The sequence below is a fragment of the Rhea pennata genome, chromosome 10 (assembly GCF_028389875.1).
Source record: "Rhea pennata isolate bPtePen1 chromosome 10, bPtePen1.pri, whole genome shotgun sequence".
In the NCBI taxonomy this organism is placed as follows: domain Eukaryota; kingdom Metazoa; phylum Chordata; class Aves; order Rheiformes; family Rheidae; genus Rhea; species Rhea pennata.
This window is the reverse complement of record NC_084672.1, coordinates 9,642,350-9,714,438: the sequence shown is the minus strand read 5'-3', so window position 1 is coordinate 9,714,438 and position 72,089 is coordinate 9,642,350. Positions and strand designations below refer to the sequence as shown.

Here is a 72,089-nt window from a genome sequence, read left to right as displayed (position 1 = left end):
TATTTTATTTTATTTTTTACCACCCTCCCTTTGTTTCAACCCTTTCTCTTGCTAACCTGGACAGGATTTGGCAACACGAATGGCATGAGAGCTTCCATAGTAACAACCCAAGGAGAGATTGTTGTGCCAAAGCTCTTGCTCAGGAACGGACCCAATGGAACATATTCCCATCTCTGAATGTCACGGGCTAGGAAGAGAAAATTCAAAGCAATACTGATAAACATATCCTAAGAGTTGCACAGCCTTAACACCAGTGAAAGAGTAACACAGTACTCTCCACAGCTACAGAGCCAGCTGCACGGACTTGGAAACATTATCCCTACCCTTTTCAAGCCATTATGCCCAAATCCTTACTTAAATACACCTCTCTCAAACCCTCAAATAAATTTTTTTCCAGAACCATTAGATTAGAAAGAAAATTCAGGGATAATTAAACCAAGTCAGGCCATCCTTATGTAACAAGTATTTTTCTTCCCAATTTAGTTAACACTTTTACATCCACTCAGTAGGGTAAATGTCATTTGTAAGGCCCATTTCAACTAGCTAACAATGCTTACATCTGCTTAAATCACGCAGAAACTGAGGGATTTGGGATTGCCAAATCCTTTTGCTAACTCTTACAGTGAAATCAATCCTCTACTGAAACTACCAGTCTTCTGGCTGATCCAGCGCTGCCCACAAGGAAGAAGAGCGTTAGCTCTTTCACACACAACTTGCTCTTCATTAGACAGCAGTTTCTGTTCTACTGATTGATCTGTGGTGTATCTGAATAGTGCCTGAGAAATGCTGAGTGTCTTCCATTTTGACCCCTTTCCACCACATTCAGTGGTTTCAATGGCCACGATTCTATTACGATACATAATTCACCCGTATCTAAGGTTTGCTACAAGTGTAATGCACTCTCCAGGCAGACTCCAAGCACACTGGTTACCACTCCAGTCATTCATAAGGACCATCCCAAAGATGTGCTCGTGGGCTCTGCTGATAGGAATTGGCTCCCCATACTTGTTGCCAGGGCCTACAAAGAATGCCTGGAATTGAAAAGCAAAATATTCAGTAAATCTTAGAGGTTAAAAACATCTACAGAATCGCAAAGGCTTCACTGGAGAGAGGTTTAGAAACATAAGCAAGAAAGGTGCAACAGCATGTGATTTCGCATTATTCCCCATACACAAATCAGGTGAGAAACATGGCCTGTCTCCTCTTTCCTCCCTCTCTCTGAAGCTGTCAGGTTTGAATTACTTAACAGCACAGTGTTGCTAAGGGATAGTCATTAAACGGGAATGTGACTATGTCAAAAAAAACAGGAGCAAAAGCGGCTCCCCTTAATCACAATCTAGATGCAAAACAGGTTTCTCCGCTGAAGTGACTGAGTTTGCCACGGACAGGGAACAGGAGGAGACGTAAAGGCATCCGAAGGGTTGCTTAACTTGGCCATGGCCTGTCACGACGAGGGGGGGGTGGAGGCTGGTAGGGAAATAGGTGGACTGAGTAAAACAGATCACAAACTGGGGGCAGGCACTCGCACCCTTAGAAGCTGCACAATCTGCTCACACTTGGCACAAAAACCACAGGGGATCTCAGCTGCCTCTTTCAGCCAGCAACACGGAGCTCTGCTCTGCTAAAGCCTTGAGCAGCTCAAACCTGCTCTAACAACAGTGGTAAAACCCAGACTGCGAAGTACAGGTAATGCCAGGCATTTGGCTTTACCAGGTTATGGGACCCACATTGATCTCCACAGGATACAGCGTTTAAGGTTTTCAGATCACTTTTTAGTACCATTTCCCTTGATACTATGCTTCTCCCACTGTTTTTCTTAGGAGAGAGATGGGGATTAAACCATATAGTTGCAACCAACAGTCATATAAAACTCTCTCCTTCTGGACCATACTAAGCCGCAAGATGATGTACCCTCTCAGGATGTTTTGTTACAACACAGGTTTTTATCTCGCTAGCCAGAAGGGTGAAGTGTTTCAGTAGCACTCCCAAGAATTTACAGCTTCCTCTGTTCCAGATTCAAGGCCCAGACAACTTGTACTTCCAAAATCCCCCATGTCCATTAACAGATCCTGGTTGCAGTGCAAAGGTAACTGCTAACTAGGTAACAGGCTGTGGTGTCTGGTGAAAAGAACACGCCTCTGCGGTTCCAGACTGCGGCACCGGTGCTTGGCTTTGGCCATTTCCAGCCTGAAAGCTGCACCAGCAAAGCACTGAACGAACACTCTGCCACTCAACAGACTGGAAAACTCCCACTGCAGAAATCCTTTGACTGCCTACTACAAAACCTATCAAAAGAAATAGTAGGAAAACCTCTGAACTTTATGACACCTTCATTTCAGAAGGAGCCAAATTCTTACTCTCTCGCTTGCTTTTATTTTTAATGTTTTTCAGTTGAAGGGATAAAAAGCCCATCTTACCATTTCTAGCTCGATATCCAGACGTTTACAAGCACTAAACACTGGAGGTTTATCTGTGGGTAAAAGAAAAGAGTATGACAGGAAGGCAGGTAGGGAAATAAATATAACAGCTAGAAGACATGAAGCAGCTGCTGCTGCCTTGGCACGGAAACACAGAACTGACTCAGCTCGGGGCTTGCCCTAACCCAAGAGGCTGAGCCTCAGACAAGGCATCCCAGCCCCTTCCCATCCACCATCTTCCACGGGGGAAAAAAGGGCATTAAAAGCATGCCATGGACTTACCGTTGTCAGGTCTTATCTGCCCCACAGGTCTTCTGATGGGCGTCCCAGACACCACAACAGACGATGCCCGGCCGTGATAACCGACAGGTAAGTGCAACCTTGTTAAAGAGAATCGCAGTTGGTAGGTTTGGTCTCCAGAGCTGCCCAGAGTGGAGCACCACGTATAGATGTGCATAGATGGGCACAGATATTTGCACTGTACCTGCGCTGAGACACCAGGACATGCACAAGGTGCACTCCAAAAGCCACATGGCTGTATCTGCGTGGTTCTGTGCCACCGTTCCAATTAATTCCTTGTAGCTTTGTTTTCTTGTAACTCAGCAAAAATCAAGATCTTAGGTAAATTTGTCTTTGAATCAGAGGTCTGCACTGTAATTGGGGCAGATGCTGCAACTAAATACAGTGCAAACTCAGCTAAGGCCGGGGAAGTGATTTTCAACTCTGTTATAGAACTGACAGTACAGGTTCTCCTCCATTGTGAATTGAAATCATTATTTTGCTGAAAGACTGCTCTGACCTTTACAAAGTTGTGTATACCTACAGTTATGTGTATAAAATAAAGCTGCAGAGAAATACCTGAACTACCCACCAATTAGGCATCAAAGCATTCTCCTTTCCTCTGAACATGATCCCGACGTTTGTGGCATGTTGTCGTGAAGAATAAAAGTCAGTGTAATCTCCTGGGTGGAAAAAAAAAACCCATAAAATATGGATCAATAGTATGAAAGCCCCTCATCTGCTGGGGCTAAAGAACAGAGTATGCTGCTGGCAATTAAAAGAACAGAAAGGGAGACAAAGAGCTTAGCAGAGGCATTTAGAAACATTTAATCGCAGCCCCATAATAACAACTTTCATAGCATAGAGGTGGTAATTAACAGTTCACTCATAAAATGATGCATATAACAAAACTGGCCTTTTAAAAAAGTTTCCAGTAGAGAAGAGGGGGGAAGCCCCCCCCCCACACACACACACACTATTTTGACCCACTCTCTGGAAATCCATAAGAAGCCTCCAGCTTTTGAGAGCCCAGCCGGGCTCCAGCGCTCCTTCTGCCCGGCTGACGCTGCCACGGGCGGAGGGAAACCAGCTCGTACTCAGCAGTTCTGCTGCCCTCTGGTGCCTTGCGCAGCGAACAGCTCGACCACCTTGTGGAGCAACTAGAGATCAGGGGCTTTGGAGAAAAACTTAAAATGGGGAGGACAGGGACATTTACAGTGTGCAATATTACACATTTAGCTCAACATCAGCGCCGAATAGAGAAAGGAGCCTGACTTTTGCCACCGGAATTACTGCAATACAGAACAGGGCAGCTTAACCTTTTCCTAACGTTCAATCTAATCGTGCAAAGATACCAGCAAGCATTTTCCCCCTTAGTATGTCCCTCAGGTTAAATCCACATTGCTCCAGACCCACAGTTCATCAGAGCCAGTTCTGTGGGGATCAGAATAGAAGGCAATGTAATAAAACTGCAAGAATTATCTTGCCTTTTGATACTGATGCTTGACTCCAAGGTTTGGTTGCTGGGTCACGTAATCTCAGGTTTTAAAGAGAAAGTTTCCAGCAAAGAAACAGAATTTTGACACCTCAAAGATCCAAACAGCGACCCCAGCAAGTTATACGGCAACCTCAGTACAGAATACAGACAGCGTGCGCTCTCAGGACAAGCACAAATCACGTGTAAGACAGGGCTGAACATAAGCAGAGAGGAACCCGAAATAACTCGCAGCTGCATGATGCAGCACATGTAATAATGTCAACACCTCGCTCTTGCTAAGAGGAGTCACAGGTGCTAGTAGCCAGCAACTTTTCAACACAATGTCCTTTGGGGAAGCATTCAAGCACTAAGTCTGCGTCAGGATAGACTTGCTGTTGCAAGCAAGAGCTGTACCCCACCAAGGCCAGGAGCCCAGAGGGAATAGCACTAGACCGGGAAATAGGCAAGCTCATATCCATGCTCCAGAAAAGGTCACATTCCTCTACTGATTTTGATAAAGGTTTTTTTTTTTTTTTTTTGGTCCAAATATATATATTTTTCCTCAAAACTAGGAAGATATTTTATATATATATACACACACACACATATACACACACACACACACACATATACACACACACACACACACACATATACACACACACACACACTCCAAAACAGTCCGCGCCCTCATGCTAGTGGTAGTAAGATTTGGGATGCAGAGCAGTATTCTGGGAATGGAAACTCATGTTTATTTATGAGGCTATTTCAGAGTATCTGGCTTGCAAAACTTCAGAAGGTCCCAGGGTTTTTTGAGGGAACAAATGTGAAAAGTGCTTGAAATTAAACAAGTGTTTCCTGCCTGGCTGTAACCACAAAGGCCTTTGGTGATGCAAATCTGAGCACAGGAGTTTTATAGCACTAGACAACCCTGATTTAGTAAAAATTGAATCCAGCATTTTTATGGCTGCTATTGAGCTTACCCAGGCTTTTATTCTTATGCCACAGGCAGCACCTACCATTCATTACATACAATAAATCTACTTCTGGCTCCTACAAAACCTATTCCTCGTCACAGCTACGATCTGTCTGAGCAATACGGGCATAAAGCAGCCTCTCTGGGCACGAGCAAAGGGCAGCGCTGAACAGCCATCGGCGTCGGCAGACTTACCGATTTCAGCTGGCAGGTGCATCGTGGCAGCAGCCTGAGGTACGAACGCTCTGAAACGAAAAACAGACTGCAGCTCTCGGGGAAGTTGCGGTTCTCACCCTCAGGAGTACGTGCGGGACCGGGACTCTCTTTCTCTAGTGCCTTCCTTAATTTATTTTGCAAAACCCGGCAGCAACCACCTTCTAGCTTGGGGTATGCGGAAAGGCTGAGCTGGCTGCACAGGCTGCTCTCAGGCCAGAGCGGCTACGACAGCAAGGAGCACCCAGGCGCCGCAAGCAGGAAGCGGGGCGGGTTTGTAGAGCTGCCTCTTCTCCGAGGCAGCACAGCAGGAACGCACGGGTTTCGTGCGCTCAGGAGAGCAGTTCGCCGCTGCCCTCTACCGCTTGGAGAGGGCGATCGTGTATTTTGGGGAACGTGGCTCTCGGGGTGCCCGATTCAAACTCCTGGGCCCTGTCGGGCAAGGTCCCACGTTCAGGCAGAGGTGCAAAACCTCTCCTGACTTTGTATGCCTGCATCACCCCGGTCAGGACAGGGAAGGACGGCTCCTCCTTCCTGCCGTGGGCAGAGGGCTGCAATGGTCAAAGTATCACTCGGGGAAAACGAGGAGGTGCCTGATTAACGTACACGTGCATTTTCACATCAGCAGGACCCCAGACACCTGACCAGGGCTGCAGTCCGTCAGCAATGCATGGACCAGCGCACAGCTCATCTCCCGCTCTTAATCTAATGCGCTGCCACCTAGCTCATGTTGGTTTAGGGACAAAAGATTTGGTTTTGGTGAAGGAAGACAGTTTCTGCGGGGCAGCTGCAGAGGTCTTGCCCCTTCAGGAGAGCCTCCACTAGGACAGGCAGTGCAGCACTGGGCAGAGCGAGGGATTCAGGTTCAAGACCCCTGAAGCCATGTTTTTAATGGATGCAGAGTGGTTGATCCATTGTGTGCAGAGCTCAAGCCCGTCTCCGCAGGCCACCGGGCAGCCAGGAAAGCCTGGCAAGGCCACAGTCTTGGCTGAAGATAGGCCATACGGGCCCAGCAGGGAGGAACACACCCCTCCGCAGAGAGGCAACAACTCTAGGCACACCCAAGGGCAGAGGCCAATGTAGCGAGATGAAGGCTGACACCCCAAATTTGTTGGTAGTTAAGGGATTAGACAAAGCTAGAACTTCCGTCTCTTAATTAAATAACCACATTCCAGGTAATTTCCATTTAGGTGGCAGGTGGCCACATTCTGCCCTTCCATTTTGGTGCTTAAGAGTAATGCAGGTGATACCAGAAATAGCTTAAGTCTGGCCCTCAGCCCTCATGGCAAGCCTTTAACAACCTGATAGTAAATACCACTGACAGCTTTGAAGACCTCCTTAGCACAGGTACGAGGATAACCTTGCTTTCTAACTCACACTGACTGTACCCCTTCAGGATTACATGGATGCCTATACACAACCCACATGAACTTCCTGGAGATTCACCTGGAGGCTGATGTTCTTCTATGGTTTCTGAAAGGTGTTGAGCGATGGAGAACAACCCACTCTACTAGAGTATTTGCACAGAGCCATATCTTAATGAAACTGTCCCAGGGGTGTCTCCCTCCCTGGCTACAGAGACGTGGAGCTGTCTCAACTACCCTTCTCAGAGTGCAGGTCTTTGCCAGAAAGGCTAGGATAGCTGTTTTGCAGTGCAGTGGATTGCTTGGTTTTCTTTACATGTGGGCAGCATAGTATGTAGCTTCCAAGCCTTCACAACAGCTAACATAACTCCTCTCATCTCCTCTCACAAATGGAGAAGTAACAGGTGACGCTATGTACAAGCAACACCACTTGCAGGAACGACTTTCCATCTCCTTACCTTTTCCGCAGGTCCGTGTTATCTCTCAAGGTCGACTCGCTGGCCGAGAGCAGCTTTTGGAGAAATGCTCTCGCTTCCTTCCATGCTCCACGGCCCAACCCCATGAAGTCGTTAAGAGTTGGCTGAAAGGTAACAAAGTAGAGAGCCAGATAAAAGGCTGCATTTTTCTTACCCATCATGTGCGTGGAATATGTCTTGTGCTTTCAGTTCTGGGTTTAAACGCCCACAGGAAGGGAGCTGCGTGGTACACGGGTTTGTAGATTGTCTGTTCTCCCCTGTTTATAGCTCCCTATTCCCTCTCCAGAAGGCCTCTAAAGCAGACCTGCTGCTTGTTTGTGTAGTGCCTGACCTGAAGCAAAAATTTAGGACTTAGAAGTTTTGATTTCCAGACCAGCAGCAACCTGAGATCATTTGTATTCACCTCTGCCCTTAACACAGCCTCCCAATCATTTAAATCTCATCAGATTCCCTGTCATAAAGCGATAAATATACAAGTGGGATTGAAGTCATGTTTATGCTTTGTTCCAGATCTTCGCATTACCAATGTCCGATAACACATTCAGCAAAAATTTCCTCTAGGCCTCAAGTGCCTCCCCTATCCATATAATCTCAGGTGTGATGAGTTTTCCCCATAAGCGCAGCACGTCCTAATGACGCTTACCTGGATTCGCCAGACACCCCCAGACCAGGAATCTTGAACTCCCAATGCTGATCTCCTCCTCATCTACGCTTCACCTGCAACCCCTTGATGGCCTGAGCGGCCAATTGCACCTGAGCGTTCATGCTCTGCTGCAGAGACTTCTAGCCCCAAGACCACATTGTAGGAAATTAAGACTTTCTGCTTTTGGCTTGAATCAAATACCAAAGCTTCAAAATGAAAGCAAGCTTCTAGCTCTGCTTTGTAGTGCACTTAATCAGGTGGACAAGACGTTCAGGTAACCTGACTCACTTTACTATCTTGGATATTTCTCTTTTTTCAGTATCATCCAATACGTATCACTGGAACACAATACTCTACCCTCCCGCCCAGCAGTAGACATATTCTGGAGTAGAAACCTGTGCTCCTCCCTCTCAGCATCTGCTCTTGTGGGATCTCTGTGCACAAGAGTGCACGCGCCTGTGTAAGGGTGCATGTTCCCCATTCGGTCCTACAACACCTCATCATACTTAGAGTTATACTGGTGTAAATGTGACCAATACAGCTTTACTGCTGAATAAAAGCCAGCATTTCCATTTCACGTCCTATACCTCAGCACAAGTTGCTGGCAGAGTATTTCTAAAACATGTGGAAATCAGAATAAGAGATTGTGTTATAAATACCTGGTCAAAGACATGCTGATGTTTGGAAAGGGCTGGACCACTGAACAGGTGTTTAATGACGCTAAGATCCAAAATTTGGTCTCCAATCGCTACTCCAATCCTGTGCCGAGGCTACAAAGCAGGGAGAGGGGAGGGGAGGAGGAGAAGAGTTTATACTTGTACTCAAAATCGCCAAGAGAGCATGGGGGAAGACAACGATTAAAGAGTTTATTCCACGAAGGACAAGTGTCTAGTATCTCAGCAGCCGACTATGAACAGCTAACAGATAGGACTGCCCGACAGAAAATGCAGAGACAGAACAGCCGGCACACGGCAGGTTCACAGAAGACTCTTCAGGGACTTCTAAGAGGGTGAGAGCACCTTCCCCTCACCCCAGGCTCTTGGGGCAAGGGTGGGACAGCAGAACAGAAGTTTCTTTCCCCGTTCCCTTTCCCTCAGAAATATATGCCCGTTTCTCATTAATGACAAGCATTTCAGAATAAATTCTTATACTCACATCTAAAATACGCTGAGAAGCAGGAAAATGCTGTTCTTCCTTTTACAGAAAGGAAACTGAAGCACAGAGAAACTATAGATAGAATTTATTCCATCCGTACAACATATTGGAAAGGAATAGGCATTTCTACATCACAGTTCCTCTGCCTGCTTCATTCAGTTACTTGAGAAGACCCACGCTGCTCTGGCCGCCACCAACTACGGTAACGGGAAGCCACCGCACCTTGCTCGGCTGCACGTCTCTGTGCCGAGTCAGACGAAGCTGAGCCTACGTAAACTGCCCTACTGTCACGCAAGAAGCTCGGGACTTGAATCCGAACCCGAGGCTGGAGTCCTAACCCTTGGCCGGGCTTTCCAAATGCACGGATGACTCGTCTGTAGGTGAATTTGCCTGACAGATGCAAATTAATGAACAAAGATCCCGCTCACTCGTTTGCTACAGTTCTTGAAGGCCCTAAGCCAACCGCATGCTGAACCTGCAGCAACAGCTTTGGAGCAGCGCAGGCTCTCGCACTGCAATTCTGCTACAGCTGTACTGAGATTATAAAGCTGCAGTAGCATTCAAAGACAAATATCAATTATTCATGCCTCTAGTTACATTCATTATAAAAAGTAGTCTACCAAAATGGAAAAATTATGAATAAACATTCACACTATTAAACCTGTATTTTAACCTTCAATTTTTAAATAAGATTCCAAATATGATAGTAAGTATTTATTCAGCAAACACCCTTGCAAAAAATTCTAAAGGTCAAGTCAGGTTAATCTGCAACTAGGATAGTCAGGAATGACATCAGCTATTTTAACCTGAAATCACTCATTGTGCCACCTCTGGAAAATTATTTTCCTAAAGACTCAGAAGTCCTTGTTGCCTTTTAATAAAGACCTGTGTGAAGATGGAGATGTACAATGGAGAACAGCTACTGGAGAAGGGGGAAAAAAATCCGAACTTGTTGGATAACAATGCATACATCTAGAAACAGATTAAATGAACCATCTAATTTTCATCTTTGGACAGTATCAGGTCAGAAAATACAATCTTATGATCTAATTTATTTTTTAAATTGCTATTAAGCCAAGACAGCAGAAAACAGGAAATGATCGTGAAGTACCGTTAGCAGTATTGAAAAAAAAAATCCTCCTGGTCTTTGTTTCTAGATATCTCTTTGCTCATTTCCTTTTCTCCAGTGGGGCACATTTCAGAGGCTCCAACAGGTCTGAACATCTGCAAGTATGGATTTAGCACTCCGTCTAACAAAAATCTGGGCTTAGTTCTCATTAAAATAGTAACTGAGTAGCTAGCTTCTTTGAAAAAGTTGAGCACTGTTTTCTTACATAATCCTAAGACCTGAAGCTGGCTCAAACCGTAGCCTTCAGGCAGAGCATTAAAGCCCTTTACGCATTCAGAGCATCTCTTTACTACGTATGCTCAGTAAGACACAGATGGGGTGCAGGAGGGTGGCAACGAAGCTCATGCTCTGCCCCCTGGTTTAACGCCTTTGCGGCTAGCCCTACCACCAGGCTAGACCAGCACACGACACTGCTGCTCACAGGACCTGACACTCGCTTGCAAATCCACTGTTTTCAATAAAGAATTATGTTTTCATCTATATCAGTTCATACTGCACAAAAGGAACAGGACACTATAGAATTAATCTTAGGTAAAATACATATTTAATGCAGTTTTTTTTCTTGAGGAGAGGGCAAAGGTGCGATTAAACTTGGCCACAAAGGAAATAAATAAATTTGAAAAAAAAAAGTCCATGAAACACTGCAACGTAAATCTAAAAGGAGAACAAAGAGATCAAACAGATTTAATGATTTCACAAAAACAGTCAAAAATCACACTGAAACTACAGTATTCACTAGCCAGAGTACTTCACAGAAGTATTAACATTTTTCTCATTTCTTCTGTGCAACGTTAAAGTAGTAGTCATCCAAATCACCACATCAAAAACAAACAGCATACTGACTACAGTTTCATGGCCAAATCAGGAAGCCTGTGCAAGTGTCACAGCCTGCGAAGTTCTTCTTTATCCCAAATTGCTGGGGATTTCTGTTTCTACTCCCAGCCTCCGAACACTCACAACACTACAAAGACAAAGTATGCTGTTACTCACCTCCTCCTTAGTGGAGAAAACCCCATAAGGGAGATTTTGAAGAGGAAAATCTGAGTTCTTGTCTACCTGGATGAAAGACATGATAAACACAAAGCAGTTTCTGCTTACCAGCAACAGCCCCTACCCTCCTAACTCCGCTAAAACGTTGCGGTTGAGAGCAGAGAACTACCAAATCCCACCCTCCGTCTCCAGCCCCAAACCAATCGCCGACCCGTCTCCATCCCACCCCTCCGCCGGGCTCCTGCTGGCAGCAGCCAGGGTTAATTAATGCCAGAGGTTTGCATGAGTCAGCAGCTGGTAGCTGTTGCTGTCCAGGTATGGGGGAGAGGAGTTCCTGCTTGTGAAACCCTTAAATGAAACTGTTTCTTTAAAAAAAAAAAAAAGAAAAGAAAAAGTAGTGAATAATTGTGGGCGGGAAGATCTGAGCAAACAACTCATGCTGGTGTGATAAGATGAGAGATACTCTGCTCATTTACCTTACACAGAGTCACTTCCACACCAAAGCAATAGTAAAATGCCTATTATGTACACATCTAACCCCAAAATGAGCAGCTCTTCCACCATGGGCACAATTTATACCTGAAAGTGTAGTTTATGTGCTTTTTAGTTTTATAATGCTCTGATTGATTCCACTTCCTTCAGTTTCAGTAGCTTAAAAACAGAGGTGCATGCAAACAACTACAAAGAATGGAGAGAATATTTCTGCTTTTGCGCCCAGCTTTTGCATGTCTTTGGAACACCCCCACTCAGAAAAAGTAGATTCCAAAGAGGGAGTATCTGTGAAATTAGAACTAAATAGTAAAGACCACCTCTTTTCAATAAAAATGGTTAGATGCCTGTGGCTGCCAAGCCAAACTGATTTCCTTTTCAACCTCTTTTCTTTTTTGGCAGAGAAGATTCATTAGAAGAAACATGGCAAGAAGGCGAGTCTGGTATTTCATGTGAGATGACACACCACCACTGACAACAGTCCATCTGTGACAGTTTTTCACTAGTTCAGAAGAAAGCCCACATAGTGCTAGGCAGAGTACCATTTAAGTAGGAACACCCTTCAAACAGCAGCAACTTTGGAAATTTTTTCTTTAGGTAAATTCAGTATCTACAACTGAATAAACAACTCCATTCCATTGGTTATTGAAAATATTTTCAATATAACAAAAAGATTTTGTGCCAAGGTTACAGAAATCACATATATAGCTTATTCTGAAAATAAGTCTTGAAAGCATGTTTCATATTCACCCCATGCATCTTAAGAACATTGATTTATCCAAGTGTTTTGCAGTGCTGTGAATGTGCTGGTATTAATTAAAATGTTCTTCTGCTAACCCCAAGCAGATGACAAAATATAAAGCATTAACGATTATCCAGACTGAGGAGATTAACCACCACGATAACATGCAGCCAACGCCAAAGCAAACAGAGACGATACACAGTTCTCAGTGCTAGAGAAATGTGAATTTCCGATCTAAATGCAAGCTTGTGTATCAAGGACCGTACGTTCTTTCAAAATCTTTACCTGTTTGAAAAATCTGCACGAGATAGGCCAAAGAAAGTTTATTAGATTGCTTCAAGTATGCAAAAGGAATTGCATAATGTTGACCCAACCTCACTGCCCGTACTGCTACTGTACTTACAAGTAATATCACTGCAAGTCAAGTTTCCGCTTGGTACACTCTTGTTTCCTACTGTATAACCAAGGGGCAGAATAGTTCTTGCTTCATAACAGGCAGTGGTAAGAGAATTTCATGAATTCCTAAAGCAGTCACTTTTCTCATACTGTTTCCTCTTTCAGCCTCAGATACCAGCACAAGCAAATACAAGAGTTTTTCCCCGCTTCATGAAATCTGCAGCATTCCTCTTGGCTTAGTCCAGCAGGGGCACTGTCAGATGAGGAAGAGAAAAAGGAGCTTTCAGGAAAGGGAGGAGAGAGTCCACAAATAGCAGAGAGAGGGAGGAGTCCAACTGAAAGAAAGAGTTAAGAGAATAAGGAAGGAGGAGGAAAGAGAAAAACAAACTCAAATACCCACAAAAGAGAAGATGCAGACCCAGCACAGAGAATGAAAGAGTAAGAGGAAGATTAGCACACTTAGAAAATACAGGATCTTTGACACATAAGAACAGGGCATTACTGAAGTAACTCATTTGCTCCTTCTTTTACTATAAAAAAGATGTACATTTTAGAATTTATGGTTAAACTATTTTTGAAAAAGCAAAATACTTCATGAACTACTGCATCTTACAGTAATGCTTTCCATAGCTATCTGACATAGAAAGAGCCTTCTCCTGCATAGTGTTTATCTCCTAATAGCCACTACAGCTTTTAAAGACCATTCAGAATTTTAAAGAATGCATTCAGCTTTGATTGAAAGTTTAACATTTTAAATGAAGCCATGCAATCGCATTTATTCCCCAAATGCTTGAAAGCAGCTTAAAATCACCAGTAAGTCACCAAGTGAGTTTTCAGCTGAGGGATCAGCACCATCTGGAGAGGAATTTCTTTATTTCAGTGTACCGTTAAGTTCTATGACAAGCAGCACCGGCTGAAGTTACCATGGTACTACATAAGCCACTCAACCTTTAAGCTACATGGATGACCAACACGGTTGAATGTTTGAGGCACAGACTCTGATCTGACGAGACAGGCAAACTTGATTAGAAGGAAATTACTGAACATTCTTACACAGAAACAATCCCTTCTGCCCTCAAATCAGGATTACTTACGAGCCTGTAGATTCACTAAAGAGCATGTGAAAGGCGGTAGTGGTCAACTTTGAAGCCGAGGGGTTTCAAGCCTCAAAAGCAAGGACATCTTGCCAGAGAAGTCATCTCAAGAACCATCCTCTCATCTACTTTCAAACAAGTTAGTGCAGTGCTGTGTCACACAGATACTGGATCACAAACTCCCCAGCTATATTCCCTGAAGCCAGAATCACATTTCTGGAATCACCCCCTAGTCAGTGCCTTAAACAGGCCATGTGTCTCACCTGTAGGCCTCCCCTTAACTTCAGTATATTGTCACAGAAACGACCTCACTCCTGCATACGTGAATGGCACTCCATGCAGGCGGCATGGCAAAACTCTGCAGTATGTATCAACATGCAAGGCAAGTTTCAGAAAACTGGTCTTCCCAGTAGTTATAAGGAAATAGGTAAAAAGCAGACAAAAGTTAGCTGGCATTGAAATAAGGTCTCTGTGGATGAACGCACTGTGCATACGGGAACTGCCAAAAGTCTCCATGAAAATAAAGCAGAAAAAATAGATTACAGATGTCAGTGACAACCCAAGGAGTCTTTTTTTTAATTTTATTTAATCAAAGTTAAGACGTGGATAAACATAAATACAGCACAGATACTTCAGCTCATTCTTCATATTTGTGTACAGACTGATGGATGTAATCCCAATGAAACCTGCAGTCAGTGAAGTGCATACAGCCTTCCCCCCACACACACGCAAAAAACAAAAACCAAATTTTTAAAAAAACCACACAGACAATCTCAGCACACACTCTCATTACAAATGATTCATACATAAATAGGTAGAGGGTGCAAACAAGCTAATATGCGAACATGTATAACCTCTCGTTAATGGGGAAAAAAAAATAAACAGAAGCAGCCATAATGATTAAAATACATTCAGTTACTGATAACTAGTTGTGCCATACAAGGCATTATCAAAAAAAGGAAATTGTGCTGCAGAGAAAAGCTATATACAACAAGAAAATAAACTGCAAAGTTAACGCATGCATGTTTTACCTGGAAAAGCACAGCCCTCCAATATTTTCTCCATGTTTGTTATAAAAGCCCTCTGCACTCAACTAAAATTAAAATGATCTTAAAGGATAATACTTGTAAAGTTTACTTAAGTCTTCAGCCACAGAAAACTGCAATGAAAATAAATGTTCAGAGTCATTTTCAAAACAAAAAAAAAAAACAAAAAAATCTATTCATCTGATGACATGCATGATTAAAAGGTCTAGGCAAGATACACTGCTCTACATTCCTGATGACTAAGGAAAAAAAAGCTCAAGTCAATTTAATCTGCAGATGGTCAGAGGATTTTGTATTCCAGCAGAAGCAGCAGTTCAGATCTTCTGGATCTTTTCACCAACAACTACAGGATTCTCTTTTCTGATTTTCTCAGCAGCATCAGCTTTGTAATTGTAAGAGCAACTGTGTACATCTGAATAACGGTGCATACCGCAGTAAACGTTTCCACACCGACACTCAAACCCTGTGAACAGAAATATTAATTTAGGCATTTCAGTATTCATGATTACACAGGTTTGTTTTAAATCCTGAATTTGTTCACTATTAATAAATCTCAGTCACCAGTGTCAATCATTCAAAGAACCTCTACTACAGAAAGCCTAAGAATCACAAATAATATATTTAATTTATCATAAAATATTTGACTTGACCATTCCTTCCTATCACGATACAATAATAGAAGACATTTGTGGAGATCTGCTGCTAGTTTTGTTTGTTTTTGAACCCACACCTCACAAAACTCAAGTTCAGTTGGACTCTTTCACTGAACCTCTACAAAGGCTGGTCAGCAAATGGCAGAACACTATCATCCAACTCCTCATCTAAGCAGACCTCTGAAGGGCAACATTTAGAATTAAGAATTTCACTTAGAGAAAGCAAGCTGAAAGCGAAAGGACATACAAAGAACTAAATCTAGTAAGAGCCATCTGAAAGCACCTCTAACCAAGTTTTATTTCAAATAAGCAATTTCGAGATGACTATGCCCCATTTTCCCTTAAAAGAAGAATATTTCAAAGGTCCAAAGACTCCCATTAAGAAAAAAGTCAGTATTTCTTACCAGTAAGTCCAACCTTCTTCCGACACATGAAGCAACGATTCTTTTTCTGTTTTGGCTTGTCAAGTGACTTGTCTTGTTCTTCAGGAGTAGGCTCTGCATTCTCTGACACTGAAGCTAATATTAAAAAAACTAATGAGAACAGTAGAAAGTGTCATCTTCTCCCCTTCTGCTGCCCCAAGTCATATAATAATCTAAAGTCCATACTATAAATGTAGGTTTTACAATTTCACTACAACTTCCATCTCTGAAGTGGTATGTACACCACTGCTGTTTAGAAACAGTACTACACAACAATGCTACTGGAGCTCCCTTTAAATTGTCGATACAATTCAAGGAAAAGAAATCACTGAACATTCATACAGACTTCCCAGTACAAAAATGCCAAAATGCGCCCCTTTATCTACCAAAAGTGTCAAAAGCTACTATTTAAAACTCAGATTTGGCATTGCCAGATTCAAAAGGAGTGGGGGTGGGGGAGAACAACATTCAACAATTAGTGTTTCCTGCCAGCATTGCTCACCAGTTTCCTAAAGTTTGCTTCTTAGAAGCACTGCATTTTACTGGGATCAGTTAAGTAAAACATTCCTCTCTCCAAATGCTGCATCAACATTATTTTTGCTGCAGACAGCAATACTAAGGACACGCAAAATGCAGTGTTTCAGGACAACCTCTACCACTGTGATTCTGCTGCTTGTGTACACCAGAAGAAGGGGTGAGTCGTTACCTAGGGATGAGATACTATTACCCAAAAGATGGGCAGAATTATCTAGAGGAAGTACAATATCCAGAAACCCAGAAGGAGCCAGGGTAAACATTTCTCTCTTGTTGAGGTATCTTTGTTATGACAACTTTCAACCTACTTTAATATTCTCCCACACCTGAAAGAGATTGGTGTTCTTTCACACAATCTGTAACCTATAAATAGCAGTGGTATTTGCCTGACCCACGTAAAAATAGGAAGTGGCAATTTTTCTCCAGTACTTGCACATTCCTTACAGTATCAAAAATGGAAAGCAAGGAAAACTTAACTTCCTTTCAAGAAGTGCTAAGAGCCGATCTCTGCCTATCAACTATCACTGGATCACAGGACAAGCTTCCAGTGATGAGGCGCACAGAAACTAACAGAAGATAGTATTCGTAGCAAAGATAGCAAAGAAGGAAAGCAAGCTACAGACGGCAGGAGCATCAGTGGAAGCAGAGCTAAACCCAGTGCTCTGAAGAAGGGAATACCACAGCAGCCCTAGATATTTGTCAGGAGGAGAAAAACAAAACAATCTGCAGGCATCTCTGTGCCTGTGTTTTTATTAGGCAGACACCATCAGATGCAGAAAAGGACCATGAAGTTCTGAGCCAACTGATGACTGCTCTCATTGACAACTTCTTTTTCCTTCTGTGCTGCTTTCTTGAAATAAATTTTTATTTTTAAAGGAAAAAAGCACTTTGGAACATGCACTGTGAATGCTTTCAGTGCAAGATTTACAGACTGATAAGCTACAAAACTCAAAAGTAGTACAAAAACAACTGGATGATTTTTGTGATTTTTAAGACTGGTAAAGCTGAACTTTTACCAAACACATTCAACTTTGTATCAAGCAAAATCTGGTGTTTAGATATTTTACTACACCCTGAAAAAATTTTGCACGAGTGGACAGTACATTTCAAAGGTTAATCTAGCAAGGATAGACTGTTAAACATGGTTTACCAAATTCTTAAAAATGACCATCTATGTCACGAGCAACAGCTTCTCCTTGTCCTGAAATTCATAAAAAAAATTAATAGGCTTGCAAGTGAAAGGTTCAGTGGCTTTAAATGGCTGTTAAAAGATACATTTCCGAGTAGAATGATAATATGCAAAGGTTTGCAAGATGAGTATAAAAAGCTGTAAGGATTAAAAGATGCAAGATAAGTATTAGAAGTAGTAAGACTTAATGAAGAGAATTCTTGCAGTGTTATACAGAACAGACATTCCAGTGCTTATTTCATTAAGAAAGCTTTATGCCATGAATTGGCATTTAGCAGCTAATGCTCTCAAGTTTGCATTTCCTCCTGTAGCAAAATCCAGTTACCTCTATATAAGATTTTACGGAAAGCCTTTGTAACTATTAGCCAAATTTAGGAAAAACTGGCACTGCTCCCTGTATAACAAGGCTAGTACATTCATACTTACATTTACTTTGTGTGTACACTTCACATTTAAAAAAGATTTTAAAATGATTTAAGGGCTGCTGCTGCTGACTGCAGAACTGGGTGGAAAGGTTCTCTCATTGCTCCTGCAAATCACTTTGTATCTACTGTAGTAACCATAAGTTTCAGATTCTCAATTTGCTTTGGCAGAAGCCAGAGCTGACTCAAAATCCTCTTTGGTAATCAAGTATCACAAATCACTAAATCATCTTTGGATGATTAAGAGGTGCTAATGTTCAGTGCCCCATCTGTAAGCTAGCTGTAATGAACACAATACAAAAGCCAGGTAAAACAAAACACCACGCAAGCTTGAAGCTCTCAGAACACATATTACGACCACTCCTAGTTGCCATATTTTGCCCAGATTCCAGGAAGCTCCTCCTTGTTATCCTTGAACTGATTCCTTCCTTTCCTCCTGCTCCAGTTCAACATTTAACTGGAGAACAGAAGCACTTGAAGTACCAGTACAAGCTGCTAACAAACCTAAAAGGAGAAAAGCATGAAGAAACATTCATTTTTCTGGAGGAGACAACCTGGTCTGCCCACTAAGTGTTCACTGTGTTAGAGTGCATTCTTAGTTGATCAAAATCAGACCCTGGATCTCCTCCTGGAAGCAAAAGCTTCTGCTACTGGTTTGCTTTTCCAACCCTGGTTTAACTTCAGTGTACTACAGTTTGCCATTAAAGAAAAAAAAAACAAACATCTGGAGGATGAAGGGTACCTCAGTCCTTGCATCCCTACAGGTACAACACAGAATAAAGACAGTTTGCTGCAAGATGCCTGACGCATCTGTTTTCTCCCCAATCCCTACCCTAAATGTTTTAGGTTTGTTTCCCTTCTTTTCAGGCAGAGTTTCTGAAGGGAAAAGGTCCTTCTCATAGACAGTTGACTAAAGAGTACATTTACCTTTTAAGCATATCTGATCAAGCTTAGGAAGAATCCCCATACCTCCAAAGGAATGAAACATTACAGTTAATGCTAAACAGGAGATCACTACTTCCTAACATTTCAGTACTTATCACTGAAGTAATCAATCAATACATCGTACCTACTAACGCTGAAACTAGGATATTGCTACATGCTACTTTTTTCAAGTGAGCTAAAATGGTACAGGGGGATTGTTTCAATCTCAAATTAAAGGAGGGACAAAGAAAAAGCAAGTTTCTCATCAGTAGCTCTTCACACTACGTCTCTATGCAGTTTAAAGGGGCTTCCCTCTTAAATTCTTTCCACTTAGACATTAGACTGGCCTTTCATTAGCACAACCATATGGTAAACCCTTTATTTAAAAAGTGAATGTAAAAGACTGAACACATTCCCCTACTTTTATTCAAAAAGTCTTCACCTGCATATTCTTGAACTACTTAATTCCCTTTCAGAAGTTCCATTATTGCAGCTGAACTAAAACTAGCGGCTGAAACAAAGCATCCAACATCTTCCAGCTACATAAACTGCTGCCAAACAAACTTTTACTAATTCCAGTGCAGGGAGAGATATCTCCCCTCCTCATCTCAAATTGATGACCCTCTTCATCTCATTTCTCAAATTGAGTCTACAGATGAAGACCAGAAAGATAAGGTCCCCACAGACCCTTTGAACCAAAAAAAGAAAACTGGATTCAGTTCCTTCAGTCAAGGACTGATAAGAGGATGCAAATACCACAGAGATGAAGGCCTCTTAGATGAAAAGTTTAAAAGCAAGATTAATTACTAAGGCATCTCCTTTAAAATTAAGCCTATTCTGTGGTCTGGATACTATGATAATGAAAGCCATACAGTCAAATAGCTTTACTTAGAATCACTTCATGTGTCATACAATTTTACTTAAGAAATCATAATCTGTTAACATAAAATTTATCCTCTAAGCCCCACTTACCTTAAAACTTTAACTATTTTTATTTGTTTTCCAAACCAATAAGGAATAAATTAACAACAGATATTCCTTGAAATTCTCAGGGGAGAAGGTGCAGAAGAGGCAGGAAGTCCCGTGAGCAGAAAGCCTTCAATCGCTAACCAGAAACCACCAGTGTTCCATATTAAGCCTAAAACATCACTCATGACTTTGGATCCTGCCACTATGTCAGCAACTCTTGAAACATCTCCCCCGCACACACTGCCACCACCAGTATTTATACCATGTAAGAGAGGAAAAGCAGGGCTTGGGGAAAAGAGAAGAATTAAGGAACAGATTCTAGTGCTTATTCCCAAGGTACCATTTACTGGACAGTTCAGAATAGCTGATGGCTCCATTTTCATAAGGAATTTTCAGTGTTTGAAAGAGGTCAGTCAAATACTACTAAGTTTTAAATTGGATTCTCTCTCCAGGTACACTGAGTAAAACATCCTTTGAAGCACCTGCAAAGAGGGTTTCCAGTCATTCCTAAGAAGGTGGTTTATTCACTCATGGCCTCATCTACATTATCTCCCTTATCAATCTATCAGCCCAAGCTTTCCTTGAAGTCAAGATCCGCAGAAGTCAAAGTAGTTATAAGCAACGATCAGAAGATGCAGAGGATCTTCCTCTAACCCCCAGCTGCTTCTGAACTGTTGCAAATCTTAGGAAAGCAGTCTACTTCCAAAACTAAAAGTTACATTTGTATTCCAGGATAACAGTGTCCATATTGGTCCTTTCCTTGAAAAATTTACTACAGAACATTCATTTTTATAAATTTAAATATTAAAAAAAACATCAGATGTGTCACAGGTTTGACTGATGTTCTGTAGGAGAAATTCAAACAGTAGTAGAAAAAGCATGCAGCTGGAAGTGATGAATGTTTGAAAACAGAGCTAACATGAAAGTTACTCCTAGTTACACCTAAAGAAACTCAGGGAGGAGGTAAAAGTGAAAGATGAGAAAGCTAATTGCTGAAAAGGAAAACATGCAAAGGAAAAACAACGGCTTAAATCCACAGTAATAAGTAATTCACATTAAAAAAAAACTAAGTCATTTACCAATAGGAATTAGATGTTAGTAGCAGATCACACACAAACTATTTCTTATGAGTATGAACTGGAAATTGAAGTTGAAAAGAATCACATAACTAAGCTGCATGAGCAGCCTTTGAAGTTGGACAGAAAGTTCTTAAGTTAGGAAGTTAAAAAAAAGAATCCAGTACATAAATTAACAATGTTAATATGCAATGTTAGTATGAATGCACAAAGTAAAATTTTACATGAGAGTAGGGCATACACTTACCTAAAGAATTTAGTTTTAAAACTGTATCATGCACGTTTCCTCTCTCCCTGGAGCCTTCATCCAGCAAGTCAGGACATTCTACATTATTTTCTATGCTTGTATCGTAATCACACTCTGCCTCCGAGTCCCTGGTACTGTCACGAAAATCTGAAGTATCCATCAATTCCTTTCCAGTACTGTCTATTGAAATAGTCTTGATAAGGTCCACTGAAGTTGGTGCTATTAGTTCAACAGCATACACTTTAGGTCCAGTTTTCTATGCAAAATTCTGTAGCAACTGATTCTTTCAATACTACATTTTTAAGTTTTTATCAGCAGTGACTAAATTTAACTGTTTCAAATCAAAGAAAACTAGGCAAGTGTAAAATCAGCAGACATTGTTGACAACAACAGCAATTTACCTTTTAGCTTCTTATGCAAATTAGATAAGTCTTTTTACCAAATGATAGAACGATGCCACATTACATCATTGATTCCATTCTGCAAATGTTAAAACACAGACCATTGCAATTTGCAATGTATTCAAGAAAATCTGAGAAGCTGTTTTGGATCTCAGTAGTTTTCAGGCTCAAAGAGGCAGCATAAAGCCACTTAGTGTCTCTTCCAGAGCACTTCAAAGCCACCTTATGGATGAAGTCTCATAAGAAAAAAAAAAGTACTTTGTCAATTATTCTGAGTAACAAGTAGAAACAAGCTTTATTTGGACAGCAATCTCTCTCAAAGTAGCTGAGCACCTACTCATCAATATGGTTTATGGTTTTAGCCTTATGTTCTTGAGTTGTAACAGCTCCATAAAGTTTGCTATGGAAGGCAACAGCCCTCCAAAACATTTTGTTTACCTTTAAACATCTCCCTGAAATACAAAGCATAAATCTTAACCTGAATGTTTTTAAGCTCATTAACCCTAGAGATGTAAAGTGCCTCTTCACTTGCTTCCAGGCTTGCCAAGAAGCAACCCAATTAATCCACTGGCTAACAGACAGGGCATTCTGAATGGCTGCTTGTACTTGGGCTGTAACATTGCATTAAAGGCACAGCTGCCCATGAAGCATTCAAAAATGAGTTGGAGAAAGGCTCCAATGCATAAGAAAAGCTAGTCCGTACCTTTATTTTTCTTTCATTTTATGTTATGTTTAATGATTATGTTCATGCTATTTAAGAATATTAAACTCCAAAAAGCTATTAGCCACTATCTAGTGCCTGGGCCTTCTGCAGTGCTTAACACTTACAAGCACTATGACATGACCACTGAAAATGAAAATCTGGATTTATTAAAATATTCTATAATTTTCTCTATTTCTCCTGAAATGCATAACTTGAGAGAAGAATTAAAATACCCCAAAGAACAATTCAGTGTTGCTTATCCCTTTGCAGTTGTAATTCGTCCAGAGGCACAAACAGCAAAAGAATGCGTGCACACAACTCAAGTCCCATTTATCTGTCTGCTTTTAAAGAATAACCTAAGAAAGTATAATTAGAAATACTACTCAGTCACTTTTTCTTTTATTGCTATTGTGGCCTGGTAACTTTTCTTCAATAGTAAGTTAAGCAGATTTCCACAAAATACATTTAAAACAGACTAACTTATTATACAACTACTACAGAACAGTTTGCTCCTGAATAGATATTTCAATGAAGTACAATTTAATCAGAAAACATAACTGATGAATAAATGAACAAAGCAGACACTTTTTTTCCTCCCCAACATTAACTGATGTAGTAAATATAGTACTACTATACTGTAGTAGTGTAACTCTTCAGTCTGAGACTAACTCCCACAGTGCTTCTACTTTATTTTTTTCTCTTCTCCCCTTAATGTACTTAGCCAGGACATACTAAATAGCTTTGATTCACATATTTCTACTACATTTTGGCTATAAGTTTACAATTCAAACTCTGAATGATTTAAAAGAAAAAAGGACATGACTTTCACAAGGCATAAGCACTAACTGAAAAGACAGTTCAATAAAATCCACCTAGCATCTGTTAAAAAGTTGGTTTCTTTACAAACTTACACTTTCAAAGCAGAAAGTTTAAGACTGGAAACACTAAGTTTCTGACAATTTTCAGTTAAGGGATAGAACCGAATTGCTCTTCAGGAAGAGGGGCTGCCCCTGCCATGTGACGTTCTGAATAGGAATTGTACTTTAGAACTCCAATTACTTAGTGCCTCTCAGTTTAGAGATCACTAAAGTGCAACAAAAAGATCACCACAAGCACGATGGAGCTGCAGTACTCTAAACTGGCATAGGTTGAGCCTTTGAATCTGTGTTGTGAAATAGGAATATGGGAACAAACCTTTGAAATCAAGGCTTAGACTTTAGTAACCTATTTCATCATTGGGAGGACTAACTTTCTAGAGGTAGAAAATTAGGACTATAACCATGTCCAAATGGGCATGAAGAGACATTCCTCTGAAAATTTGCTGGTGAATGTCTATTTGCAGGCCCAGGTCATCTCATAGTACAAGAAAAGATCACTGAAATAAGAGCACTCCCCCTCTCTGTCCCCTACCCCCACCATGTAGAAAGACACTAGATGCTGCAAATCTGGAGTTTCAGTTTACAGCTAAGCCAAGCAAATAGCACAGAAATGTAAACAAAGAGACTGATCTTTGCACTAGATAAAAGATGAAAAATCACAAGACCAGCAAGTACTACGAGTTTTCAAAGCAACAAGAAAGAAGGAAAAAAATGACAGGGCAGTAGGAAAATCAGTTCACAGAAACTGACTGTATATTCCCTGATACAGACCACTTCCGTGTCAGTTCACCTGCAGTGTGAACTCTGGGGTGCCAACTGGGGTTTTCTACTTCTGGGGTCCCCAGCAAGAGAAGCAACTGTGCAGGAGCTGGGTACGCAACACATCCCAGTTTCTCCATACTGCAGAATATGGATGAAAGCACACTCAGAGGTATTAAGTTTAAAAAGCAATAAACAAAACCCACCAGCAAACCCCCACAACACCCACACAACCCACCTAGCTTGCAAATCTACAGAACTTAAGCACAAGCATTTTAAGCACTTGTTCTCTCAGACTGGGTGAGGACAGACATAACTGATCTGTATTAACAGTATGCCTTGTGTGCTTTGCTGAAGGTGAGGCAGCAAGAGCTTTCAGCCCCAGAAAACAAGCTAGATAACCTGCATTAAAATGTATGCCTAGAGTCCAGACTTCATTTTTAAAAGAGGAAGCATGCTTCTAATAATTGACATCCCAAAGGCTGGTACAAAAGGGCATTAGAACTAAACCCCTTCCTGAGTTTTATCACTACTGTTTCTATGACCTGTGCCCTGTTTAGAACAGGCAGTAGCCACAAAGAATGTCTCTTCTATTCCACCCTGTACAAAAGGAAAGCTCAGGTTCAGAGAATATCTGAAAAGCAGAAGTTGCACACTAAAGGTGCAACGAAAGAACCTGTATTTTGCAATTCAAAGTGGAATTACACATTATCTGTGGAAAACTCAAGCTCCTAATTTAAGACAAGTCTACTGAAATAGAGAATTCCACCCAACGAAGTCCTAGATGTGTCAGCAGAAGTAGAGGTGGAATACTACTGACTTACCTCTAAGCACCTTTTATAATGTCTAGAGATCACAATCCTGAGCAAATTATGTGTATTATCTGGATACTTTTGCATTTTCCTAAGAAATTTCCTATTAAATACTCTTTCATTTTAAGCTCTGCAAGCCTGCACATACAAAGACAATCATACAGAGGAAAGAACCTTTATGTTGTGCCAGCAATAAGGAATTTGGAGCAATATAATTAAAATCACACACTCAAAGCCACAGTTTCCTGCAAACAGCCAGTTTGTGGTTCAATAATTTTATCTTTCAAAACATTCATTTCAGTATCTGGTACCAATAAAGTTGGTAAATAAAAGGTGTTTCACATGTAGACTAGAAAATAACATAGTTCTTGTTATAACAGCTATGTGATAACATTCTCTATCATAAATACATTCATGAGCAGCTGTGGTACTTGCCCAAGATGCTTCCAACTACTTTGAAACCTAATGGATGCTCAAAAGTATTTACATAGCTGTGGCATAAAGCCTGAACAATACATTTATTCATGCTGTACATTCCCAATCCCAATAACACATACATACTACAGCAGATACCGCATCTATAGCTACATGAAATTGAAAATTTCCAGTTTATCTGCATGTTAAGAGAAGACAGTATATCCTTATTTTCCTTTCTTGTTTCACAGAATATTTGAGAAGACTCCTCTGTTGGGCAGAAATATATTAAGAATTGTCAAGTTTCCAAAACATCACTCAAGTTTCAACTCTGAAAGCTAGGCACCAACCTTGCAAATCTTCTGTCTCAGGTACTGTTTTGTCCACAGCTGTACTATCCGGTTGGGATGATGCTACAGATTCTGTTAGAAGCGACTGATTTGACACAGGACTGGGGGAGGGGAAATAAAAGTTAAGATTTCTTATGAGGAATGTCTAAATCACATAGAGCATTTCTTACAAAAACATATTACAGTAAGTCTTGATAAAAGAGCATGCCAAAAAATTTCACTCAGAAGTTAAGATTTTCTGTAACCACTAAAAAAAAAAAAAAAAAAAAAAGAAATGCTGCAGTGTGTCAGAACATTAGAAGATCTGAACTGATAAAGAGCTAAACATTTTTAACACTGACTACCTTAAACTGGTTTAACTATGAAAATTAAGACTTTTTTTTGGTAGTTTGACATGCCATCCTTCTTCACAGAAGTAAAAATGCATTGTATTGTATGCAAGGATTTTTATCACAAATTAAGATAATTGGAGAGGAGTCAGTTTTGCTATTCTAGTGATACAAACAAGAAAGCCACAGCATATCAATGTTTCCAGAACACTGGACATAAAGCATCTTCATTTGTACACAGAAGCCCTTATCTTTTCACAGTGTAAAGGAGGGATGGTCAAACTTCCCAACCCTATTAGCCATGCTACTAAAAGTCACAGCACTGCTGAAAATGCACAGGATATGCACCCTGGACAGTCACGGGGGAGAGATTCTAGCAAGTCATTCACAGGCAAACGGTTCATCAGCAGCTCTGCTACAAGAGATGACAAAGCTAGTCCCAAGCTAGAGGTAATGCCACCTGTTTGCCTGATTTATCTCTTTCCTCTTAGGGATTCATTCTGAATCTGAGAAATTTGATCTTCTAGCAGGCCTTGGACCTGCAAAGCCCTGCCAGTAGTCCATGACACAGCCAGGGCACTGGAGTTGTACTCTTAATTCCTTTGAGTTGCATGCAGCTCTTGCACTGCTAGTTTGCCCCCCTCAAAAGCACATCATCAATTTAGCAGGTATTTCCTCAGAGTATCATAATTCTGAGGTGCTAGCAGAGTTTAACTCCTGCTTTCATTTGGGGGGGGGGGGTGGAAGGGGAAATGGAGGAAGAAGTGACCTTGACTTTTTAAAGTGCAGGTCTTAGAGCAACCATCTATTCCCCTCTTCTGTAACCAATGATCAAGCTAGTGATCTAGTGGTCAGAGCTACCTTTTCTTTATCACGTTACAAAGCTGGGGCAGGAGCAGGGGGAGAGAGGCAAGGCACTTTATTTGGTTCACCTCTGTGCACTGACCTGGATGAAAAATCCACCCTCCATCCCCCCACAGTCTAAGAGTTGATTAGGGTAAGACATCCGCTTCCTACCTCAACTAGGAATTCCAGAATGGAAAGTCCAAATACACTGCCACAGCACGTGGCATTCAGTTTGTATGCGGGACCTGAGCATGAGTTAACAACTCTTATAAAAAGCTAAGGAGCAAGAAACAGACTGCTCAGAATCAGTCAACAGTAACTGATAAAATCCAATCCTTCTTACCTATGGACTGCATAACACTGCATTCTTATTTTTAAAAATAAAGTCTGAATTCAAAACAAACCACAAGCTACTTTATGTAACTATCTATCATCTTTCACTCCAAAGAACACCAAAGCACTCAAAAAAAATTGCTGTTGGTTGTGTCATTTTACACTGAAATGCAGTGACTGTCCAATATAAACGAATACTTAACTTTTAAAAATGGAAAGCACTTAGTAAGCCTCCAAGTGATTTACAAGAGGCTACTACATCTCCTTGAATAATCCAGTTGGAAAAAAGTGACTTATTTGATAGAACAAGAGTTCAGTAGCACAGCTTTTAAGATTCAGACATCTTCTCCCTGTTCTAGTACTCTCCACTTTTTGCAAAGCAACTGGTTTGTTACCACATTATCATAAATTTATGAGAGTTCTAGTCAAGAGTTTTCTGCCATTTTACAAAAAACTCAAATTTCTAAGATGGAAAAAGCTCTCCCTTTGTAAATATACAATCAACTGCATGTTGAGGAGTGTGAAGATGAGCCAGAAAAATCTCTGTAGAACTGCACAAAACTGGCAATGCTGCTATTGGAGGCTAAATTCTAAAGACAAATTTGCATTTGAATGTAAAATGCAGCTAAGAGATCAGCTACTACTTACTGCAAGATCTCATGCTTTAAAATTAGTAGTTATATCTTACATATTATCCTAATCCAGGGCCCAGAATTTGATTATGCAGAATCAGAGCATACTTAATTAAACTACATTGTTATAAGTTTTTAAGTGAAAACACACAAAAAAACCCCAATAATGAAGACAGTTTACCTTTGCTGCATAGATGGAGTTGATGTAGAATCTAAAGTTGACTGAGTTTCCTGGGCACTGCCTTCTGTGCACTGAACCGGTAAGGACTCAGTTATACTACTGACAGAAGTTGCTGGAAGGAAGACACTAATGTAAAATGTGTTACACTACCTCCTGGTATTGCATAAGTTACACACAATGCAATTATTCTTCCACCCCCATCTCACCAGCCACGAAAAGAACTGAAAATGTGCTTGCAATTCCTTCTGAATCTCAGCCTCTATCATATTTAAGCATAATTTTACAAAAAGTAATTACTTTTGGCCACACTTTGATCATGCTGGCCCCAAGAAATTCCTTAGCACAAAATTTCAAAGCAGGAGCTTTAATGGAGTATTTTCTGCTACGGACATTATCTTGGTTCTGTAATAAATGAAAATGGATGTACAGTAAAATCCTACCACCTTAGAATCAATTTTAAAGTTGAAGAACCTAGACTCCTAGATTTAATGTAATGAAAGCTACTGTTTCAATGTTAAAAGTCTATAGTAGAGGAGAGAAGACTTCAAAGTAGTATGATATGCCATTTCTTGGTGTCACTATTCAACCAAGCCAGAAGAGACATTCGAGTCTGCAGGGAAGCACTCTCTAACCATCTTTCCCCTGTACAACACGCTGAAGTTCAAAACATCAGGGTGAAAGACAACAGAAAGGGTTTCTCTTTCTTGACACTACCATTAGTTTAAAGAGGGAAAAGTCCTCCTAGGTTTTCTAGAAAATAGTGAAAGTAGGAAGACAGTATTTATTTCAATGGGCTGGACAAATCTGCTTTGGAAGAACTACAGTACATTGCGCATTAGGTCAAATCAGGAAAGAGTCCTAGATGAAGTCAGGAGAAATTATTCTAAGAAAAATTTGGGGGGGATAATCCATTAGCATCAGGCTCCAGCATTTAAATACCTATATTAAGTGTTTTGACTAACATTCCCCAAGTTAAATGCTATCTCTACATTCCAGTAATTTCAGGAATCGTGTTGGTATAGTGTTTCACTGTATTTTTATCTTGGAATTGTAAACTCTTATTAATACAAAAAGTATCAGCAACAGTTTACTTACTAGTATATTAATTATAGCATGCTTATATTATGATTTTATCTAAGTTTATTCTATCAGGTAAGAAATCTAAAGAAGAATACAGTGCTTTCAACTAATGCTCCTAAGCTTTCCAGTGTATTTAGTATTTGGACATGGCCAGTGAACAAGTCTTGCCCTACTGTGTCATTTAGAGTTGTTCAAAACAGAAGCCAAAGTGAACGGCATTAATCCAGCAAGTTAGCATTACTTACCAGGAGGGCTAATTCTACCATTACTGTTCTGCCTTTGAAGATGTTCTTTGTAGCACACCGAACACATGCCATTTGTACGAGGATTCCCATAAAATCCGCAGCCAGTGGAACAAAGCATAGGCACTTGGCTACGGTTGGTTTCTTGAGCCATTTTTCCTTCTTTTATAAACCTGAAATTAATACATACAACCAGTTATGTAGTGGCCTAAGAAAACCTCTCTTTAATGATTACATTTAGAAACCTGGAGTTCCCTACAGCTTGGCAAGAATATCTTCTTTTAGAAGAGATACTGGTGGGTAACTCAATGCCCTTTGCTTAAAAAGGGGCCTGTAAATTCTGTCCTATAACATTAATACAGCAGTATGTATGCCTTGCATAACCCTTACTGTCCCTTCCAGCCCCACTGCTTTATGACCTGTACCTAGCCTATGTTTAAAAGTTATTTTTGAAAATGCTGGAAGTTAACTTACTAGAAACAGGGAAGAGGGAGGGGAACACCTATTCTGAACTCTTCTTGAACCTTGCACTCCTGATACTGCAAACAAGAACTATAAAATGAAAGACAAGCAGAGCAATATCCTTATTTACTGCATAGCAATTATAACTAACAGCAGCCACATGAATTCCCAGCTTACTATTTGGCCACTGCATCAGTAGCAAAGGACAATTCAAATATTCACCACAAAACCTGTATTATGATTTTTTCACATCCAAAACCCATCACTTTTCAGTCAAAAACGTTGTGCTAGGTACATGCACCTCTAATTTTGTGTGAAAGCATACTAGGAAAAAGATATAACATCCCTGTATTTAGAAAACACTGTACAATTTATTTGTATTTTTATCTTTGGCTTGGACAGATCAATAAACCTTCTTAATAAAATTACCACAAATGACTATCTCCTCCAATAACGCTCTGAGCTTTTTAACTATTCTCAAGTGGCCCAACTCTTGGATCAAGTTATTGAAATCTGTCACTCAAATTCAGCTGATTCATATGTCAATGAGACTAAATGAATTTTCCATGTATTCTGAGTATCGTCTTGTACTTTTTTGTATGAGTTTTGAAAGACAATTCTTTTCATTAAAGAATCTCAATTATTTTGCTCAAAACAGGTGAACAATATTACTGTAAATCAACATTTCAAGTAACATCGATATATGTTTCAAATGCAGAGAAATGAAAATCCACAGCAGAAGGGGTTTCAAGACATTTGAATATTTCACCACTTGCCAAGCTATAAAATTTGATTAAACCATAGTGAGAAGTATACCAGGGTAAAAAGATCCCCTTTTACATAAGTTGTGTTTAAAGCTAAATAAAAACAAGTTTCTCATTATTTTGTTTTTAGACAAACAGTCTCATCTCCCCTCACACCCACACCTATTGCATTTTGTTGTTTTCATTTTCCAGAGCTGTATGAAATTGATACCTCAACAGCAAATCTCCAGGTTGCAGAGCTAACAGCAACACAGAAACAACAGTCTGGTCTTCTGTTCACAGTAATAAGCTACTCTACTTGAAGGATCAAAAATTATTCAAGATGCAAGACCAGGAAGATGTACAGGTAGGAAGATTAAAAATGTCTGACAGTACCTTACTCAGCTTAACTTGCAGTTAAGCTTATTTCAGCTGTTTGACTGCGCTCCCCCATCCCATACAGGGCCTTTGCTTTTGACGTACAAGGCTCGCATTCACCTTAGATGGCAACTGAATTTCACTTTGCAGAAGTCCTGCACACGTGGCTGAAAGAACACTTCCATTCTTCTCTTTCTCCAGACAGCCCTTTAAGGGGCAACTGCAAACACCACACGTACCAATTCGGTTCCTGTGCTGAGCCTGACGTTTGGCTAAGCCATCCAAACAGAATATAAGCTAACATGAGTTTTCTGCATCTGGGTAACTCAGAACACCTTGAAGATGAAACCTGACGCAAGACAGCCTTGGCATAGAGTAAGTTCAAAAGACTAACAAATGCAAAAAATGTTTCGACATGATCTTTCAATAGCATAGAGAGATTTGGTACCACAATGCAAGTATTACCTTCTCTTTTAAAATTAAGGCAGTGGAAGACAGAAAATCTACCAGACTACTTTTAAAAAAGTTACCTGTACTTCTTTTCAACAGATAGCTCTAATCAGTGTGCAGGAATTCAACAAGAGCATCAGTTGTTATAAATTGTATTACCCGAAACAACTGTTGCTGAAGGGACCAAAAGTTAATGCAATCGAAAATAACAACTTCTAATGTGGACTTTGGAGGGGGGGGGTGTAGCCTGGCCCAACTTAGTAAACAAGTTATGAAAGGTCCAGAAGAAAAACAAGAAAAGCTGGACCAGCTCAGCCAGTTCCTGAGTTCATAGCCACCAGCCCAAGCCGCTGGCATGAGGCTCTAGAGCACTTACAACTCCAAAGGAAGTGCCAGGGATTCTTCAGAAGAGTTTTAATAAAGGTCACAGGAAGTGGAACATCTTTCATTGGTTGTTAATATTTGGCAAATAAAGTGGAAAAGAGATGGTATCAAACTGAAACAGCGTTATTAAGCCAAATGAGAAAAGCTGAATAAATACAACAGCTTCTTGCACTCGGAAGGGGGCACTCACGTACATGCCCCGCATCCAGACCCTCACCGACCCAGCTGGCTCCCTCGGCCCCACAGAAAACTGGCCATCAGCATCGCAGAAAATTTTCTGATAGTTCTGTGAGCTCAACCAGTTCCCACAAAAAGCAAGGAGATGAACTGCAGAACTGATGCTCCGAGCAGCATGGAAACATGAGGCCCAACAGACATGGACTGCCTGTAAAGTCTGTAAGATCTTTGATGAGATGGTTGAACTGATCTGTCCGGACCATAAAAATCACAGATCGGCAAACTAGTATAACAAGCTTTTGCTTTCAAGCTTCCGATTTCCATGCTATTCCCTCTCTTTTGCTACCATGTACTCAAAGAGATCAGGGAAGCAATTAAAGTTAGAAAATCAATCACTTAATCTTTTGCCAAATTAGTTTTAACACAGACCACTTGCGTTGTGTTAAAGTGTTTTGTTGTGTCACACATGCTTTTTTTTTTGGCACCAGAGAAGGGTTCGCGTGGGAGGAAAAGCAGCAAGAGACATGCGTGGAACCATTTCTTCCAGCAAGAGGCTTTCAGGCTTAAAACGTTAGAAAAACCATTATACAAACCCAAGCATTGGGAATATAAGGGAAAAGACATCCAAGCGCTGGCAGTTACAACCATGCCTCTCTACAGTAAACGTCCATCAGCGCACGAGGGCAAAGCTGGGCTGACACCGCACGGTGCCTCAGCGGCGTCTCCCCGCAGCACGCGGGCACGGCGGGAGTCACAACAGCAGCAGCCCAACAGCTCTCCTGTGCCCGTCTCGGCAAACGGCGGCCGCAAAAGATCACTGAGCAGATGTTTCCGGGGGGAAGGGAGGACCCCCTTCCCCTCGGTTCTTGGCTCAACTTCAGAAGATTTGTTTTAAAACTGTCCATAATTCCTCAAGCAAAGAGATCCGTAATATCTCAGCCCAACCGTCACATAAGCTAATAATGACGGGCTGTCAGTGGAACTGCACCCTTAGAAGGGCTGTAAAAGGGGCGATCCTGCTCTCACAGCCCCATCTCCCGCTGTGCGTTCCCACCCCTTCCTTTGCTTTGGATCTAGCAAACATGCAGTGAGTCAGATCAACTTATTCATCTGAAGGGAAAATAGGAATATTTACTTTGGTGGATTGGATAGCTTGCTGATCTAACAGCAGACTAAAAACTGGTATGCGCTGCAAGGAAAGTAATATGGCTGAGAATACAATGCTTTTTCCTGACAGCTAGCCATTACAACGGAGGTACTACTATAAAATATATCTTTGAGTGCATACTCCAGCTGTAGTTTCAATTCGACTGGTCTCCTGGCTTGACTTGAGTACAAAAGTCAAAGCAACCTCATAGCTGGACCAAGCTGTTGGGACCAATGTGGGCAGACACATGTTCAACTCAGTCTGAAGTGCCACAAAGCAAATAGGAAGCTTGTGAAGTTGCTGGAAATATTTCTAGGCCTGCAGTCTCCCGTGTGGCCCGGCCTGGCCCCCCTAAGGTATACTCACACAACATTTACAGGATCATCCTGTAATTTGAGATTACAGACTTGATTCAGCTTAGAAGACAAGAACAGCCCCCCCCCCCCAAAAAAAAGGAAAAAAAAACACCTTACAGTATTTTAGGCATGTTCCCTTGTTTGCTTTATAGTATACTTGTATAACCAGTTGCAGGAGCACTAATGAGAGGGAAGTGTACTAGAAGAAAGAACAAGAACCTTAAACTCCCTCTGCCCCAACACAACCCACAACATCTGCTTTTTGAAGACTACGGAAAAAATGGTCTCTTTTTGTATTACCTGAAACAAATTGCTGATTTTAAGCAGAAATCATCTCCATGTTTTATTACTACTCAATCAGTTCAAAAATAATTATTGCTACCAGAAGCCTGCAGAATTGTGTGCTACCATGCTAAATTCTTCCTCTACCAACTCAATAAATGTTTGTAGTCTATTTCTCTTGTTGCACACACAGATGCCTTTGTGCATCTGTAAGGCCTACTGCACCAAGAAATCTCACATGTAACATATAGTCACACCTGCATCAGCAGCATATTTCCCCTGCACTGGTGCACATTCTCAGAGGATGAATTTTAATGTGTACCAAAGGACACTCATGATTATATAAAGAGTTGACATTGTGAAAACATTAAAACAGGGTAAGTTGCTAGACACCAGGTTCTCTAGTAAAAGAGCCATCTCTTCCAACACTCTGCAAAGTAAGTAACAAAATCCTTGTGTAAATCCTTTCCCCATAGAGCACACACAACGATACTGGATTTTTAATTAAAATTTTTATATGCTACTAGTTTCAAATAACCAGTATTTTAAGCTTTATAGGCTTCAAATGTTGATCAGTAAGATTGAGGGAGCAGCATTTAGTGGGATTAAACACACATGGTTTAGAAATAATCTCTCTCTCTCAAAAAAAAAAATAAATCTACAAAGTCAACTTTCTCTTCATTTGTCTTCCATAAAGAAAAAGGTGGTCTCTTACATTCTAGTTCTCCTCATACTTCCTTTTCACTCTAGGATATCCATTCATAGGACATCTATTCTATTCCCATGCTAAAGTGCGTTCCATCACAATTTATTGTGTCTTATTAGAGATTGTCAACACTAAGTAAGCAAAGAGGTTACATAGCACACGGACAATTGCTATCACGTTACCAGCATTTTAAGCTGTGGTAGGGAAAGCAAGCACATCCTCACAGCAGCTATCAGCGTTCAGCCTCACATGTAATTTTGTGTTCTGCAAACACTCCCAAAATTCATTACTGGTATGAGACAGATCCCTCCCAAATGCTAGTTCTGAAGCAGAAGAGACCACCCAAATAGCACTCTGCTGCTTGAGCTACAGTACCAAACTAAATACAGCTTGCACCATACTGATGACAGCTTTAAATGTTTCTCAAAGAGAAAGACTATTTAGTTTAAGATGCTCTCTTCACTGTCAAGGAAGATGGACCAAAGCACATACAGATTTGAACTGACATTCAGCTCAAATCGCTTAAAAGATTAATTCAGTTTTAAAACAAGTAACAGAACTACTCCCTCCTCTATTCTAATCACCTTCATTATAAAGTTCAGCACTGATTTAAATAGCATCAGTGCTAATAGTCATCTTCTCCTCTTGCTAACAAAGCAAGGAAAAACTGCAAAATGGCAGTTTGTGCTTCTCAGACATACCAACCTCCGCTCCAGGCCCAAATAGGAGCAAGATATGAAGTTATGTAGACAAAAACATGTTTCATTCTACAGCATCTATTGGTACAGATGTTTGATACCACTTATATCACTGCTTTTTGTACTAACATGCCTTTTCATACAATCAATAGGAAATGCATTCTTCTACAGGCTTATCAAAACAAATGGCAAATAAAGGCCAAGAAAAGGGCTTTGTTGAATCTTGCTGCAGAAGTTTCAGAAGTGCTGTGTCAGAGGATATCACTCCACAGCAGAATCTACAGAAAAAGGGAACATAAACGCTGAGGCACTCTACCAAAAGCAGGGCACTATTGAGGGTATAAAAGCACTGGAAGCACAAATTAATAGCAAATTACAGAATAGCCCTGCTTTCTTTTTGCTCCACCATTCTCTCCCAAAAGACTCCAATTTACATTCACTGAGCAATCATTTGTAGCTGTCTGCAGGCATTAGCAAGTCTCAGCAACTTGCTATAGAGCCAAAAAGAACTGGCAGATTTGAATAGGGGCCTCAGTCATTACAGTTCAGCCTAGCTTTCTGGTTGCAGTCAGAAATGTCATTTCATCTACAGCTCACTCTGGCTAAAACATTACAGCTGGTTCAGATTTGCCAGCACAAACTACATGCGTACTTACACTCTGACCCAGTTTCATCAGAATGTTTTGGGTTAAAAAAAAAAAACACAAAATACACACACTGATTATGGTTAAGAACCAACTATGCAAGCAGATCTGTAAGGGCAGCAACCTCTTTGTTCATGTAGCAGCAGAGCACACAGCTGCTGCGTTTTTCAAAACACAGGAGTTATCCAACTTCCTCAGCACCGGAAGAATCTATGCATTTTAAAGCCTTCAATTTATTCCAACAAGCTCCAAGTTTTTCTTCTTGCTGACAACTAAATAAAGTTTTAAGTTGCCATTTGAACCACCTTGAAACAGACTTTATATAAGGCCTTAATATTGAAAATATAATATTCAAGCCAGTGACCAAGGACTTACATAACATGTTTTCTCAACTCACTTGACAAGTCATCTAATATCCACTTATGTTCTAGTCTATTCCTGTTGAACAGCTTTTTATTTTTGCATTTCATACATAGACTTATTTTAGGCTAAAAACAAGAACAAGCACTTATATTAGATACTCCTAACCAAAACTTTACAAAAAATGGAAAGAGTTACAGGAAGTCTTTTCTCCACTTCTAATCTTAAGTAATCAGCAAGTTTAGATCTCTTAGTACAATATATGTATTTTTTAATTTATAGAAAAAAATCTGGACCCTCAAGAAAGCTACCCTCCCCATACAGTTTTGAATCATGCAACACTGATTGGAGACTCGAGAGTGTTTACATGGCTCAGAATAAAACCGGGGGGAAAGAAGAGCTGCAACAGGTACGAGAGAAAGTAGAATCTCAGAAAAGGAAAGTGGACAGAAAAGAAAGAATATATGTCTTAAGAAGGGAAGGAACATCAGCAACTTTCATAACTGATACGAGCCAGAATATCATAGTAACAGTATTACATCATTGCACAGCCCAGGAACACTTGGTATAGACAAAGCCTCTACTGTTAGAGCATTCATATTGTTAACTACAGCTGTCTGCTGTTGTACTCAAGGTTACATGAGGAACAAGAAAACATTTCACTACAACCTCCACTCTTGCTTAGTAGGAATGGAAAGATGCACCGATTCTACATTGATATCAAAAGGATCACTGATAATAAGGATTCCGCTTTCTATGCATGTCTCCATACACTACACTATTAATAGATGTTACTTTGAAACACTAATTACTACTTGTGGCCATGCTCAACCTTTGCAAAGTACAGATTACTTACTAGAACAGTTTCAAGAAATCAAGGATTACTGTCTGTAGAATAAGGCACTTTGGAAACTCTCATTCATACACATCTAATTGCTGTTCATAGACTTTAAGTGCTCGCTGCAAGCAAAACAGAAGGAAAAAAATAAAGTTTTTGTTATTTGATTTCCAGAGTTTTTAGTACCTTCATACTAAATCAAGAGGTGATTCCAGGAAGTTCACTACTTTACTGAAATGTCAGTCCTAAAAATAATGAGCATTTTTAACAGGTACATTTTAGTGACTAGTAAGACAAACTGCATTTTGTATACATCAGATTTCAGAGAGCAAGTACAAGAGAAAAAAGAGTTTCATTAAAGTGTCAGAACTCCAGAAAGCGCCACAGTGAGGAATTTGCTTTCAATAGATGGTGCGGGATGGGAGGTGGAGAGGAATGCTCACCGCTTTGTGCTGAAGCATCTGCTGACTTCTACAGCACCTAAACCACCAAATGCAGCTACATATAACCTTCAAGATTTTTTCCCTTATTATGACACATTCCACATTCAGTTTAAAGCAGCAAAACACAAGTCAGCATGCCAAGATTTTATCATTTTTAGTACATCTGGACTTGCTGGTTCATCAAGACTAACACTGCAGCACCACTAGAAGCAGGTTCTTCAATACGACAGTATCCCAGCTTTGAAATTCAAAGAGACTGCAGTTTCTCTCTGATTGAAAAAAAATGAACAGCATATTTGCTGGAGAGTAAGCATATCCTTACTCTCCAGCAGCCCAACACACCTGTAGGCAACTCCAGTTACTTCAGGAAATTCCAGCCCTAGGAACATCTACTACTAGATGCTTTCTGAAAAAGGGCACCATTAGAATACTCTAAGTCTCTGGTCTCTTCAGTGATGATTATCAGAAAATCTAAGCTGACAAAGCTGTATTCAGGTTGACCTCTCCAAAAGGTAATTATAAAAAATAAAACAAAGGAAAATCCACACACCAAAAATCACTTCTTGGGTTCAAAAGAAAAACAGCAAATAATCCTTGGAGCTGGACACACTTGTTTACAGTAATACACAACAAGGACCTTCAATAATGGTAACTAGTTAAACATTAAAAGTGCTGAGAACATAATAACCACAGTTGTTCTGTAAATGGCAAAGACCATTTCTGAGTCAGTTATAGACAAAGAAAAATGAACATCAAAAAGGAGCATGTTATACATTTCCAGGAACAGTTTTTGTATTAGAATCTTTGGGAGTGTCCTGGTGAAAGAAGTCCAAGAGCATCTCTGAGGCCTGCAGATGGGACCCCAGCCAGCCACACCTGGGATCATGCTGTCCTACCCAAGGCACTGTAAGTCAGTGCACAAGCCAGAGAGACCTAGGTTTTTACCCCAAACATGAGTTTTATTTATGTAGTTAAGCCTACACAGAGTATCTATCTAGATTTAAGACAAGAGGTAGACTGTCTCTCTGGGTCTATTTTTGGAAGACATCTGTCTCTGATAAGACTGCAACAGAAATCTTACATGAAGTTACGCTTTTTTGTAAAAGATGCTATTATTAATAACAGAGCATACTCTGAGATAGTCATGTTCAGGCTTCTCTGCTCAAAAAAGTATAAAAATTCAGACATTATATCCATTAAAAAAAAAATCATCTCAGCAATTACTTGTCGGCAGTCTGCTACCTCAGTTGGCACAAGCTACAGTTTCCATCATGTACAGCTGAACTGGTGCCAAGTTACATCAGTTATAGATACTGCCTGATGAACCTTTTTCTTCAAACTCTAGAAATTGCTATCTCACAGGTATACCTTGGTGCTGAGGCATCTAAAGCCAAAGACAACAGGAGCCTTCAAGAAGTCCTGTATGTCTGTCATAGCTCTACATTTAAAATGTATTTGAAATCTGACAGAGTACAGAAACGATGTCTTTTAAAGAGCTTTATAAAAGACATGGATGCTGATCTTAGACAATCCAAAGTTACATTCTGCTTTCTTTGGCATCATGTTTTGAGTCAGTCTTTTCAGAAACCAGAGGATGCTTAAAATTAGAATCTGAAGATTCTAAGATTCCCTGCATTCCTTTAAGAGCCCAGACTAAAGTTTAAAGCATATAAAAGCAGTGCAATTCCATAAACTATCTTTGATGCCATATTTAAAAAACAGGTTTGGCTTTGCAAACTGCTAAAAAATAATCTGCAGAAAAGACTCAAGCATTTACAAGATGGATATACACACACATAATTACCAAAAGAACAGACATTTAGTAATCATTTATTTTGAATGTAAGTAATTCTCTCAATATAGCATGTTTCACCTATTTTAAACATATCAAACCTAAGAGGGATAAAAGCCATTTTAACACAAGTGCCCAAAATAGACGGTTTCTTGCTATCGAAACACCTGTTGCTGAAAAGTGACAGTAAGCACAAAACACATTATAATTTTTTTTTGTTTGGTTTTTTTTTTTGGAAACAGCATAGCACTATGGAGAATTTTAATTAGCTTATGATGCTGCAGTTCTACATAAGACTGATGCTAATGGAGGTTCTGCTGTAATATTAGGGCTCCTAGATGTTAATAAATAAGTATCATCATCATCATCTTTTCTGGTTAGGGCATCTCAAATTCAACTCAACTTCTATGAATAGTATGATTATCATGCATGATGTGTTGTTCTATTTAGAATTATGCACTATGTCTAATTTAAGCATTCAAAATTATACAATACCCTTACTGTGGTTTGAAGGAGAACTCAACCTAAAGCTAAAGCCTGACCAAACACAGAGGGTATTTAGGGACAAGTTTTCAGCAGAAGAGGTATAAGTATGATGTTCCCAGAGGCAAAGCTGCATTCCTTTTCCTTTTTTTTTTTGGGGGGGGGGGGGGGGGAAGGGCCAGGGGCAATGTACTTAATTTAGAGGACCCAAAAGTACTACTTTGCTTTAACCCCAATGCCATTCTGATTTTTAATACTGCAATTCCTGGAGAAGCCAGCCTAAATGGTTATGTTAAATGTCCAAACAAGTTACTGGATGACTAAATATAAAAGCCAGTCACTTTGCACACAGTATAGGAAGATACTACACAGTTGAACAACAATTATCCTGCTGGGCAAACGAAGTTCATCTTTCACTTATTAAACTGTCAAGCTGCACAGAAGATACGGATGTACCAACTAACTGGTTACTATCCATGAAGTCTTGCATCTTTCTTTAGTTTCCTTTTAATCATCTTTTATGCTGCTTTAAACACTGCAACATGTTAACAGAGGAGTGTATATGAAACCAATGTGATGGTTTCATGATACAAGTGATTTGGAAATAAAATTAGCTTAAGATAATTCTGCCACAGTGGTGTAGTGCCAGGAACTGATCTACCCTGAAGACTTTGCTCTTCAAAAGCCTGGACTGGTTCCTGTATCTGGTTCATAGTGCAGCTCCAAAGTTTTGTGCCAGCACAAACAAGGTGGCAGCAAAAACACGGGACTATCAAATTAGTATCAGAAGTGAACTTTAAGACACAGTCTCAATCAACAGTGTAAGCAATGGAAAAATGCAAGCCGCATGCATCAGCAAGAGGTCAGAGCTGAAAGTGAAATATGAGTTGCCCTGTATCAGCCTTAACTATCCAAGATCGTGTCAGATTAATAGATAAGGGACTAAGGAATTGCCATGAATTTGCAGCCATGTAAGGCATCCTCCTTTTTGAAGACGTCCCAAAATACACTATTTGTTCAGGTGGAGAAGTCATTTCACTGTCCAGGTAAAGCTTAAAAACTAGTGGAGGAAAAGAAATTTGAGAACAAAAGGCATTTTCATCACTGCTAGTATGGAACAGATGTGATCGTATTTTCAGTGTTTCTTTCTAAATTCATATAGAACAGACTGCACAGATTTCAGTTTCTCAATCAGAGCAGGACAAAAGCCAGAGTTAACTGCCAGCATTCGAGTAAAAGTCTGCATTGCAAAGACTGTACTTTAATCACCATGGCATCCTTTTTACCTACTAATACCCACTTCAGGTACAGTCTGTAAACTGCCTTTCCAACAACCAAATTTGCTATTCGTTCTGTTTTCAAACAGAACTCAGCTCTGTGAGCACACATTTCTAGTACAATGTCTCCCCCGCTAAATGTCCATAACACTTAGATCAGCAAGTTAAGAGTACAATAGCCTAAAAATAGCATGGCTGGATGCCACTGTCTCCCCCCTTTATGATTGTGCCTTTGTACAGAGTTCTTACCACAACTCTACACAGAAAAAAAATACAGTCATAAACAGCTTTTAGGGAAGGACTGCATCCAAAAGGACTGAGCTGTTAGTGCTATGTGATTCTCCTTAAGCCACATCCTCAGAAGTTTGCATTTTCAGAAGCATTCTGAACAAAAATTCTTAAAATATATCTGACTTGCCCTTCTCTTTGTATTCTCTTGCCACAGCAATTGTATTCAGCTAGAGAACAGATCAATAAAACACAGGGAAACAGCATTTTCTAAAGAAAGTAAAGTTCTTGATATAATGGAGAAGTAGGAAAACACAAAAAAGGCTAAATCTCACTTCAGTTATTTTACTTGCATATTAAAGCCTGTTCCCTCTTTATCCTTTCTAATGTGATACCAAAATTTGCTCACAAGATATCAAACTCTTTTGGTTAACTGTTAGCAAGATGTGGATTTCTCATGATGCTCATTCCCTTCCACGCACAACCACTGGCCAACAGGGCCACAAAAGAATGGAAAAAAATAGGACACAATATATTCCCATTTTTAATTGCATAAGGTCAGAAATAAGAGGGAGATCAGCAAGACCAGCACTCCTAAACCTGGCCTACACATTCACAAGCGCTGCCAAGCTACTGCATTCTGTTAGAAGGATTCCACAACTACAACGTCCTCATCATAGCTGCAAAAAATAAAAGTCCAATGTGCAATACATTGTCTCCTACAAATCTCTATCTCAAACTCTGTTAGAGAAGGCTTAAAACAAAAAACAAACAAAAAAAACCTGTTGAATACTCATACCCCTTACATAAGAAAGTCACTAATTCTAATTCATAAGTATAAAGAGATACTTTCCCCCCCATTTTAACAACTAACATTGATACTGCTTAAGACAACACAACAACACTGCAACATGCATTTTACATTGTGTGCGCCATTCTGATTAAGTTCACCAGATAGCTCTATCAGGCCACACAGAGAAGCTTCAATAAATTCTTCATCTCAGGCCTTGACAGTTTGAGAAATTAAGGTGTCAGAGCTGTGGCAAGGACAGAAATATTCCTCAGCAGAACAGAACGGACTGATACTTCAAGCATTTTGATTGTGCAATGGGGGAGCTGAGGTAGTATACAGAAGGATAAGCAGATACAACTAATCAGGGATTTATTTATGTACAGAATGACTGAGTATAAACTTAGACCATGGGTCACATTATGACTTTGCAGAATGACAAGCTAATTGTTGTAGTAAGACGGAATGTGGATAACAGCCATGTTAGTTAAAAAAAAAAAAAAAAAAAAAAATCAGAAGTTTCATAGACACCAAGTTAGTGAAAAGCAAATGCAGGAAGATAACATTGATTTAAGTGACCAGAGAGTGAAATTATACTTTTTTTTTTCTTTAAAAGCACCAAGGCACTTTAAAGACAGTCAATTTTTCCACTGTCATATATAGGGGTTCTAAATTGCAAACAAAGCACTAAGTCAAGTTTGACTAGACTTATTAGGAAGATAACCATGCACAACTACTATGCCAGTCATTTTTTATTTATGAGATCAAATTTTCATTGCTCTCTAATATTAGTCTTAGTCCCAGCATGATTTGTTACACTCAACTCAAAGTTACGTAACTAGCTAATAACACACTTACCTTGAATATTGTTTTCAAGGTTAGAGTGTCTTCCTTCTCCTCTCCCAGTATACTTTAAACAAAAGCCATGAAAATACATCAATATTTAAAACAATTCTATTGAGCAATTCTAAAGGCTCTTCTCTAAAACCTTCTGCTAAGTCCCTCAATATTGCTGCAATTATTTTAGTTTTATGATACCAACTTACAAAAATAATTACTTTTCTACTTACTTTTGATCGAGACAATAATATTTGTTTGATAATCAATTCAAATAAATATCTACAAAATCACTTTATCAAGGACTTAACATCAGCATCCAAGAGCATATCATACTCGTATGATATCTGAATGGCACAACATCAACATAAAAAGCTTAATACTGATCAAGTCTACTAAGAACAACATAAAACCCTCATGCATCACCAGCAAAAGCTACCTTGTAAGCTTCTTACCCGATTTTAAATGGGCCAGGTAGGCAGAATAATCAAATTTTCAGTTTTTAAAATACCCTTAAAACAAAGACTTTTCCTGCCCTACCTTGACAAAGGTGCAGACTCCAACACAAGGTCATTTTGTCCCACAAATATATTCTACTAGATAATAAAGTTACAAAAACCTTAAAGGTCCTTATTCCATATAAGCATTTTAGAAAAACATCTTCGATTTGTTTAGGAGGCAGTATAGACAATTTCATCCTTCTTCGCCCATCTCACCTCCTTCCTCACCTGCCTCCCCAAGCAACAGCATGGCGAACTAGTTAAATATCTTCTTCTGACAATCTAACTGAAAGATAGCCTTTTGTATAAAAAGGCTTAAATGTGGTTTACATACAGAAATTCTACAGCTTTTTCTGTAGAACGAGTAGTTTTCCCTTTTGCCTCTCACCTCCAGGAAGAGCTTAGAACATTCTGTGGATAATAAGCGGCTTCCTCATGTAACATTTGGCTCTCATCAGCCCAATTCTGTGCTTATATTCAACGGCATAGACAATAAAACTGTCTAGCTTTCTGCCTTAGACTTTTGCTATTAGCTTAGACTTTTTTTTTTTTTTTTTTTTAAGGGGGGGGAAGAAAAGCACCCTATACAAAACATCTAAGCAAGCTGAAAGCATCTCACTTCTGCCCTCAAAAATACTGCTATTGACTCCTGCTCTAATTTGGTTATGAAGTTTATACTTGTTTTCCTAATCCATCACATGGATAAAAATGCATTAGCACTGTGAATCATAGGACACACCAGCACAGTGCTGTCTTAAACCATGGGCTAGTTAAACTGTTCAGGTGGTTGTCAGGGCCTGCCAAATCAGCTGCACTGTTTATAGTTTAATTCTACAGATACAGGATTATTACACTTCAGACTCTGACAAATACCGTATCCTGAAGGTTAGAGCGCTGTGATACAACTATAACCTGACAGAGCAGAATGGCTGGACAGGGGTGGTCTTGAGCATGGAGAACAGTGCAGAGGCAGAATTTCAGCTTCTGCAAGCTGGCTGAACCATTTAGTTAAAGGAAAAGTAGTATGTTCTGTAAGACTGCTGCTTATAAAGGAGCTATTTTTAGGAAATACTCAAATGCAAGACTTCATTTGTTTAACTAATACTCCAAAGATTGTCCTAAATTGATCTAAATGGAGCAGAAAATGGATAAAGTTAAATTCTTAGTTTATCTCATAATGCATAATTTAGTAGCCTAAAAGTTACTTTTCGGATAAACAAAATCTGAGTTCCTCTCAACAACTGGAGAATGAGCAAACAAAACTTGACTGAGAAGAAATGATTTTTACACTGCCAAACCTTTGTTTTTGCTAATCTGTATTTAGCTTAAAAGCCCTATAAACACAGTTGGAAGAAGGGATCTGTTAAAAATATACCACCCCACCCCTTCAATTAAGGGCTGAGAAGCTTGTGACACATCTGAGACATCCAACAAGAACAGGGAAGGAGGACTTAATGTTCCTGATATTTCTAAAGGTAAAAAATAAGCAGGTTTTTTAAAAAAACCCAAGCCTTCCATGCCTCTGCTACATAGATTTTAAAACAAGCACAGTCCCAAGTTATTTTCATTCCTCTGTAGGTAATATTTAATTATTTTCACAAAACCTTAATACTGTGTAAACATCACTGGCCAGATCATCTGCCCCACCCAGGCTGAGCTCCACACTGCAGGAGGCCAACTATCTCGGTAAGGAGTCCCTGTATCTGAGCAAGAGCCTCCGCCTCCGCCACCAATCTTCGACGAGCACAGCTGTGAAAGTCAACAGCTACCGAGCTCACCACTGCGCCAGATCTTTGCTAGTTAACAGGGGCAAACCCACATCTAAAGCTATGGACAGGATGTCCCCTTTTGGACACAGCTGAAGCTCTCCAAGATGACATTACTCCCCTCCCCCATTCCCTTCTGCCTTGGGCACACAGCAATTAGCATAAATGATCACTAAACCATTGGGGGGGGGGGGGATCCAAAGCCACCGTCATGGGACAGCTGCCCTCCCCAAGGCTATGGGCACGTTTTACAAAGCTCAGCCCATGGGAGGTGCATAGCCTTCCCTACCTAATATTGAACTAATGTGCAGAGTTACCATTGAGGCAAATGGAGGGCCACCCACTTCCCAACGCGGTGAAGTGGTGTAAGCAGACAGGGTGGGGGGCGAAGAGTTGGTAGAAGAGAACAGTTGGTGGAATGCAGGGCACAGATCCCCTTTTCCTCACTAAGAGGGGAAATAAAATTCGGTCCTGTATTTTGCATGCGGGTTTATAATCACTTTAAGAATCTCTTATTCACATCAGAAATGTATATTCCATCCTGGCACGAGAAGCAGACACATAAATCCCACAGCACACAACACATTCACAATGTTTAAGATTTGCAGATGGAGCATGTGCAAGAGAAGGTTTTATGAACTAGAAGTGCTGGAACAACCAATCAGCATGTGGGGACAACACAGGTCCTGCCAGCGACAGCTCTGAATGCAAGCAAGAAACATTTGCTGTATCCTGAATACAGAAGTTGTACAGCTGTGCCAGCAAAGTGGTATGTTTATCCTTTAGGGCAGATTTGCTTTCTACAAACAGCCTGCATCAGAACTGTATACATGTGGTGAGAGCTGAGCACTTCACTTCTATGCTGAAGAAAACAGGAAATTTGGCCCCAGATAACGCATCTTTCCTAAGTTTGGGGGAGGCAAGGGGAGGGGCTGTAGAAGAAAGGCTACTTAAATAATCAAGTAATTTGAATCGAATTACCTGATGTATTGATTTTTTTCCCATTCTAAGCAAAAGCAGCTTTTGGTTAAGCATAGCATTTAATACTACACACATGCTTAAGTTCATTTAATTTTTCCTGGGTGAGTTTAAAACACATACCCATGACATACATTAGTTTATGCTTTCATTTCCATAAACATATCATCATCTTCTTGTCCTCACCTGAGACATGAGATCTGGCCACTCAGTTTAGGCCTAGCATCAGCCATCAGTTAAGAAATGAATCAAAAACTGATATTTAACACTAACATATCCCTTTCTCTAGTATCTCCCCTTACACAAGTGATCTGGCCCACCTCTTGGATTAAAAATCTTGTCTACTTACTGCTCACTTTAAAGCAGTATTTGCAGGGTTTAAATACACTGTACAGCATTAAGAAATGCTGTAAACAGATGAAAACACGCAGAAGTGAATTGATACAGACCTGTAAACCACTGGAGCACAGCAAGATGCCAGTGTGCGAAGATGCTTTGACATACATAAAAGCCGCATATTTTGGAAACAAACACAACAGTTCAATGTAAACTGCAAGCAGGAGGTATATTTTAATGACCATGTTTTTGTTTACCTTCAGCACAGGTTTAAGCAAATGCTTTCCACTGTCATTTGTAACATTCTCGCTCAATTTTCACAGCCATTCTTCTATCACCTTGACTAATAATACAAATCCCATCAAACTCATTACTTAGATTCAACAAGTATTAATGCCATGAGTATTTCCTTCCAATTCCCAGGAGCAGGTGTGTATACACACAACTGTTTTTATAAAAACAGAAAATATTTTGGGAAGCAAGAAAACACATTCATTATTCTGAAAGCATTGTTCTGTACGTGGCCTCATTTAACATCCCCGTCAGAGATACAGAAGAGACGACAACTAGAAAGTCTTCATTCTCACTAGAAACCCCCTGTTTCCTGACTCCACTTCCTGCTCTCCTCCCTCTCATCCCCATGCCATACCACCCACGGTAAACTATGCATTTCCTATTTCTGATGACCTTTAAGATGGGGGGGGGGGGGAGGTCGAAGAAAAGTATCTCTAAAAATAGTGTTATGAAGGCCACAAAGGACAAATCTGGTACAGAAACTGAAAATAATCCTCACTCAAAGACGACACTCACTATCATCAGGCAATACAGGATTCAGAGAGATTCTGGCCAATTCCAAAGAAAACCTCCCCTCCTTCCCTTTAGCTGGAAGGATAGTAGCTGCAACAACAGGACAATAACACTTAATTTTCCTGCCTGTGTTTGTAATAAACTCTCACAGATATTCTGAAAAACTAGATTAAAGAGAAAAATTACAACATCTTAGTTTTTAATCCACTTTCATTCAAAATGCTGAAGATCTAAATGAGATATCTTATCAAGAACACATACAGAAAACATCATAGCAGTCTTCAGTGATATAGCCATCGACAATTTAAGACAAATGTCTTGGAGCAAATGCTATCATTGAATAATCCAATAGCAGCTGTCATAATTAGTTAGCTCAAATCTCATCAGAATCAGAGAAGTTAGAGTTAAAATCAAGCTCTCTTCCTGTAAGCACTGTGCAACTCTAGAACAGCAGCATTATCTTCCTTATTTTAGGATTAACATTGTTACCTAAGGTAAGGTGGTAAAACTCGACCTTTCCCGATTAAAAAAAATCGGTGCAGGCCAACAAATGACAAAAGAAACTCCGTCAAGTTTGAATCTCTCAACACCTTATTTCCTGTCTAAAGAGCCCTTTTGTTCTGCTTCCCTGCATAAATGTTAATATTCTGCCATCATTAGGAAACAAAACAATGCAGAAAAAGCCACACGCGCATGAACTTAAGTGCCTCAGAAGGCAAAATAAAGAAACGCGACACGATTAGAACCAGAAAATTCCTACCCACAGAATCTGCACAATTTTCTGTTTGCTTCACCCCAGATTAACTTCACTTGAAGCTGTACTTCGGGGCAACCTAGCCTGGACGCCGAGCCCCGCCTCCCCCGCTGCCATTGGCCGAGGCGGGCAAGCTCCACCCCGCGAGCCGGGCTCGGCCCTCTGATTGGCAGCGCCGCGTATCCATTATTTAAAGAACTTTTCCTTGCTAGCAGGTTAGGCTGGGCCGGCTCGAACACCCGGGGCGAGCTGGTTTCTTAAAGGGACAGGACGCGGCCGGCAGCGCTGACAGCCCCCGCGCGGGCGGGCTCGCGCGGCCCCTCGCCCCACGCGCGGCGCGGCAGGCGTCGGCGGGGCGCGCCCGCGGCTCGTGACGGTGCGGAGCAGAGCGCGCCGCGGGGGCTCCTGCCACATGGCGTTACGTAAGCGCGGCCCGCTCCGGCGGCGGCGGGACGGGACGGGGCGGCCGGCCCGAGCGCAGCGGCGGCCGGCGAGCGCGCTGAGCCGCGCCGGGAGGCCGGGCGCGCTGCACCCGCTCGCGAGCCAGCATCGAGCCCGGGGCAGCTGCCAGTTCCCAGCTCTCCTGCACTAAGTTAAAGGATGAGTCAGCAAAAAAAAGTCAGCGCGGCAGGAAGCGGCCGTGTCCCGTCCGAGAAGGCGCTGGGGCTTCTGCTTCCTCAGGCTTCGTTCGGCCAACGAGTTTGCAAGACGTTGTTAAAAGTTCTGAATCAACAGCATTTCACACAACTTCCCCCAACACCATATAAAAGCCTGCCTGTCATTTACGTTAAAAGCCTTTGTGTTTTTTCCTAAATGTAAACACCAAAGCAGTTCCCTACCCATCTATCCAGTGAAAGCCTGGAACATACAAGAAGAGTAAAGACAAAACGGGACGTAATAAATATTTCACAAGTGCAGGTACGACAAAAGCCTTGCCCCATTCCAAATACAAAACGCTACAAAGACCTAGAACGCAGTAAGGCTGTTCTGCCTCGCGCCCGCAAAGGAGCACAAGACCTATCCAATCAAAGCTATCTTATACAAAACATTTTCACATATATAGCTTAAAATAACTACATATACTAAGCTAGATAAAGCTATAGCACTTGTCAGTACAAGCATATATATAATTTTTTAAACTGCAAGCAAACAAGTAGAAAAACTACTCCTTGTTTCTAGTTCTTGGCACTTTTCCTCTAGGCAGTGTTACAACAGCCTGTCTTCTACTACTTTTATACTGCAAAATGGATATTTGTTTTAACCTTTCTATTGCAGCTGTCTATTGTCCAAGACAGTTCAGCTTGCTTTTACTGCAAATACCACCCAATATCAGGAGTGTATTTATAGCTAGGTACTTCCTTAATCTGTGATACACACACTAAAAAGAACATAAAACAATCCTTCAGAGAGTGTAACCTTTAATTCCTCTTTCTAAAACAGTCACATAACACATTTTGTGCTACCTTCTATTTTAGAGCAATCTATCACATCATAAATCCAAACAGAACTGAAAAGCAGCAGTTGGTACAGTCGTAAGTTAATAAGCATGGAGCACTACAAGAACCAAGTGAAAGTGTACCTAACTTTCCCCACAGACCCTAAAATATGAGCTGAAAGAATCGAATGGGAACCCTTCCACCCAAATTCAGTGCCAAGCAAGAGTCAGTACTTCAAAAGTACTACAAGGAGTTAATCAGGTCCCCTGAGGACAACTGTGGAGCCATGCCTGCATGACACTTTCTGACCAAATGCTATCTAAGCAATCAAAATGAAGAACACTGTTCAAGCAAATAAAACACACCAATAAAGCATCCTCTAAATACTCCAGTGACCAATCTGGAAAGCTTCAATTTAGAACACATTACCTCCAGGCCCGTTAAAAGCAACGGCAGAGGTCACAAATCTTACCAACGGGACTGCCTACTGCTAGAAGGGGGCATGACAACCCTGAAGTCGATTTTGTTGTTTGGTATGTACAAAAGGAAAAAACACAGTCCTAAAACTCTCCAGCTCTATATGCTACCACAGAAGACTAGCCACATCCCCCAAACTTAACTCAGGCTGCTGTTCCACAGGCTCCTTATCAGTACAAGGGAGAAGGTTCATTTCTCCGTCTCCCCACCTTTCCCCTCCCAGCCATACAGCTGGACCCACTCCCTTGCCCCAGTTCTAGTGCTCATCAGACCCTTCCATGTGCCTCTGACTCACTGATCTGGCAGAAGTTTGGCAGCTTCTGATAAGCAGTAGGATAGCTTACCCACAGCATGAAGGGAATGGCAAAGCAGATCCTCTTGTTTCCAGCAGTGTGACCACCTAGATTTGCTCACTTAATCTCATTTAAAGGAGGAAAAAAAAAAAAAAAAACCAACCAAACCCCCCAAAAAAGCCATCTTACTAAAAATGTCCCAGGCTTAATTTGCAATCCTCACAAAGGTACACAGATTCCCCAAATTTGTGAAGCAGGGATCAAAACTAGATTCACAGATGGCCCTTCTTCACGAGACCAAGTCACAGTTGAACACAGCTATATTTATATGTTAAAAATCCAGATCAATTAATTTGTTACTCAAATCACTATCCCATGCTGAAGGAGATGTGGTGAAACTAAGCATTAAGAAGCCTGATTTATAAGCTCAGTTTCCATATGCAGGTCACCTTTTTCTGAAGGCACACACATTTTGTAGACAAAGAGTCACCATTTTAAGGTCCAGGCTCAAGTTATACTTTCATTCTCTTACAATACCCACCATAATGCAGGAAAAACTAACATAGCAGTTTACAGCTGTAAGAATATTAAAAAGGGAAGCTCTGACAGCAATGTTAAAAAGATTCAGTTTGCTGCCACTGTTATGTCCTCAGTGCAAAGTTCAAGTAGAGAAAGCACCTGACTCATTTGACTATTGTAATCATACAACAGCTAAAAGCCCATTTGTCCTGTAATCTTACATACACAGAGGACAGTAAGTTTGGAGGACTTGAATGCTCAAAAGATCAGGAACAGAGCCTTTCATCTTTAAGTCACCAGTACAGAGACCAGAATAGTAGCAATCAAAAGCTACTTGTGTTGGTTGTTGGGGGATTAGATGGAGAGATGGTTACTCACTGCCCAATTCCCAACAGATCAGTGTGACTCACAAGAGCTTTCTTAAAATTTGCACCTGTTTTTCAGTCTTAAATACGTTACATCGTCTAGGTTTTATACAGGTTAATAAGTGGCAAAGCAAGAGAACTGCTGCTTACACATGCTGAACTTGTAGAAAAATGACTTTACCCTCTATTTGTCAATTATGTCAGCACTACAGCATGTGCTGAATTTATTTAAACAACTATAGTTTTAGCTTTCTTTTTAATTAAGATAGCTTTAAAAATAATATTTAGCTTCTCATTCCTTTCATGCCCTCAGATGTTACAATACCTATTTGTAAGAACAACTGTTTTTAAAAACTTGGTGTATAAGTGTTACATTTGCGTACATTATCTATATAAATTTTAAAAGTACACACTGAAGTAGAAATTTCAGAAACTGATCATTTGAGAAAGGATTTTCAGAAGTCAGTAGCCATTTTTAATTAAACCTAGACAACATGAATCTTCGTGAGGACCATGTCTACACAAGGATAGGGGAAAGTCTCAGTGTGAAGAAACAAACATTTATTTTCATATTTTTATATGTTCTCCAATATACAGTCACCACAGAGTCAGCTAAAATCAGGTTGGAAAGGGGCAATTACTATTTACAAAAGTCTGCAGGAAGCACAGGCTACATGAAAAAAGGTCAGAGTGAATGCTGACTGAAGATTCTTCAGTGCAGGTTCATTGCCCTGATAGGAACACCATTACCAAAAACTGTCTCCTAGACAACCCCTGTAATATATAGTTTGTAGTTCTTGGTAGTATATTGCTTCCCAAGAATTAGGTGCTGATGGGCAAGCCAAGGTCCTAGGAACTTCAGTATCCTTAATTAAGGAGACCCTTATATACAAAGGACAAGACTTTGGACTCAGCTCGCTATTCTAGACAGCTAGAGCGCGCAACATACCAGACTGATGAGATTTCAGTAATCTTGAAGAACTTTGAGAATTCTCTTGATGCTTTCAATCCAAGATGTATTACTGCACCACAGTAATCAAATCTGGAAATAACAAAAAGGTGCATGTGACAAACATCAGGTCTTCATCAGAGAGGACTGTTTAGCTTCCTGGATAGCAGTACAGATGCACCAGACAGAAGCATACTCCCCTGAGAAGTTCAAGTACCTATCTCAAATGACCCAGAAGTTAGCTACCATGACAACTAATTAAACTTCATCCACATGTCAAATTCCAACTGCTTTCTTCTGCCTAGAGAATAAACTATTAAGAGAATAGCTTCAATTTTTCTTTGCTCTACAGTATCTCCTGCCTTATAAAGCTGCACATCCGTAACAGGCCTCAATCACTCACAGCAGTTGCCTTGTTGTTATTTTTCAGACCAAGACAGGGAATTGAATCTTATACAGCACACTACACAGCTGAGGACTCTGATGATAGATGCCACGCATCACCTTCTTTGGTCAAAGTCTTCAAGAAAGGATCCAGACATTTCAAAATACTTGACATCAGGTATCTCTTGGGCAAAAAAACCTCTATGCTACAGTTTCCATTGAACTCGGCACGCTCCAGGTACATATTTTTTTGTGTGTGTATATACACATATGCTATTATATATACATGTATGTATACATATGTATATATAATAAATCTATATCATTTGTAGCTTAAATTAAGTATTTTCAATACAAGTCAAAGCACATTCAGTACTTAACTCAAAAGATATTAAAATGTAGGTGCAGAAGTTTGTGTATTTACAGCGCTCTCAGAAAACAGATCAATTAATATGTTACGAAAGGACATACTTTCACAGAAACAGGGATTACCTTTATCTGTAACCATAGCAACTTCTCAGTAGTTTGTGTTAATGTTACTCCTTCCGATAACTTGCCACTATCTGCTTCAAGCTATTTGCGTAGGTTTTCGTATGTGCCATCCACAACCGTAGAGTAACAACAAGTTGAAATGTAAACTTTCTTTCTTAGAGCACACTTTCAAAAATTTATTACTTAAGTTTTTCATCTTTGCCAGCAACTTTTTATCAGTAGAAGGGAAAATTATTTTAATCTTAGTCTTGTAAAACAAGAATTTTTTTAGGGGTAACTAAGAAATACTTACAGAATATATAGGAGAGGCAATCCTTTACTACTAAAAGAACTACTTGGACAGTAATAAAATCAAGGAGTTATATCACCGGTGTGTCATCAGCTTTGATATGCAGTATTACAAGGAACAAAAATCCCCCAAACCACAGTTATTTTGGCCTAAACAAGTATTTTACAGACCAGACAAGAACCAAGCCCATCATCCTAGGTTATGCGATATATTTTCTATAAAAAAAACAGGCCGAGGCACCTCAACATTAGACAAACAAACCAGGCAGAATTCAAACAGGGAAACTACAAAAGTTAAGGAGGTACAGGGAAGCGAACACGGAAAGAACAGGCCTATTTGCTTCCTCAAAAGCTGGGTTACTATCGTCTGTACTTCAGATAAGCATTAGCGCTCTGCGAAAGGAATTATTTAAGATGACATCAGGCAAATAAAACTATTTGCTTTGTAGCAGCAGGAGGAAGAGAGTCGTTCCCCCCCTCCCCAATAAAGTTCATAGATCAGCTCGCAGAGCTGCGCCCTTCTCCCTGCAGCTTGGCCCAGTCGGGACGGGCGCACAGATCCCTGGAAGCACGAAGTAAACTCCGCACGCTCGCTGCTCCGCGCAGCTCTCACGCGAAGACATCTGCTGCGGGACAAGCCCGAACAAACACCCAGGGAACGGGCTGCCAAACGCAGCAGCGCGCCTCGAGCGGTCCGCACGGGACAAAAAGCAACTACCGCCGCTTTCGCTGAGCGGTTACACACCGCACCAACGGATCTGGCGGGAGCTTCTGCGCTTCGCTGTTAACAGCGTTGAGATAATTACTGCTTTTTTATCCCCCCCCCCCTTTATTTTTAAGGTCATCCGCCAGGGCCTGACATCCTGAGGAAACCCGAGGGGATGTTCACACCCCTCACCGCCACCGCGGCCTCGCTGCAGGTTGCGGGAAGAGTTAAGTCCGGTGAGGCCCGGCCGGGCGCCCCGGAGGGCGGCGCAACCCGAGGAACTTCGTCTGGGGGAAACCACCGAGGGACGAGCGACCGCGCGGCAGCCGCGGGCAGCGCTGCCGCGGCACCACGCCGCCGCGCTCCCGCCTCCTGAACGTCCCCACGCCCGCAGCCGCCGCGGACCGCGCACGGGCACGCGGGGGGCCGCGGCCGCGCTGCCCGGCGCGGGGGGGGGGGGGGACGCGGGCACCAGGCTCCCGCCGCGCCCGCCCAAGGACGCGAGGCCGCGCGAGGAGCCGCCTCCGCCGCGGGTGGGGGGGGAACGACCCAAAAAAGGGAGCAAACAGGCCCCGGCCCGCGCGGGGAGCGGCCCCCCCCCCCCCCCGGCCTGGCCCCGCGGGGAGGGGCGCGGCGCGACGCGGCGCGGCTCCCCCCCCGCCCGCCCCGGCGCGGCCGCTCGCGCCTCACCTGCCTCACGGCCCCGCCGCCGCCGCCGCCGCCGCCGCCCGGCCGCGCCTGGCCCCGCGCGCTCGCTCCTCACCAAACTTTTTTCCTCTCCCCCCTCCCCCCCCCCCCTTTTCTCCGTGTTTCGTTGCCCTCAGAGTGACGCGGGCGGGCGCTGATTGGTGGAGCCGGGGAAGGGAGACCGGGAGGGAAGGGGGAGGTGGCGCCGGATCCCACGACTAATTATTACAAGGAAGGCGGCGGCGACGTGAACCGCAGAATCGCGTTTAAAGGCGCAGCGGCGCGGCCCGCTCTGTCCCCCCGCCCCGCGATGACCCTCTCCACACGCGGGGCGGGAGCCGCGGCCCGGTCATCGCCGCCGCCGCCGCCGCGGCGGGCCGCTCCCTCCCTCCCTCCCCGCGGGCTGGGGCAGCCTCCCGCCGGCCGCGGCGTGCTTGTGGTGCGCGGCGGCGGCAGCGCAGCCCCGCGCCGGGCTGGTCGCTGAGCTGCGCTTCGCCTCGCTGCTTTATTTCCTCTATAAAAAGCCAGCTGCAGATTTTGAATCTCCTGTCGTTATCTACAGCAGGTCACACGATTTTTATTTATTTTTTATTTTTTTTATGAGGGAGCACGGAGACGATACGCTGCAGCTTGTTTTTATACGGCACGTTTTTATATTGCACCTGCAATACACGGGCTCACATAATCTCACAGGGAGCTGTAAGCTGTGCTGTAAAGGAAGGGTTTGAGGAGAGATTTAAGGACAGTAGCAGACAGGAAGGGGAGATAGGATTCCGGAGGGATGAAACAACCCACGTAAAACGGGGGTTTGTGTGTGGCTGGTGGAGAGGAGCAGGCCGAGGCTAGAGCAGCTGGGTGCGAGGTCGGGGACGCTGGGTGGGCCGAGTTCACAGAGCGTTTCGAGGGGAAAAGTGACCAGTTGTGAAGGCTCAAGGGAAGCTGGAGCTGTTGAGGATGGGTAAAACATTGAGAGATACCTAACTATTTTAGCATTTGTGCTTTTTGTAGAGCAGAGGAATTTGAGAATATCCCAAGGAAGGCATTGCCAGAGGACACGCACAAGGATTTCAGCAAAGATAATGTCCAAGCAGAGATGCTCCACTGGCAAGAGCTTGCTGTGCCAAACATCATGGGCTGAGTAGGTAGGTCTATAATCCTGGCAGAAACACTTCATGGGTGGAAGGCCCCTAATCTTTTTGTTTTGAGTATTTGAGCCTGGATCAACACCAGAAAATGCTGGTGCAACTAGCGTGGAAGCACTAACATAGTTTTACAACTATTTTGGTAGAGATTATTCACACTTGACTGTCTTTGCTGATGCAATAAATCCTCCAAATGCCAGGTTGCAGGAACAGAAGATGACCTGCACTGCATGTGGGTATCACAGCATTCCCCACAACGTTATTTGGAGTGCTTTCATAGTCTTGGCAGTAATCATAAGGAGCTATGGGGAGTGTTGATCACGTTCCTCCAAGCCTCCCCATGATCATCTTTTTTTATATGCTTTTTTTAAAACCCCAGTTCCATTTGGTTCATCTCAGAATACTTTGTGCAGGTTTCCTCCTTTCATTAGAAATACAGATGCAGAATAGGAGGGTGGAACATTCACAGTGTCTTTTTAGAAGAAGGGCAATTGGTTCATTTGCAGTTGTGAGCAACCAGCACAACAGCCAGCAGTACAGCAGCAAGAATGAAAAGGGAAAGGCAGATAGTGAACAAGATGAACGTCTCCTGCCAGGGGTTTTGACCAGCAACACATGGCGGAACAAATGTTAAGTTAGAGTATCAAGGGAGAGGGACAGTAGAACATGCAGATGTAGTGTTCCCGGAGTTGTGTATGAAGCTCATCAGCGTTCTAATGTGCCAAAATGAGAAAACTCAGCTACAGTAATGCTGGAGTAAGTGGATTTCTTGTAGTACATAATCGGTATGTTTGGTGTAGTCTGAAGCTGCCACAACTCAGAACTGCAAACAAGTGGGAAATAGAGGGCACAAACTTGTATGTCATCCAGAGAAAAAGAGCCTATAGTCAGACTGTCTCTCAGAGAGAAAATCAGTAAAAAGAGAGCCAGGCTTGTTCTTAAAGTAGAATAAAGAGTGCAGCTAAGAAGTAACTGTAAATCTTGATCCACTGTGAATGGAAGATAGAATATTAAAGAAATAGCATTCAATTTTCTATTCTGAACATGTTAAAAATGATAGGCTAAAAAACCCTGCTGAACTCAAGTAGAATAATGAAGGAGGGATGCATACGATCAGTGAAATTACTAAGCTTTTAACTACCCAGAAAAGGACATCCTTTTCTCTAAAGAAAGCAACAGAGATCAGCTAAAGGAGATGGGAAAAGTCAAAAGTGACTCTGAGCCAGCAAATGAAAACAGAAGATTTTTTTCTGTAGAATACTGCAGAGAAGAAATCAGAGGCTATTCATATAAGTTAATATGAGTAGTTTTGATTTTTGAGAGTACACAAACATTCAGCAGGACATAGAACCTCTAAAATCTTGTGGAACTTCATATACAATGGGATGTTCATCTTCATGGAACATATTTATTCTATCAGACATATTTTTGCTGTGACAGAGCAGTAGTCAAAAACAGCTCAAGACTGTTAAGCAAGAGATCCTGGTATAAGGTGAAACACCAAGAGAGGGGTGAAAGGTTTTACAGATACTCTGGTGATTTGATGATCCATGGCAAAATGGAACAACTGGTAAACATTACTCCCTCATTAATAATGTCATAATTGAAACAATATTTAATCTCCTTAGCCTGCATTATTTAGATCTGTTTATCATGTTTTAAGGCTGCAGTCACCTTGATATCTCAGCACAACTTATTCTCATATTCTGAAGGGCCATATGCTCCCATATCTCTTTAGAAAGCATTGGCACAAATTTTATGAAATAAGTTTATTCTATTTTTTTACTCCCTTCTCCTAAATCCACTTAATATATCTGCTAACACAGAGGATGTTTTGTGTTTGCTTCTGCTGTAGTAGGTTATTTCTTCTTGTTTTGCTAGAGGTTTAGAAATCACTTGAGAAATCTTAATAATATATTTATTTTGAGGTAGATTTATCATCAAAGCAGGTAATGGAAGATCTCTTCTTCACCTCAGTGGGCTTTGGATCAGGTGTTTAGCAATAACACCATTTCAGTTTTTCTAATCTAATTGCTTGGGACTCAGCATGCAGCCCATGAAACTGCTGAAAATTTCACCATTGGCTTTAATGAGAGCAAAAACAGCCCCTACTTATCAAGAGATAGGCTATTTCTATCCAGAACAAGTAAGCACAAGACTTCCTTGAACAATTGAGTTCAAATTTGTTTTGATTTAAATCTGAATCTCACTGTATTTTTTTCCATGGTCACTTTGACCTCTGTTCTGTACCTTGTACTAACAGGAGGAGTTGGAGTTTTAGTTACCCAGGCCTACTGGAAATTTGGCCCAACAATCATTTGGCAGTGGCCTTTCATGAGCAGCAATGCCAACTCTCTATTTCAATGCTCACATTCAGAGATTTAAAGAACTAGAGTCCAAATTCTGCTTTCATTTGTAAGCCCAGAATGCTCCTGACTTAAAGGGGGTTGTAGAATTTCTGCCAAGAGTAGAAATTGGCCCAGAATTTTTTTAGATTCCCTCATGTTTGTGTTTATGCAATGTTATCAATAAAAATTAACAGCATGCTTCGTGCTATGTTTTACTTTTAAATTACATAAAGGATATTTACTGTGCTGATGTCGCATAGTTTGAGAGAAAGATGCACATATGGAAATGAAAGAACACTAATTACCATTAGGATTTCCAGCTTTCAGCGTTTATTTTCCAAAACAACTCAGGGAATATTTCTCATCATAAAAAATAGAAATGAAATCCCATTTCTTGGCATTTATACATGCCATTCTGGAGTCTTACTCATCAAGTTATGAAAATGGTCAGAATAAAAAGGTCTAATAATGTACAAACAGTCCAGTAGTCTGCTTTGAGTTTCTGTACTTACTGTTCTTTTTCCATCAGAGAGAGACACAAGTCCATCCCTAAAAGAACTTAATGTTTTTCTGCCTCTCTAGAGATGGGAAAAGAGAAGGAGAGCTGGGGAGAGCTGAGTGATCATGAAGGACAACAGGTGAAAACAAAGGCAGGATCAAAACTGTAAAAACAGGATACTAGGCAGAACGTCTCTCACAGCCCACTACTACTTGAAGGCATCCAAGCAGCCAGTAGAACCAGGCCAGTAGTGCCCTGCCTGGAGTCATGGTACCAGGTATGGACTCAGCACCAAACTGATTCCTTTAAAGCTATGAAGAGGCCCTTGGAGCAACCTAGCTGCTCAGTATCTTTCTTGAGCAGGACACACTGTAGGACAGAGGTCCTTCACAGAGAAGAGCTCCAGCCTCTTCTGGTCAGAGCTGCTGGGCTGCTCAGCCTTTTAGAAAGTGAGGCAAATTGTTTTGCCACACAGTTAAAAATCTGGGAGCCTCAGTTCTAGATAGCCTTGTTTAGAAATCTGGGCTGGGACCTTTTAAACCCTTAACAATTGCCTACTTAGGCTTTTAATAGGCATGTTAAATAGTTCATTGAGTATGGCCTGGTATTTAGAACAGTATGCCATTCTTGGCTGATGAGTAAGTGAAAGCAAAGATATTATTTTGTACCTCTGTGCTTTTTCTCCTCCTGCATTCGCTTTGTCTATCTAGATAGTAAAGTCTTTCAGGGAAGGAGTGGCTAATACTGTGCATGTCTAGTGATTAACACAGCTAACTCCAGCCACACTGAGAGCCTCTCTGTGCTCCCAAATGCTACCCTTAACAGTAATCCTACACCTGTGGGCCTCTATGTATGCTTGAGTTCCACCTTACTGTTGAAATATGTTTTTATATTAGTTAGTAGATAAAACTAAACTCTAGACTTCTCTACTGTAATGTTAGATTTTGTTTGCAGATTAGCAATTTTGTGCTGCTTCCTGCATGGAGCAGAGCTCTTAGCTACAACTCTGTCAATGGATTCTTGGTTTTCGAGACAATGAAGTGGCTGGCCTGTTCTGTGTAAATAATTTTGGTGCCACAGGAGCAAACAATATACTTGAAATGCCTCTCAAAAGTCTAGCTACAAATATAAGAGGACAGAGAGGTGTATGAACCATCCAGAAGGCTTGTTTGTATGTTGTGCAACAAGTTTGAAAGTAAGGATGGCAAATGGTAGAGAAATGAGCAGAAAATATTTCTTTTAACTTGTAATACAGTGAGGTCACATTTCTGGTTTCATGTGATATTGCCAGGCATGCCCTAGTATTTGTCTTGCAGTTTTTACAAAAGCTATCCACCACTGTTTGTGAGATACAGAATAAGGTGTTCTGAGACACACTGGCATGGCAACACCATGAAACCAGCAGTGTTGCCATTCAGTGCTTGAATAGAAGAATTTGAGTTCAAAAGTTGGCAGTGAACAATGTTTTAGGAATGCTACTTCTAAATCAAAGACAACTGGAAAGAAAATGGCATTGAGAATAGCATACCCTGTTCATAATACATGAAGACTGCTGGCAAAAATGAGTTCTGCTTTTGGCCGAAGCTTTCCCTACTCTAGGTCATTAAGACCAAAAAGACTTCAAGTTATAGATTAAATGGATTTTTTTTCATATTGTCCTTAAAACAGGGCATTTCTGTAGCTTCCAGATACATATATCATGTTTGAGATTTTGAATGATAGCATTAGGAAATTTGGAGTTGACACTTTTAAGATACGTAGAACATACACTTTGTCCCACAATAGTCAAGTATTTTGTCATGATCAGCTTTGGATTTTCTCATAAACATTGGCAGTGGATATCAAGCTGAAATGGGATGACTGCTATCCCAGTAGTCTACAGTAGGAAAGAAGCCTAGAGACTTTGAAAACTGATAGCTACATCTGCTTTTGGGTAGTACCTTTTCTCCGAGGATCTTAAAACAACCAAAGAAATCCCTAAGTCTTTCTAGACAGAAATATGACACAACCTACCTGCTTTTCTCAAGTGTACTTTACTCTTTGTTGTACAGCATGAGGAGGGACAGAGTCTATCCGTCTCTGACCTCTACGCTGGCAATTTCCCAAGGAATTGCTAGTGAACATAGTTTACAGATCACACTCTCTGCAATCTCTACATGGGGTAGAAGGAAGGGATAGAGATAGAGAGGTGCTGAAAGCCTATTCTGTTCCATTTTTTTTTAATGGGGGGGCCATTTGGGGACGATCACATGTGAATAGCTCTCAGGTAGCTCTAGCTATATGAAGACCACAAAGACAGAGAATTAGGGAACAGTAGAGGCCTATTCATCCTGTCCCTGCTACATTTTATAAAACTAGATGTGATCCAGCAGACATACTGTTTAATTTAATTTAATCTGAAGAAAACCTGGTGCCTGATTTCCCATACTACATTTTAATATCTTGTACACTGTACAGTGCATAAAAACAATACATATTAGCAACTTACCGATGATAGACACAGTAAATGCCCTGATGGACTTCATGAGCAAAAGGACGCGCAGAGAGAGGTTGAGGATTTGGATCATTGAAGGGTCCGTGGTTGAAGAGAGGTTTTGCCTTAACATGGCACTCACAAAAACACTTGCAATCCTCCTGTATACATCATAGCTAATGTTTCTAATGTGTATTAGTCAAATCAGAATTTCAGACTTCTATGGTTCTTCCTTTCGTCCTCATGATCCTTTCCCCTCTTCATCTTCCTCTTTTTTCTGCTCTTCACATTTCTCTCTCCTCTTCTGCTGCTTTATGAAATACCTACCGCTGAGCAGAGGGGTTATGACACAATTCCTGAGTGGGAAGATTATGACATCAGAGGGATAAATCACAGCCTGCTCCCAGCTTTCTTCCCTCCGCCTCTTTTCACCCACTTCTACTTTTCCTCTCTTAAAAGAAAGAGGAAAATCATGACACTAGAAAGAACCACCTTCTCTCAATCTCCATTCTAGTACTTCTTCTGCCTCATTTGTACTCTTTCACATGCATCTGGCAGACATATCTATTGAAAATATTTCATAGAAACAGGCGTATGCATTTGCACAAAATGTGTCTGTGTATGAATTTCAGTGAGCATGAACTGTACACACAGTTGCATGATTTGCTCACGGCACATCAGTTTTGAAAGCAGATGTGTGATACAGTGCCTCTTGTACTAATCATTCATTTGGATAAGGATGGGCTTTTTCCTGTCCATTCATATGTATTTATTAAGTTTCTCTTTTAAAAAAAATATGGGCATGTGATTTCACTCTTTTGTTTAAACACTGCTAGAATTTGAGATAATAAATTTATAGCCCCTCAGCCCTTCAATTTTCAATATCTCTATGGCTGAGTTAGGTGAGAGAGAGGTGGTAACCTAGCTTATAATTCGACTGGCCCATTTCATAGTTTAAAATACTGATGGATGTGCACTGGTGCTAAGATGCTGGACTATGGTATAGACACACAACCTGTTGTGCTACCCTCGTGCTGGTTTCAATAATATACAGCAGAAAACACTGGGAGAAGCTCTAATCTTAGCACTGAAGCAGTAATAACTACTTGCTAAATGTGCTGCAGATCTGTCAAAAGTCCTTTTTCTTGAGACAGGAATTGGAAGAAATATAAACCATAAAACAGAAAGCTGTCTACTAACAAAAATATCCTAGTGTAATCCAAAATCAATATTAAGTCATGGTAGAACTGAGAAAATCATAAACATTGAAGACCCGTGTACTAGTCCGTATCTATCAAAAAGGTTAACTCTTCTCCATATGTATATGCATTCACATTCCCACAGGACAAAAAGAGTATAACCTCAATACAATTTGTATCAGACTGTTTCCATTGCAATTGAGCAAAGAATATCTTATACTTAACTGGAATCCAAACATTCTGGGTATATTTTTCCTCTAGTGCTGCAACAGATTTTCTGTGTGACCTTGGGCAAGACACATAATTTCTCTCTGCCATGGAGTTAGATAATACTTCCATCCCGTATATGTTATGCTGCAAGTTGCTGAGTTTCAAAGACAAGTCTGCTCATTAAATAAGATTATATCTAGTCCTGAAGTGGGGAGAAGGCCTGCAAAAGGCACGTAGAAGTGGGATGGCTTAAAGTGTGATTGAAGTCAGCCCTCAGGAGCTGCAGGCACAGTAGATGCTCAGGAGTTCTCAGGACCATTTACCTGATCAGGCTACTGGGAGCAGGTTTAGTAGAGAGATATAGGGAAAAGCATTTATACACTTCATACTCAGTAGGCAAATGGCAAACACCATTAGATTCCTGATTGATACAACTTGCAGAAAGTGTTTCAGTGGAGTCAGGACCATTTCTCCTCGTGAGGAATGAATTCTGATGATGTCTGGAGAAGTGTTTGAAGAAAACTTCTACGGGGTCATGTCCTATGAATGACAGGGTGACAAAGAGCAGTACTTCACAAGAGCAGTACTTGTTTAGCAGAGCAGAGTAGTTATTGGATCTGCAGGTTTTGCAGCAGGATTGGGGTCTTTGGTGGAGGAGAGTCCAAGTATGTAGTTACAACTATGAAGGAAAACAGGGGTGAGCATTAGCAAATGGCTGTGCATAGTTTATCCTTTACAGCACTACGTATATTAAATTGAATAAAGACCAGTGGGAGATACTGGTGAATGCTAGCATTTAGGAAGACAACAGTAATTCAAATTCATTTGATGGGTAAATTGACACTTTATGAATGGTTTTATACCTTTTAAAATGGTTTACACCAGTTGGCAGAGTAACAGCTATAGACAGAACAGAATAAACAGTGCTTACCATTTCTATGTAGAGACAAGCATCTTCCACCTGCAGTTCTTGAGTTCCTTTTATTGACTGTTAGCTTCACTGCAAAAAACATATGCCAGAGAATCAATGCTTAAGCTTGACAGCACTTTGTCATGTCCAAGTGGCAATAATGCCACTGCACCTGGTAGAACTATAAAAATATCCTTATAAAGTATCAGCAGCATTAAATATTTTATTCATTGCAATGTTGTTGTTTTGCCTGCAGTAAAACAGCCTTATGCAAGTGAGACATTGTGCAGTTGAGGGCTGACAAATATTTTCCCTTCAGTACATTACTTTAGCTCAGTGGGGTTTTTTTCCTTCCTGTTTTGAATCCCTATCTTTTAATTTTTTTCTGCTTTCAAGACATGAAAACAAAACAACCCCCAAAAAACAACCCTTTTTGTTAGAAGCAGGCAATCAGAACATGTAGTGTTTAAGCTTTCACCCCCTTTCCACATGCAGAGAAGATAGTATGTGAAAACTTTGTTTCCCAGGGAAATATATTCCATTTTTTAATTTTGTAATGCCTAAGTAATTGCCTTGCATATAACATTATCTCTCCAGTTAGTGACTCAGGAACTAGGAGGAAAAATAAAACAAAGTTTAATATATACAAAATAATGTTGATAGTTTTATTACAGAAGGAGTTGTAAGCCAAACTACACAAGCATAGACATAGCTATTAAAGGAAAAATTACAATGTTGCCAGCATGAACTGTTCAGAAATAAATAGTCAGGCCTTCCAAAGCCATGAGATCGGCTTACAGACTTCTGGTTTTCAAAATACAGGTTCAGTATGTTCTTATTTGTCTTCTTTTTTTGATATGCTGGGGAATCACATGAAACCAGCTTTACACAGAGATTGGAAACTTTGTTTGTATAACTGAGATTCTTGAATGACTAACATGAGTCCAGAATCAAGAGATTTCAGAAAATCACCACATGGCCTGCAGTAAAATTATGAGATTTGGCATTGTTAGCCTATTCCAGTCTAGCAAACTATCAGATGTTACCATATATGTAGTTTCTTGCAAGTATGCCATCCTTTTCCACCCGGTAACATTGCCTAAATGGAAAAAAAGACTTCAAGATTTATAGATGTTGTGTAGTACAAAAGAAAGAAAAAGCAGGTCGGTACATCAAGAAAATCTCATTATGTTCTTTGTGTCTGCTCAAATCATCCATAAATACATATGCAGGAGGTTCTGATTCATCCCCCAATCATGGATGTAAGTATAAGAGCTCCAGTGGAGATTGTGCCAACAGTGCAATAAGCAACATGACTAACATCTATCACATGTAGGTTATTTTCTCATCTTTTTTTTTCAGGAGGACTGCATGTCTTGGCAGGTGCTGTTAGTGCTCTCTTTATATCCAAGAACACAAGCTCTAGGAATTGCATCTGGCACAAGAAGTAGAAGATGGTCATGTTTGTGACAGCCCTGAGCCCTGGAGAGAATTCATTACTTACTCTTCGATGGGGCAGTCCTCCACCGGACAAACTAAACTGTCATTTTGCAGAAGCCCATTTATCCGAGGGATGCAGCTGCCAACTACATGTTCAGTCTGAAGGTTGGAGTGAGTGGGTAGGCTGGCTCTGGCCCTTTGAGCATCTTGTTACAAGGCTCAGAATTTATCTAGGGACCAGAAAAAGGAGAGAAGGCTTGGATGAAGAAAATTAAGAATGATATTCCATCTATCTACACCAGGCTGTGTGAAGGTGAAGAAATGAAATGAATATGCCAAGCCCAAGCCAAATCAGTGGCAGTCAGCCCATATGCTGAAAGTGCAGTCTTGTAAGATAATCAGCCCTACTGTGAATTTCATCTAATGCCAATCATTGATACAAAAAAAAAAAAAAAAAAATCCCAGCAAAAGCAATCTGTATTTCCTCAAGTAGTTTGGATAGTCAAACAGTAAGTCATTGTGCTGATGTGAAAAGCAAAACTCATTTTAAATAGAAAAGGAAAATCACTCATTTAGTTTCACTGACTGCATTCAGTGACAGCTGCAGTGTTGCCAATTATGGCCATTTTATTGTAGGTCTTACAGTATTCACTGTTTTTCTGGAAACAAGAATTTCGTGCAACTCCTATAAAAAATGAATGCCCTGAGTTTCTAGTCTTCATGGTTGCAAAGGGCTTGAAGACCAGAAATAAGCATGCCTCATTCAGAAGACCCAAAGGCAAATAGAAAATACGCTTTTTATTGTTTGTGATCATCCTTTGATTTTAAGTCATGCTTTTTTTTTTTTTTTTTTTTTTTTTTGGCAGCCTGACTCACAGTTTTTATATGTTCATATTAGGCTACAGAAGCCCACAAAAAATGAAAAGCAGTTGTGAGAGTCATAAGGTAATGCCTCTTACCCAGGTAAGAGGTCAAGGGCAGCAACCAAGCAAGTAATGAAACATTTTATATTTGCCAGCAATTGCTGTTTCATGTCCACACTGGCCACTTGGCAAACACCAAAAAAGGTATTAAACTGAAGCACAGAAAGTTAATGAAGAGCAGGAAGATAGGAGGCTGACTTCCCATCTAACCCTGGAAAATAGGCTAAAGTTGATCCTGAGAAAAATATACTAGAATCTAACTGCTACTGTTGCATTAAAGGAAGATTGGGAAAGCAGAGAGGGAAGGCATGTGTTTATATTGCAGAGCTACTAATAAGAGGTTCCTGTTGTTGTTTTGATTCTGCTGACTCATCGAGCAGGGTTAGACCTACTTCATTTCTCACTTCAGAGTAGATGAGACTTAACTATAGACCCAGACCCTGTCACATTTACACACACTTTCTTCCCTGGTGATGCTATTGCAGAGTAAGAAACTGTATAGTTCATAGAAAGTTAGTGACTCTCAGGACCACTTATTGAAACAAAAAGAAAATACAAAGTACCTGCAGCACAGAGCTGCTCCAAGTGTTAGCTGATCAGGTCTGTGCCTAATGCATCAAGGCATTGGTGAGTCTAATTTAGATCTCAGGCCTGGATCAACTACTGCCTTTCTAGAGCAAAAAGGCAAGAACTGAGGAAAGTTTGAGAGTTAAGATTCATTCAGCTTGCAAACCCATGGACTCATTGTCCAGAGAAGCTTGCCCAGCGTGAGGGACAGCCATGTAGGTTCCCCCTTCCATGCTCAATTTTGAAACGGAAACAGAAAAGGTAAAGAACCCACTCAATCACAACTTTCTGGAGATGCTTCCAAAAATGCTTCTACTTACACCAATCTGTGACACTGTTCCAGAACTGATGAGTCTAAAGCCCAGAGCAAAACCCATACTTGTAAAAGCTGTAAAGGCCTTGAGCATAAACAGCATACAAGCACCACAACTTGCTAGTAAGAGTGCTATTCAGTATACTCTTAGGAGTTTTTCATGTTTAACCAAATGCTTGTTTCAAAATACAATTTTAAAATTGAACCAGTTGCATGGATCATTGAACACCATTTGTTCAGGAAATTGTGTTAATACTGATGAGTATTAACAACATAATATGTAATTTAGAAATGATAGTTCATATGATAGATATGCTTCTGTCAGTGACAACACTGCTCCATTTCCTCATTTATAAATTCCACCTTGGAGGTGTCCTTTTTAGAGTACAGAGCTATTAATAAGCAGCACAAGATTTAGAAACTAGATTTATTATAATTGTATTATTATGGCTACATTCTTCAAATGTAAGTAGTGAACTTCTCTCTTGATTGTCTCCTCATATTTCAAAGACACTACATGTGGAATGAATTCAGGCCAATGTCTCATTCGTGCTCTTAAGGAGGCCCTTATATTTTTACTTTTGATTGGAAACATTTTGCATTGTTTTCATTTGCTTGGTGATCTCAAAGAAAACATTGTCTTGGTGGAATTCCTAATTCCTAAATTATCTAGTTCACATTTATTTTCATTACTCCAGTACACAAAAATCAGGATGGGCAGCTAAAGATCATTCTGTATTAAGTGCACATTTCAAGACTTACAGCTGCAATAAAACCCTCACCTTTATACTTATTGGCTCAAGAACTTCATGGACCCCTTTTATTACATATCCATAACTTACAGCAACATAAAAACACATCATTGTTTTTCTTGATAATTTTGCCATCCTGCTATTTTATGAGCCAATAATCCAACTCTCAGTCTGTGAGTACAAACACCAGGTACTGTATCTTGACAAAAGAATTGGATTATTGCCAAATAAAAGTCAGACTATTATTACGGCTAATATGCTAGAAGTGCTTGCAATGGGTTTTTAAATAATCCTCTACATTTATATTGCACCATTCATCTTGAATAGAACCAAGGTGCTGTGGAGACTGATAATGGGTCTTTTTACTCTTTGCTAAAACGTAGCTGCTGTTAAACTGGAGAAATGGTGACGATCCTGCAAACAATGTTACATGGGTGCAGTAGGGAACAAAGCAAAGAATAATATTGCCATGCGAAATTGAAGGCTAATTACTTGAGCTGGGATTTGATGAGGACAGGAGAGCTGAGATCCATCTGCTTATAAAAATATCCCAAGTGTTTGTGGGTCAAATTTCATCATTTCTGAGTGATGCCATTTCCACCAGCATAAGATTCCCTGTCACCATGGTTGGCACATTATTTCCAACTGAACTCAGAGATAAGATTGTAACTTGGACAGCAAAAAGTTTCATTTTTAGCAGCACATTTTTCCCAAGAAAGTTTGCTAAGCAGTCCAGTAACTTCTGAAGCCTAATTTTCTTTGGATTAGAAAAACTTTGACATAAATGGCTTTACCCATTAGAGTTCAAACATATGATAAGTGTGGCAAGGTGCATGGCAGGCAGCCTTCAGCCAGGGATAGGTAGGCACTTTGCTGATGTCTGAGTTGTAAATGCAAATACGGCGCTGTTTGATGCACAGCAAGTCTTCCCTAACTGTGGTAAAAGCATATATAACATTCTAGCAGATTTAGAGATGCATCATTAGTCCATTCCCACAGTGCTCCAATCCTGCTTTGGGGCTGGCTCTGCAACATATATTCAAAGAATGAGTAGGCAGAAGGTGAGATATCCTTGTATTTTGTCATTTTCCCCGTTCACTCTTTGTTACACATAGATATGAAAGGATTTAGTTACTGCTTGAAACAGCAGATAGGTTATAAAGGCAGCATGATGTGGACAGTCTGTCAAGAACTATCATTATAGGAGTATATCCGTACTGCAAGGAAAGATCACTGACCAACCATCCCTTAAAATGTTGCCCAAAACAGGTAGGAAGTATGGAAGAAGTATACACCAAAGCTGAAGTCTGAGTTACAGAGAAGGCATGGGAAAATTGAACTAAAAAAAAAAAAAAAAAAAAAAAAAAAAAAAAAAAAAAAAACACTGCTCCAAATTTCCAAATTCCTTGCAGATTAGAGTCCTAGACCCTGCAACTGGGTAGCGCTTTTGAAGCCCAGCTAAGTTGAGAGACTTTCCCTTCGTAAAAAAAATGGACCCTAAAAAATAGTGCAAGAAAAGTGCTTGCTCAGCAGCAGGATAAAAGCAGAATTCACGGTACAGGCTTGGAATCCATTACAGCAAGACCTGATATCCCATGAGAGCCAAGACACCTTTACACCTCTTAAAACCTCTCTCCTTCCCCTGCCCTACTGGAGACTGAGGCATTTCCACTGCAATACTCTATTTTCTCTCTGAATCCCATGCATCATGCACGCTATGTCAAACATGGACTCCGTTTCAGATGGTGCTTGCTTTTCTGAGCTTAACTGAAATCATTAGGCAAATTATTTAGCAGGGTACACTAGGATTTAGCAGTAGGATTCCCATTAATGTGGCCAGATACACATAGCTGAATCTCCGCACTGAAGTTTCTTTGCACAGTATTGCCTTAATAGTCAATTTTTTTAGCCTCTCAGCAGTTTCGTTAGTCTTCACAGAGATGCTATAGCAAAACTGAAGGTAAAGCTTCCCATAACTTACCACTTAAGAGACAAAGATCCCTTTTCTTCAAGCTGCTTCAAATTTCTTAAAGTCAGAAAAAACACTGTGATGTTGCTGACAAAAGGAGAAGGTGCCATATCAAGGGAAATGTAATAGCTGAAACTGGTTGCTATTGATTTGTCCTTTGTAGACTGATAACTTGGCTGCTTTCCTCAAGATAAATTTCTACAAATTCCTTAGGAGTCAACCCTGATGCACCTATTCATAACTGATAAGAGGTGGCCTCTGCTGACTCAACATTCTTCCTAGCTTATATTTCAGAAAAATATATACCAAAACCTCAAATTATATTAAAGGGATGCACCTCACTTGTGCATCAGAGCCCCAGATTGGATTGCTAGATCTGGGCAAAACGATTATGAGAAATTAAATTATACAGCTGTGGGGAGCTTCATTGGGCCAGTAAAGCCTTTCTTAGCTGGGAGTTACGAGCTGTAAGGAAGAAGGTACTAATTGAAGTTCTGTGGTTTGTGTTACCAAACAGGGCAGGCTAGATGATCTGTCATTCAAGTATCTGCCATCTGGTTTTGGCAAAGAACCTATTCTGACCTGATTCCTACCTAGTTGCAACCTGTGTAATGTAAATGTAAAGTGGACGCAAGAAAGTATCAAACCGTGACTGCAACACCTACCTGGGGGAAAGCGACTACATGGGGTATAAGGCAACAGAAAATCCTGGCCTATTTGCATGTCTGGCAGCTAAGTAGTAAATACTGTATTTTTGCTTATAAACTGAGCACGTTTGGCTTCGAATCACTGAAAGCCAATAATCCTGCAGCTCGGAAGTGACATTTTTACTGACTCACTTTTCACAACAGAACAGCACTTTCAGTGTATTATTGGGGTTGTAAATGTTTGTCTCAGCACTCCTATCTCGTTAATACTGCTAGGAAATGAAGAGCTTTGCCAAAATAGAAGCCTGCTCTGGAGTATGAGCATCTGGATCATACTTTCTTATCCAGCTGTATTTCTTCAGAAGATGATAGAAAATTCATAGCTCTAGAATTGAGATGGTAACTTTACAGGTTAGATCCTGCAAAGGCTTACTGCCTCCTTATGCTCAGCCAAAAGCACTGTCAGTAAAGCTTATATATTTGTACATCTGAGGCTGCAGATCTGGGCCCTCAACTGGAAGAAGGAAAAAAAAGATGATTGTGTGGATATTTTGGGATGAAAGCATCAAAATCTCAAATAGACACAAATGCCTGGAGACCCCCAAGCATACTTAAAACTCCTGCTGATTTCACAAGAGGCCATGGTTAATGTAGAGAGCCTTGTTTGGCAGGAAATTAATGCAATAAAAACTAAGTATTTTTCTTTGTTGACTATCCAGCTGGATATTAATAACAGAAAACCTGACTACATCATGTGAGTATTGGCCTCTTACCTTCTAAAAGAGATTAGTTTTAAGTCAGATTACAAGTTAATTAGCTATAGATGTAGTTTCTTGCTATCATAAGTATTGCCAATTTTCCATTTGCAAAACATTACATACACTTTAGTAGACTGCCAGAACTTTTTATTTATTTAAAAATGAGATTATATCCCTGTACAAAATCTTTTTAATCTATTTTGGAGAACTACACAAGGAATTAATTTAGTATACTAAAACCTGTGAAAATAAAATCTGACCATGATCAAATAGGAATCCCCTCACAAATCCACTATTCAGAAAAAGTGATTAGCAAACAACAAAAAACAGACTACACAAGAAACGTTAGTCTACAAAGATTTTCAGATTGTACAAAAGGAGTTTCTTTACCTAGTAAAAGAGAAAGAATATTTTCAGGAACAAGTATCCTAGATCAAAGATCAATGCATTGGAAAATGAATCACCTCAAAGTATGGTAACACAGTTTAATAGAACAGTTTTACAGCTAGCAAACCCTTCTGTGAAAGAGAAGTGATTTGAAGAGATGCGCTTGATAAAATTGCCTTTCAAAGTGCCTCGCAAGCACTCACTCTTTGGTGGCTTAACCAAAACATATGTCTAAAGAGTTGTGAATTCTGTATCTTTGGTATCTCTAGGGCAAATCTATCCACCATCTACAGTGTCATCCAGGAGAAAAATGAGATCTAAGATATATAAGTAATACATATATATTAAATATATATATATTTAAAAAATAGGATCTGAAAGATATATATACACATACACACAAACATACACACTAGAAAAATGCCCAAACCAACATCTCACTCTTTAGTGTATTACATTAGAGTATGCTATTAAAAAATAGCATTTTCAGGCCTGACTAAGCTCAAGGTCCCAGCATGCTAGCTGCTGTACAAATAAATAGCTCCACTGACTTCAGACAAAGGATAGAAGAAAACAAATATTAGTGCTCAGACTTGCATTCAGTTGGCAAACAACTGAGGTGATGTTCCCTCGAGTCAGCTCTTACCTCCTTCAGCTCAGTTCGGTATGTGACTACAGGCTCACAGTCTACAATAGCTTAGGCTAAAAAGTCCCAGTGTGAGCTGGGCCAGTTGAGGTGTATAAATAAGTTTCCCTCAACAAGCCCTTTCTGGAAAGGCTGCTAAATTCAGGCAAATTGCATACACCTGAATGTAGTTATCTTATTTCTTCTATTTTAAAAGTGAGGAACTAAGGTCATACAGGAAATATGTAGTGTAAATTGAGGGGTGAGGAAGCCATATTTACTGAATTATCGAATCTTTTTGACAAGCCCATTTCACAGATGGGGAAACTGAAACTCGGAGAGTTGGAGGGGTCTGAAAGACCACACAAACGCCAGGTTTTATATAGAGTAAAAAGACTCTAGATGCTGTGGTTTGCCACCTTTTGTAGATAAC

General features: G+C 40.6%; 2 protein-coding genes and 1 long non-coding RNA gene across 11 annotated transcripts in view; 1 reads left to right on the top strand and 2 right to left on the bottom strand.

Annotated features, from left to right (window-relative positions):
• Window positions 1-11,221, bottom strand: part of FAH (fumarylacetoacetate hydrolase) — a 21,142-nt gene extending 9,921 nt beyond the window's left edge. The window contains exons 1-9 of the mRNA XM_062583794.1: window positions 11,120-11,221; window positions 8,505-8,615; window positions 7,185-7,306; window positions 5,345-5,394; window positions 3,289-3,379; window positions 2,700-2,797; window positions 2,418-2,470; window positions 932-1,031; window positions 57-187 (exon numbers count right to left, since the gene is read on the bottom strand). Coding sequence (XP_062439778.1) covers window positions 57-187; window positions 932-1,031; window positions 2,418-2,470; window positions 2,700-2,797; window positions 3,289-3,379; window positions 5,345-5,394; window positions 7,185-7,306; window positions 8,505-8,615; window positions 11,120-11,200 — 837 coding nt within the window. The 5' untranslated portion in view covers window positions 11,201-11,221. The remainder of the gene's footprint in view (window positions 1-56; window positions 188-931; window positions 1,032-2,417; window positions 2,471-2,699; window positions 2,798-3,288; window positions 3,380-5,344; window positions 5,395-7,184; window positions 7,307-8,504; window positions 8,616-11,119) is intronic.
• A 3,186-nt stretch (window positions 11,222-14,407) lies between these two features.
• Window positions 14,408-54,583, bottom strand: ZFAND6 (zinc finger AN1-type containing 6). 8 transcript variants are annotated; one of them, XM_062583704.1, is made up of 9 exons: window positions 54,498-54,548; window positions 51,938-52,030; window positions 42,779-42,830; window positions 29,286-29,455; window positions 27,961-28,072; window positions 25,640-25,740; window positions 21,323-21,541; window positions 15,944-16,072; window positions 14,408-15,349 (listed from the first exon to the last, which is right to left on the bottom strand). In XM_062583704.1, the coding sequence occupies exons 4-9, from the start codon at window positions 29,434-29,436 to the stop codon at window positions 15,201-15,203; spliced, it is 861 nt and encodes a 286-aa protein (XP_062439688.1). In that variant the 5' UTR covers window positions 29,437-29,455; window positions 42,779-42,830; window positions 51,938-52,030; window positions 54,498-54,548; the 3' UTR covers window positions 14,408-15,200. The 8 variants fall into 8 exon arrangements, with proteins under 8 accessions (XP_062439688.1, XP_062439685.1, XP_062439690.1 ...); XM_062583701.1 differs by lacking the exon at window positions 42,779-42,830; XM_062583706.1 differs by lacking the exon at window positions 42,779-42,830 and having other exon boundaries at window positions 15,944-16,057.
• Window positions 54,584-54,904: 321 nt separating this feature from the next.
• Window positions 54,905-67,515, top strand: LOC134144647 (uncharacterized). 2 transcript variants are annotated; one of them, XR_009959442.1, is made up of 3 exons: window positions 54,905-55,059; window positions 55,508-55,636; window positions 64,638-67,515. It is a non-coding gene; the product is annotated as an uncharacterized LOC134144647 (long non-coding RNA). The 2 variants fall into 2 exon arrangements; XR_009959441.1 differs by having other exon boundaries at window positions 55,503-55,636.
• Window positions 67,516-72,089: the final 4,574 nt, after the last annotated feature.

Excerpts from the sequence above, each read along its gene's own strand:
- ZFAND6 (XM_062583705.1), bottom strand. The coding sequence starts at position 29,436 with ATGGCTCAAGAAACCAACCGTAGCCAAGTGCCTATGCTTTGTTCCACT. Across the intron at positions 21,542-25,639 it reads TGAGACAGAAGATTTGCAAG|CACCAACTTCAGTGGACCTT; the intron begins GTTGGTGCCTAG and ends TTGAACTAATAG. Across the intron at positions 15,350-15,943 it reads GAAGAAGGTTGGACTTACTG|GGTTTGAGTGTCGGTGTGGA; the intron begins GTAAGAAATACT and ends TTCTGTTCACAG.